Source organism: Epinephelus moara, chromosome 10 (genome assembly GCF_006386435.1).
Source record: "Epinephelus moara isolate mb chromosome 10, YSFRI_EMoa_1.0, whole genome shotgun sequence".
In the NCBI taxonomy this organism is placed as follows: Eukaryota; Metazoa; Chordata; class Actinopteri; order Perciformes; family Serranidae; genus Epinephelus; species Epinephelus moara.
The window spans coordinates 32979726-33043155 of NC_065515.1; the positions used below are offsets into that span (position 1 = coordinate 32979726).

Sequence of the window (63430 nt, forward strand, 5' to 3'; positions counted from 1 at the left end):
AGCCTTGTTAAGAAACACAGCAGGTTTGTTGAAATCACCATTTGTAGAATTTGAAAATTTTGACTTTGGCGCCCTCCAGTGGTAGATTCAAAGAAGGCAATTTGCCAGCATGTAATGCAGCCAACTTACTCAATGTCATTGTCACATGAAAATCTCTCACCCCTAAAAGAAAAGCTGCCTGGATTTTGTCCTCATGCCAGTGTCTTACAAACTTCATTTGGGAGGTTTGATTAGCCTAAGAGAATGTATTCAACCTACAGAGGAACATTCAAGTTTCAATCCAGGTTCAACTATGCCATTAAACATTTAATCTAAGGTCCATGGTATATAGGATTTAGGGGAAGAAATTGGCAGAAATGGAACATAGTAAAATAATAACATTTTTCTTTAGTGTATAATCACCTGAAAATAAGAATCATCGTGTTTTTGTCACCTTAGAACGAGCTGTTTGTATCTAAATAGGCAGCAGGTCCTTGTCCACAGACCCATCGCCATGTTTCACCGCCATGTTTCTGCAGTAGCCCAGAACAGACAAACCAGACACTGGCTGTAGATAGGGCCATTTGCGTTCTTGCATCGGCCACCATAGTTAACAGTCCCTTAGCGATGAGAGATTCGTAAAAACACTGATTTATTTATATGTGAGTGTTTAGTGTTTTTATGGGTTTAAATCACTGGGCCCATTTGAGACCTCTGCAGATGATTTGGTTTCAAAGCATCCTGAACTTCTGAATCATAAGTTATCAGAGAAAAAAAGTGAGCACAGATTAGCAGGTGCTAGTAGGCGGCCCGTGTCTGACATGCCAAACAGCACTGGAAAAACACTGCTTTGTAACATGAAACTGCTTCATTCAGTGCTTTTACCGGTTTCAACTGGTCCATTTGTTTTGGAAACAGAGAGACCTCTGTGGATAAAGGAAAAACCTCCTTAACATCTGCATCAGAAAATAGGTGTGCACACATTTGCAGGTGCTGGGCAAGCAGGCCATCTGCAATGTGGGGAGGAGAAACACTGATTTGTAGTATGAAATTGCTGCTTTATTCCATCCATCTATCCATCCATTTTCATCCGCTTATCTGGGGCCAGCAGGCCGAGGAAAGCACCCCAGACGTCCCTCTCCCCAGCAATGCTTTCCAGCTCCTCCTTGAGGACCCCAAGGCATTCCCATGCCAGATGAGATATGTAATCTATCCAGCATATCCTGGGTCTACCTCGGGGCATCCTACGAGTGGGACGTGCCTGGAACACCTTTAATGGGAGGCGCCAGGAGGCATCCATATCAGATGCCCAACCACCTCAACTGACCCCTTTTGACGCGAAGGAGCAGCGGCTCTACTCTGAGCTCCCTCCGGATGTCCGAGCTCCTTACCGTATCTCTAAGGCTGAGCCCAGCCACCGTTCCGAGGAAACTGATTTTGGCTGCTTGTATCCACGATCTCATTCTTACGGTCACTACCCAGAGTTCATGACCATAGGTGAAGGTTGGGACGTAGATGGACCAGTAAATCGGAAGCTTTGCCTTCCAGCTCAGCTACCTCTTCACTGGCACTGCAGACGCCACACCAAACTGCACCAAACCAGTGTTTTTACCAATTTTCATCACCTGGTCCGATTGTTTTGGAGAGGAAGAGACCTGTGCGGATAATTCAGCTCCTGGTAAAACCTCCAGGAGACGTTTCAGCGGTTGTAATTGGCAATCATTGCTAGATACCACTGAATCCCCACAGAGCTTACACCCTGGACCTTGAAATGAAAATGCCAAAATTATCAAATTATAGGCTTTCACACTTTGTGTCATAAATAAGGATATATATTTAACGCTTTAATCTTCCTCTCTATCTCTAAAATATATAATCTAAACCCCATGTCATTCTTATTGTGATCCCTGCTGCAGTCAGATGTTACTGACAGATTCTCTTTTGTCTCCACAGCCCGACCAAAGCCAGTCTGTACGGAGCCATCCTCTTCACCCTGCAGGAGGCTCACTGGCTGCCAGTGGCCAAGAGCACCCTCATCCTCTTCTTCACCCTCTTCATGGCCACAAGCAAAGTAAGATCATGGCTGCTGTGTGAAGTGCAGTCGACACTGTTGCTTTGATGATTTATTCTAAGCCTGATTAATAGAGGATGGCATTCCCCCAGTGTGACGAGAGCAGACCAATCAGAGCTTTGTAGGTGGGAATAAGAATGTCAGTGCTATCTTTCTGCGTAGTAGATTATACCTCAGGCCCCCAGGAAGTGTGCTGGGCTTTGAAGCCAAGTCCATCATGCAATGCCACTGGGCCCAAAAAGACCTTTTCCCTTAGACTTACATTGTGAAAGGGACGTCTGTAAATCAGTGGATAATCTTTTCAAAGTAAGAGAATAACATGCTGAATCCCACAGTTCCCATAATGCAATAGTATCTATCATTAGACCCTCCCTGCCTGGTAAATGTCTACAAACTTCATGTTCCAAGTTTGTAACACAGACTTAACAAAGTTCCTGAAATATTTTTCCCAAGGATGAATGAAACTGATGACATGTAAAATCAGTGAAGTGTCCCTTTATTCATCACAACATTATGCTGCTCTCTTCTAACTGACATCGTCTTCCCTCAGGTTGTGATGACCGCCCGACACTCTCACGGCTCCCCCTTCGCCCTCATTGAGTCCTGGGTTTGCCATCTGCTGTTTGGCTCCCCTCTGGGAGGATCCGAGGAAGACCACCATCACGCTGCCGCCGCCGCCCCATCTTCACCTCTCAAAACCAAGGAGGAGCTGAGCGAAGGCGCCCGCAAGAGGAAGGCAAAGAAAGCCGAGTAGGACGTCGAGCTGAAAACTGCAGCACGGCCTCCACACGAAGGGACCTCCCATTCCTTTCTAGGGAAAGGGGCAGTTTGATGTTCAACCAAATGAGACCCTTTCTATTAGAGCAAAATGGTGCTTTCTGCATTTTACACAGAACGAGGACTCTGTAAATACCACGGCAGACGTTTCACACTTCAGCCCAACCTGGACATTTGAAACCTATTTATTTATGTGCTCGTGAACATCTGTGCTCAACACAGTGGGTTGATCCACGTTTAGGCCTCCGTTACATATCAGTAGCTGTGTTACCGAGTGTCAGTGATTTTCTCTGAGTCCAACAAACCTTATCTCAGTTCAGAAAGAAATAGAAAATGCAAATTAATCTGACTCTCAATCAGAAATTCAAATGTGAATAAAGCATTATGTGAAAGAACATTGCTGCTTTTTACATTTCGATGAAGACAACTTCATGTCTTTAAATAAAATGAAGTCAAACACTGTGTCTCAGAGGTTTTAATTTCCTTTTCTTATTATGTATGTCTATGTTGACTATTCAGAAGTAATAAATGGGTTTCACGTCATCGTCACTTTAGTTTAGGTCCAGTTTTAGGTAAAGCAGTAAGTATTGGGATATTAAATATAATAACAACATATGAATCGCCTTCTGTCTGTACTCTGTGTTCATTTTGTTCGGATATGTGCACATTTTCTTAATGCTTATGGATAGAGAGCAGTACCACAGCAGATTGTGCGGGCACTGTAGTGTTGTTCAAGTTAGATACGACCGTACCCTAGAAATTTTAAAGATAGTGGAACAGATCAAATTGGTAATATTGTGAAAAGAATTCTCTGTCCACATGTTGTGATGTATTCAATGGCACAGAGCGCCGCCGTCTACAACATTACCTCTGTTACAAGGTACATTTAGACCACCTCCACCGTCGCCATGTTTATTGTGGTCAGAAAATTTTGACTCTGCCCTCTAGTGCCATCGACTGAATGTATTGATGTCAACATAAAAGGCCCATGGAAGTATGTGGGCACTTACACCTCATTTCCACGTAGGTATGTGAGTGGTGTCTGTAGATCTGTAAATATACGGATGATGCCTCTTGTGTCCAACGCAAGGAAGTGCATTTCTTTATAGATAGATGGAAACCTGATAGAAACTACATGTAGCCGTAGGGGAGAGGTTAATTTTGTCTGTTTTTCGCCATCTAGTAGTTTGGAATATGCGCTTGCAATGTTACTGGGACAAAAACAGGATCTGCCAGGTACGTGGCATGTTTTGTGAAATATTTAATTAAAGAGACGTATGAATGGCTGAACGAGTCATAATGACAATCTGACTGTATAAAATGTATCACCATATTTTAGAAGAACAACATCAGATTCGCAATATGTTAAAACTAGAAAAACAAGTTCTTTTTAATCAGACAAACTCACCTGACGATCATCACAGGCAACTGAACTGAAGAAAATAGCCCATTAGCTAGTTAGCAGCCTGTTAGCTAAGCTAGCACACTGTCATATAGTCTCTCCGAAATCCACCGCAAAAGTTCAGTTATTTTAAATTCCACACCAAAATTCTACTGAGGGGAGGAGATTCGAAGGCACATTGGATATCACAGAGATTCCCATAGGAATGAATGGACCTCCGGATGCCTCGTCTTCGTACACATACCTATGTGGAAATGAGGCATGAAGGTCACGTTTGAAATGAGCTGATCTGTTTTTGTGTGTAAAGGGAGTATAAATGAGGGGGTTTTCAGTGACTTCTACAAAGGATGCTCCAACACATTCTGACCTTCAACTAACTTCAGTGAAATGTTTAAGGGCTGGAATGTTAAAAATGTCTAATAAAATATTTGCACGTTTCTCTTTTTCCCAAACGTAAGGCACAGGAGTGGACCTAAAACTGAAACATTAACTCTAAAAGTTAATATGAGGGGTGTGAATATAACTACTTTATACAAAGTTGGGGCTGTTTAATCTGCGAAAACCCCAATCTCATGAAAACATTTCTGTCTATAATTGAGTCCTATAAACCTTATTTTGCAGTGAAGACAAAATATTTTGACCAAATTTGTAATTTAAATCAACTTGCTTATTTTTTAATCTAGAAACGAGTGTCTATGTATTGAAACGGAAAAGAGTAAGTCTTGTCGCTGCACTTAAATTGTATTTACATTGAAAAAGGTTGAAATACTCTTACACTGGCAGATATTTCTTCAGGTTTTCATGAGAAAATGACTTGGTGACAAGAGGAGTGTATCTTGTTTTAGAAGTTTATCATATCTTTTGTGAAAATAATCTGCAAAATAACCAGTAACTACAGCTGTCAGATAAATGTAGAGAAGTAAAAGTATAAAGTACTCACATTAAGTAACCCAAAACTTAATTACAGTACATGGGCAAATTTATGTATACTACGTCTTTCAAATTCACCAAATGTCTGACTACGACACATCTTTACACTGAACCCGTGAAGTATACTTTTTCTGGTGTGTGCCACCGGGGCAGACCTTGGTTTATTAACCTGTTATCAGGCATTTACAAACTATCTCATTGTTACGTAGTGTGAAGCTCTGTCTCTGTGCTGTGCTGCAGCCATCTGATGGTGACTCCTCTTAACTGGGTCATATAACTCTCACGCTGGAGCTCTCTCAAATTATTCTGAAGCTGAAACCAGTTTCTAACACTTAGGAGTATTTATTGCAATGTACTTTTTCTGTTAAAATAACTCCACCATTTAAGATACGTTTAAGACCAACGCTGGTCCAGGAGTCATTTGGCAGTTTGTCTACATAAACTCTCTGTTATATAACTCTGAGGCTGCTGGGAGGTGACAGGAAAGGGCTGAGGTCAACCCGAGGTCACGTCCTGAGAAACCTGGGCGCCCCCTGCCTCGCTGACAAACCTCTTGTCGCACAAGCAATAAAGCATCACTAATGAACTTAGCAGGAGGTTGTTACACTCGACCTTTGACCTTAACATTCCTCACAGCAGCAGAGAAGATCAGAGGTACAGGATCTGTACGCTGCATTTTTAGGTCATGTTTGTTGCACTGTTGGAGCTCACAGATACTTTGTCCTCTTTGGTTGACTGTGTTTGTGATTTTAAGTATTGATATGAAACTTTATTGATATTCACAAGAAAACAGGATTATTTCTGTTGAAAAATGTAGAAGACAATAAATAATAAGTTTGCATCTCACGTTAAAAGATGCAGAAAAAAGGATGCAGTTACAAAAACTAGTTTGCATTATTCACTTTTGGTGCAATACACGCGGCAGCAACACAGCAAGGTGTTGTTTTAAACTGTTGCTCAACACGTAAAAGAGTACTCACTGGTTTAGCATTGCGCTCCTGTAACATTGTCAGATTCATGATGGATAATTAAAGTGTAGATGCAGCAGAACCAAAGATATCATGTTTTTTGTTCCACACATTTGTCGTCCTTGTCAAAACATGGTGCCTGCATCACCCACAATGCAACTTGGTTGGAGATCCAGGTATGTTATGCTAGTAGAGGCTAATGTAGCCTTGAGCCACCAGCCTCAAGCAGCAGTGTTGGAGCAGGGGGCGGCATCTAGGGCTCCAGCCCCAAATGTTTTCTTAAAAGCCACAAATCTTCTCGGTTTTTAAATCACCTTCAACTGTGTATCATTTCTCCTCCGTCTGTGTGACTAATCGGAAAATAAATTGAGCAAAAGGTTAACCAGACTGGTATGGAGAGATGTGGATTCAAGTACACAACTCAGAAACAGTTAAGTTGAAAAATCAAAAGTCTTTAGTTTCACAAAAGGTTCAGTACACAGGCAGGCAAACAATGCAGAAAGGACTAGAGAAAACGCAAGGACAAAAACCATGAGCGAGGATCCAAATTACCAGGAATGCTAACACTAGGAAAATTGCTGGAGCACTTGACACAAAGTTACAAAGCCAAACTGGCACAGGGAGCAGGGCACTCAGACTAAATACACAAGGGAGGCAGAGGTAATTGGACATTGGCTGAGTACCAAAATAAAATAGGACATTGATCTAAATTATGAGAAGCATGACCTAGGAGCTTAACAAGACATGACAGAAGTTCTGCTGCTTCTCTGTAAGTAATTCTGTTTCTGACAAAATAGTAACATCAGACAGTTTTTGCCTCTTTTTAAATGACAGGAGTGAAAATTAATCACCCTCAACATTTGTTGTGTTATGGTTTCAGAATGATAAAGACAGCTGGAGAACATTCATTCATTTTCTCTAACTGTTTATCATGTCAGGGGTCGCGGGGGGGCTGGAGCCTATCCCAGCTGACGTTGGGCGAGAGGCAGGGTACATCCTGGACAGGTCACCAGACTATCACAGGGCTGACACATAGAGACAGACAACCATTCACGCTCACATTCACACCTACGGACAGTTTAGAGTCACCAGTTAACCTGCATGTCTTTGGACTGTGGGAGGAAGCCGGAGTACCTGGAAAAAACCCACACCTACACGAGGATAACATGCAAACTCCACACAGACTTTTTATTATTTAATTTTCAAACTTGCAGACTTCGACACCAGTGCTGACTCAAGTGACATCATTTCAGTCAAAGCATCAGATTTTGCCTCCCTTTGGAGCCACAAAAGGCTTTATACAACTTTTCTCTCACATTATGCACCATTACTGCCTGAGACCTGACCAGACTTGGGTTAGCCAGTTCAAACTCAGTGCAGCCAAACATTGTTCAAATTAAAAGAATTTGATTGTAAATTCTAGCGGAGATCTCTAAGTGTCCAAAGATCCAAGATATGTGGATTAAAATGATCCAAGAAAGAGAGAATATTTAATTTTGATTATGTATGATACTGTTTTACAGTTTGAAATAAGATTTTAACAACATCTAAACTATTTTGAAGGATTTCAATTCATTAATGTCTCATTCCATCTTTTGATAAAACACATTAAGATGAAACTAATTTACTGACTCTTCCTACAGACGTTCATTTCCTGCTGATAACAGTTTAAAGACCTGAGGAAAGATTTCAGAGGCGTCAGTTTTCTTCCACTTCACAGTAAAGCGTCCAGGTCTCCAGTATGATGACAGAAACGAGCTGCCGTGTTTGTTTTTCCAGCGGAGGTCCCCAGACTGAGACTTACCTGCTCCTTTGGGCAAGGCAGTGAGCGATGCAGGCGGGGACGCAGGGAGAGAGGAGGTGGTGAGAGCTTATCAAAGAGATCTGGACCCAAAAACTCAAAAAGCTTTACTGCGAGGAATGTTACCGGCATCTGCTGATCCCATCACTGACACACACACACACACACACACACAGAAAAATTCTAATGCATTTGTAATCATGAGCCTGTAAACACAGGTTTGTTGTAAAATGTGGACTGGATCTGAAGCCTGTTTACTGATTTTATGTAAAAATTGTTTCAGTGTCACTGCTGTGTGTAATGCAACATGTCAGACACAAAGCTTATCACATGGTTACACAGTTCATGGATAAATCATATAATTGGTAACATATTAAAGCAAATAATGAGTGGTTAATTAAAAAAATACAGCTTGAACTGGTCTAGAAAGCATTATCGTTTCCAGTGTGGCACATAAATTCTCCTGCAGGTGAGATATGAAGATGAAGACGAAAAAAATTTGTTTACTTTTACAGACAGAAAATCCATTAAAATCAGACATCAAGTGTCAAAATGCTACCATAAGTTGTAGTTTCATGTTTTAAATGATCAAATAACCAACAATCCAGGAGGCCAAAAAACAACTAATGGACTAAAAGAATGGAAACTCTATTTTGTCAGATATGAAGGTTTGTAATTTGAACACCAACCAACGACCCAGCCAACAATTAAAGTAATAATTATAAACTTTATTCATATAGCAGCTTTCAAAACACAGTTCTAAAGTGCTTTACAAGAAAATGAAACACATTTAAAACAAAATGTCACCAAGAAAACGGCTAAAACTAAAACCAAGATAATAACCAAGAATTAAAATCCATAAAATCAGCATATACTAGCCAATAAAGTACATTTTTAGGAGAGACCTAAACAAACACTCTAACTCAGACAGCCTTATTTCCTCTACAAACCATAGTGTCTTTATGGTGTTTAGGACCCATGCACAGTTTCCCCACTCTGATGCATGATCAGTATTACTATATGTGGGGGTGTAATGTGTTGTGCAATCAAAGCCCTGTTCCCACTACTTCTCCCCCAAATCGGAAGAGTTTCAGGGGAAAGGTTGGGGATGTGAGCCGGGGAGGGGAGGCAGAGGGGGGTTATAAAAAACGACTGCTGGGACCCAGGTTTGCAGGAGAAGCACTGAGTCCGAAGGCAGAGGAGACAGAAGAAGCTGTACCTGAGCAGAAGCATCTGCGAACACAGATTAAACCATGCTGTGGTTTCTGGTGCTGAGCTATGCGCTCTGCATGGGAGGACACGCTGCAGCAGGACAGAGAGGTGAGAAACACTGCTTGTATTTTGTGGTCATTAGTTTTACTTTGGGCTATGAAGGTCAGCAACAATAATCTAATTGATCCCTTGGGGAGCAAGCATTGATAAATTAGTGAGAGTTGCACACTGGCACTATTTACATGAATTTATATGAGCTATGAGAAATTGTAATTGCAGCTGTATGCATGCAAACTGACTACAATTATCCAAACCAGTGCAGAGAACTCATAAAAACAGAGAAACATCAAGCGCAAATTGTAAAGACTGGATGGTAAAATAATGTTACAGAGGTTTGAAACTTAAATTAGGATTTATTATTTTAATGTCCCTGCTTTTTTCATCAGTATCTCACAATGTAAATAAGTATTAGACTTGTGGAGGATTCAGAAAAGCTCAGAGGAGTTTTCAATTTCCGTGCAAAGCTGTTCTGAGTACACAATGAGGAAAAACAATCACTGAGAGCTTTCAGCTGTAAAAAACACTCTCATTTACCTTTCTATTAGCAGCGAGAAGTGATTTATCTCCAGTATCTTTTCTGTCTGCTGTGGAATCCATTCAGTAAACAGAGTTGCTGCTAATGGAAATACCACGTTTTCCTCTGCTTGATGCTCTGGAGGTCTCTGCCCTCGTACGACTCCTTTGGGGGAAGGAGTGGTGGGGGGTGTGGGGGGGTCTTTAGGTAAACACAAGCAACATGTTGCTTTAGGATCTCACCACACCTGAGCATCCCATCCTGCTATGAGAGGAACTGAATGAATCTGTCCAACAGAGAATCTGTGACTTTTTCTTATCCTTGCAAATGAAGTGAAAAAGTGGGGCGTCGGTGGCTTAGTGGTAGAGCAGGCGCCCCATGTACAAGGCTGTTGCCGCAGCAGCCCGGGCTCGAGTCCAGCCTGTGGCCCTCTGCTGCATGTCTCTCCCTCTCTCTCTCCCCCCTTCACGCTTCACTGTCCTGTCGATTAAAGGCAAAAAATACCCTAAAAAATATCTTAAAAAAAAAAAAAAAAAAAAAGAAGTGAAAAAGTTAGAGCACTTAATCAATGTATTAAAAGAAAATGTGAAAACAGTGTGATGGTGAAAGGGGTCCCATGTACCTGCATAGATTTATCATCTGAATCTGCAGCTTGGACTGCATGGAGCTTTACAGTGAGTTTGAGCTCATTGTTCTGCTGTTTAACTTCACTCTCGCCAATCGCGTCGTTTTTAGAGATAAAGGTTTTTTTGTTTAAAAAAAAAACCCTGCTGTACACCACCTGCCAGCCCCAACCAGCCCCAACCAGCAGACAGACACAGTTAACAAATGGTGAACATATTGAGAAATTTAGGAGCTAAAGAGACAGATAGTTCCCTCAGGAGTTGTTTAAACAAAGGTCGGGACACTGTCTTTGACCCCAGGAGCTAAGGGGTATGACCAAGCATCCAAACCAGGGCTATAAAAAAATTAAGCCAACACACAAGTGCCATAAACTGCAGTTCTTGAGGCTGACTCTAGGAGGCAGTCAATCCCCATAGACCCCATATGATAAAATACCCAACTTAGCAGACAAAAAACATTTTTCCAGCCTGGCAGGCACACAAAATGGTTTTGGTCTTGGTGAATTTTTTTCAAACTCGCCCGTTCACATTTTATTAAACAGCGGGCCACTGTGAGTGACAGGCAGTCTGCCAATAGTGTACTCGGCTTTGCAGTCAGCTCCACCCCTCGCTCCTCCACAGCTCCAGCATCTCGCCCAAATATGGTCACTTCTGGCTCCAAAAACCAAAGATGGCAACTGCCGAAAAGCCAAACTTGAGGCTTCAAAACAGTTGTCCACAAACGTCGGTCAAGGTAGCTACACAATCATTATTTTCACAGTCTATGGGTATGACACGTGCAATGTAAGTGGAGTTACGATGTTGGAGGGTCAGACAGACAGCGCTAGAAATAAAGAGATGGTGTCCGCTCAGGTGCTCTTAGGTACGCTCTTTCAAGCCTTCTTTGGTGCACTCTGCTTGACAGAACGTTTTGGTTATGCTCAACCCGGCCGATATAAAATAGAACTTTTTAATACAGAAAACATTTGCTCATGGTCTGCACAATTGTAATTCTTACCCATATCTTAATTTTTGTGTGTTGTTAGTGTGACAACTATCGAACCTTACTAGATTTTGTTGCGCACATATTGCACTTCAATGACATGACAGTGTCCCCTTTTTTTTAATCTCCTTGGGAGTTGGTACAGACCATGTGGTAATATGCCAATGATGTGTTTACAGCTTGTTTGTGCTGCCCCCTGGTGGCCAAAAAAAATATCTTAAATATTTTCAGTGTTGCTATTTGATGCCACTAGAGTTCAAATGGAATAATTTTCTACTGGATAAAAGACCCAAATGAAAATCAGAGTCAGGTGAACTACTCTTGATGCAAATGTGCCTTTAGTTCAGGGATGTCAAACTCATTTTAGTTCAGGGGCCACATACAGCCCAGTTTCATCTCAAGTGGGCCAGACCAGTTAAACCATTAGATAATAACCTATAAATTTACCATTTACCAAACAAATGATGAACAGCCTGCAATATCCTCAAAAAATAGTGTGTAAACTCATCAGTATGTCTCATCTTTTTCCACATTCAGTCAGTCTACTACTCACAGTCATTACATGTGTATTTTTAAAAATCATTTTCCACTAAAGTGAAGCTGTTGAAGAAGATGGTGAAGTCATCCCGTCTTACAAACAATCTGTTTACAATCTGAAGTTTTGTCAGTGCCTCAGCAGCAGGGTCCCACTTATATTGTTTTAAGATAAAAGTCTGACACAGATTCATCATTCATTAGATTCACATCAGGTGTGCAAAGTCATCCAGTGGGCCTGATTGGACCCTTTGGTGGGCCGAATCTGGCCCCTGGGCCATATGTTTGACACCCATGCTTTAGGTCATTTAAAAAAAAAAAAAAAGTTAGATAGTGTAATTGTCACAAGCTGGAGTTACAAGATAGTGTCTGATAAACCACTTCCTTGTTCAGTTGCTACTCTGTATACACACACACTCAGTTTCCTCTTTAGTGAGCAATAACTGGACATTTCAGACACTTGAATCATGAATCATCATCATCATCATCATCATCATCATCATGTGTTATCTTACAGTTGTAGAGTTGCACAATGCTCATTTTCACATCTGTTAAATATGAGACATTGGTAGCAGAAAGTAGTGTCCTTGCACTACCTTTTTTATTCCACTGTGGGAATCTTTGAGGCCGCTCTCAAGTGGATAAAGTTACACACTCAGATTTCGCACACTGAAATAAATGGAGGACGTGTGGAGGATAGTGCACTGGGGATTGTCTTTGAACACAGCGACGCTGAATTCCTCCTCATTTTCCAAGATTCTCTTTCATCAGTGGCTTGTTATACATTTAGAATAAAACTTTGAATTAGAGAAGACTAACTGACTCAACTTGGTAATATCAGCTACACAACAATTTAGTTAGCAAACATGAGCCTCCATAACCCAGAGGTCATACCTGACCAGGTGAGGCTGTAGTAGCAAAACCTCTGAGTGTATTTTATCATTCAGGAGGAATGTTTTATTTCTTCTTTCAAACATTACATAGTCTTGTTTCATAGACAGTCTTTATAGCATTTTTGTGTCGTTGGACATTTGATAGATGTTTGAAAGAAGACAATCTGCGTCAAAAATCCAGATCAAAACTTACTCTGTTCCACTGTAGAAACACAGAGTCACCCGCAGAGTTTAGTTCCTGGTAGCACACAAAAATGTCTCTTCCAGAAAATCTTGTATCATTCCATATCTGGAAAATCAATTCTGCAGCTGCCATCAAAACATCTCTGACTCCAGTGAATGCGTGGGAGGTGGATACAAACCGGGCCTGCGGTGGCTGAGGAACGTCAGGTATTACAGTAGACTCTGGTATTCGACAGGCAGTGGATCATGTCTTACAGGAGGACATGTGTAGTTCCCCCCCACACACACATGTCCATATTTGCTGAGTGAGCCTCTGGTCTCAAATGTTCAGCCAACAGGGAGACTGATGAGGTGATGTGTGAACACTATTTTAGTCTGTTTTGCCGTTTGATCGTTTGATGTGTTATCTTTGCAGGCATGCATCTGCACACACATCAGAGTCTGCACAATTTTGATATGATATTATCCTATGATATGCCTCTGTCTCTTACACATGTAATATTGACCATATTAATTCACAATTTAGGACCAATAGCCTGCATTTTTTTGCTTCAACCTATCATTATGAGGTAATGCTGAATGTACAGTGTAATGGCTATGGAATAATGACACCATCAGCGTTTAGATTGGTTCCCAGTAAGCCTCACTTTCACTATACAATCTGTCTGCCACCGGGGTTCGATCACCTGGGAAAATTAAGACTTGATTTACAGAACAGGACATGAGTCAATCATTGCTAGCACTGTTTCCTGGTAGCTATTGGTAGCCATCCCCAGTTACCAAAGAATATCACTGTAAGTTTGTTGCAGTTGCTATCCCCAGTAATGGAAATGACAGACAGTGGAAAACCAAAGTATGGAAATAAATACTGTATGTCCTCTATTGTTGGTAGTTGATGGACTCTGAAAACCACACTTGAGTAAAAGTGCAAATGTCTTACCAGAGAATGACTTTGGCAGAAGTTTAAGTCACCTATTAGAATGATAGTAAATAAGCAGATGCACCACACACAAGGGGTCTGAATTGCTTCTTTTAATTTAATCTTCATTTGAAATACTTATCACCTATTAGAATATTACTTAAGTTAAAGTCTTAAAGTATTTGCTATTTACTGTAGTTAAGTATCAAAAGTAGTTTCATGATATTAAATGTACTCATTATGATGGGCCATACTGTGCCCTAGTTACTAGTCATGAAGCACACAGACACAGAGTTTTAGGTGTATATATATATATATATATATATATATATATATACATATACATATATATACATACACACACACATATATTTCACCAACAGTGTGTCTTACTGCCCTCTTTATATTCACCTTATATCCACTTGCAGATGTGCCCAGCTTGTCAGTCCTGAGAGATTTTACTCCTAAACTAGCTGCTGTAAATCATATCGTCTCTTTACATGATTAAACAGAGACCTGATATCGGACAACATCAATATACATATTAACCAGCGTTCATCATTACATATCTGTATATGACAAAAACTACAAAAGAAAACAGGAAATTATTGATTTAACTAAAAAGTTTTGTGTATGTAGAATAACCATAGAATTTTGAATGGCAAAGAAAAATAAAAGTACGACTGACGTAATGTAATGGGTTTTAAAATTTTAAACTGTCTCAGAGTCTGTGGTTAAAACACTGTGTGGACTGATTCATTAGCTGGGTAAGTCAGCTGGTTATAATAGCTGCAGTTGCGTTATGCATCTCTTGAAATGGGAGTAATGATTTTATTTTTATTTTCAGATGGAGAAATTATCAGTCAGATTAAAATGACAAACCTCGCACTGGCTGAGATTAAAGAGCTTTTGAAACAGCAGGTAAACACACAGCAAGAATTAAGTCAATATGTATCTGTTCATAATGCTGATGATCCACATCTAGTGTAAGTGTCTGTGTTCACACAGTAAGGGCTGCTAGTAAGCTGCAAGCAGCCGCCCATTAAGTAAAACTGGACGGTTGATTAGATTCAGCTTGATGGGCTCCATGCTTCACACAAACATTTGATTGTATCTTCCAGATTAAAGAGATAGTATTCCTGAAGAACACAGTGATGGAGTGTGAAGCCTGTGGTGAGTTGACCAACTAGACAAAAACTCTTATGAGTACTTTACTTAACGATTGTGTACACAATACAAACATTCCTATTTTAAGATTCAGTGTTTTCCTAACAGCTACATTTTACAACTGAATTTTAAGTTTTGGTTGTTAAACAGGTGATTTTATATTAATAATGACAGCTATTGTTCTTACCTTTTCAACAGTGTTTTGAATTGTTGCTGAAAATTTGAAGAACTTTCAGACTTTCAGACCTGCATAGGAAATCCGTATAAAAGAATAATACAGAGACACAATTAAACAATATTTCTATATGTTAATGAGATATTTATATCATCATACAAAGCTGTTATACTACAGAATCCATCAGAACAAAGTGGATTAGATGATACAAACCTTCTCTCTTTTCAGGGATGGGAGGAATGCAGCCTCGTCCCTCCTGTGTGCCCAACCCCTGCCACCCAGGGGTGAAGTGTAAGGATACGCCTCAGGGAATAAAGTGCGGACCCTGTCCAGAGGGCATGGAGGGTAACGGTACCCACTGTACTGATGTGGATGAGGTACGCAGAGATATACGATACAGTAGATCACAACATAATATGATATGTTGATATGATGGTAAAATTATTTGTTTTCAGGTTGAGGGATTTTTAAAAAGTGTTTGCTTCTCTCTCTTCAGCTCTTCTCTGGCATCTGCTTTTAATGTTTTAAATTAAAATATAGCTATAATGGTCCACCTACACAGGGGTTATCACTTCAAGCCTGATTAGACTCCTAGGTTTGTTGCACCTGCTTAGTGACCTCACATAATTACCAGCATAGCTTGAACCTGCGGTCTAATCAGCCTGAATAAGTGAAAACACCTGTGTGAATCTTTAATATCATTAGATTCTCATGAACGGCCCTGTCATATTGACCTAAACCTCAAAACACATTTGAATGTAAACATCTGACAAAACTCAGATTTGGATTCTTGATGAGCGTCTTGTTTGTGTTTCTGTCTTTTTTGTCCGCAGTGTACTGTGATGCCGTGTCATATGGGAGTGCGCTGCATTAACACCTCCCCTGGTTTCCGCTGCGGTGCCTGTCCTGCTGGATACACCGGCCCCCAGGTCCAAGGCGTCGGCCTCGCCTATGCTGCTGCCAACAAACAGGTCAGCATCATCTGTAAATATACACACATAGAAACGTGCGCTGATTAGCTCCTCTAAAGTAGTACCTCCGTTAGTATCAATACTACAACAAAAGAAGAAAACAAAAGGCTTCTGATGTACTTTGGAACACATATACTGGCCAGCCATAACTCTGAGGTAGAGCGGGTAATCCACTAATCAGAAGACTGGCGGTTTAATCCCCAGCTCCTCCAGTCCGCATGTAGAAGTATCCTTGGGCAAGATACCAAACCCCAAATTGCTCCAGATGGCTGTTCCATCAGTGTGTGAGTGTGTGAGGCAAAAATCGTTGTCATTGCAAAATGTGTCAATATAAGAGGCTTTCACTGGCCCCTTTTCTCACATATTTTTGGTTTGCCCCTCCTGATGGTGCGTCCATGGCTATTACTAATATTGTATAACACATTTTAATAACAGTAACAACATTATTATATTGATATTTTAGCGCCATCCAAGATCAATTGATTTACCCTGAAGATTAATATAGATTACTTAATGTTCAGTTACCTACAGTGCTTGCTATGCAATGTGTAATTAAATGTTAAAAAACTAATCAAAGTATAAAGTATCAAGATGCTGAATTAATTTTTTTTTTTTTAAATTTTATATACTTTAATAATCCCCAAGGGGAAATTCAATTTTACACTCTGTTGTCAATTACACACAGGTCCGAACACACACATGCACAAACTGGACCTATACATGCACTAAATGGAGAGATGTCAGAGTGGGCTGCCCATGACAGGCGCTCCGAGCAGTTGGGGGGTTCGGTGCCTTGCTCAGGGGCACCTCGGCAGTGCCCAGGAGGTGAACTGGCACCTCTCCAGCTACCAATCCACGCTCCACATTTTTGGTCCGGACGGGGACTTGAACAGGCGACCCTCCGGTTCCCAACCCAAGTCCCTATGGACTGAGCTACTGCCGCCCCATTTACATAATTTACATATTACATAATTTACATACTATTATTACTGCCGCCCCATTTACATAATTTACATATTACATAATTTACATACTATTATTTTATATATTGTTATATTTTTTGTTAAAACTTTCGGAAGGAGAAACTCTTCCCTCTGCACCTCCACATGTTTGTCTTTGCTTCTCAGCAGCGCCTTTCTAACTTCATCATCAACACCTCCTCACTCTCTCCTGTACATACAGTGTGTCACACAGGGTGCACTGGTCTGTTTCAGCACCACCTTCGTCCTCGACACAGAGCTGTTTTCACTCTGCTGCACCTCATTTCTTATCCCTGCCTCTTATTCCAGCCTTGATGTGGAAGCTTACTGCAGTTACTGGAATTTTTTTCTGTCTGTTTTTTCCTGTCCAGGTGTGCAGAGATATCAATGAGTGTGAAGGCCTCAACAACGGAGGCTGTGTGGAGAACTCCATCTGTATGAACACCCCTGTGAGTATTCACACTATGAAATGACAATAAATCAACAAAGACACAATGAGAGACTGTGTAACTTTTAAAAGAAGAAATAACACAATAGTCCTCTTGTTGCGTTCATAAGCAGATAAATGCACCATTACCACTTGTTACTGCAGCTTTCCTTTGTCTGGTATGACCAGAATCTTATGGTGGCTAATACTAGCAAAATTTATATTTATATAACTGTATTTCTGAATAACTGACAGTACTGATCCTATGACTCTTCTGTACTTTGCTACTGTTATACCACATTTTAGCATTTACCATTGTCACTTCTGACCACAGTGTTTTTATGGCTCCTTTAAGCTTTACAGGTAACTTGCAGGTTAATTGCATGTCACACTGTGCAATGGGTAAAATAAAGTCTTGCACAATCAGTGTCAAATTCATCAATCAATTTTAAGGCAAAATATTGCAAGTAGGGTTGCAACGGTTTGAGGTGTTCATGGTACGATGATCATCTCAGAAAATATTGCGGTTTCGTGGTATTACGGTATTACAGAATTTATATTAATATCAGTTTCATGAAAATAGAATGTTATTGTTGGTTGAATAAATGTTTTATAAACCTTAAAACCATTTTGTTAATGGAAGTATGTGTGTTGAAAATAACTAAAATAAAGGGGAGATTCAGTGTTGAGTTGCATTTTTTTCAATATCGTAGATAAGCAAATGGACATGGTATGATAACTGTCAGCTTATATATTATGCTACCGGTATATCGCTGCAACCCCTCGCTTGAACCACAAATGCCTTTTTTTGTTACGCCTCCATCTTTTTGTTATAAGCTTTTTATACTGAACATTAAAGTTGAAGCTTAAATGTAAAATGAGTCACTGTATTCTGTGACACTTCAGAGTCAGTAAGTGACTCGAGTAAAGTCCAATATGGTGCAAAGTTTCTGCAGTCTTTGGAAGTTCTATCACAACAATGCCAAATTGGTAACGTAGACTGATGCTCGCTGTTACCACTGATATAATAGGTCTGTTTCCTCTGTCCGTCATCAGGGCTCATTCAGGTGTGGTCCCTGTAAGACGGGCTACATTGGGGATCAGCGGCAAGGCTGTAAGCCAGAGAGAGCCTGTGGGAATGGCCAACCCAACCCCTGCCACCCTAGCGCTGGGTGCACTGTCCATCGAGACGGTGTCATCGAGTGTCAGGTGAATAAATCAAAGTTTCTCCTTCTTGTTCTGAGTTCATATCTGTCAGAGGAAAAATGGCAGATTCACATGGTGGCAGCCTCAAGTAAGAGTGAGTGACTTAACCGTTTGACAATCGTCATTATCCACTTATGTAAGTTTTGATTCTTTAGTATCTCTGTGCTGAGTAAATCTCTCTTTAATGGGAAGTTGTGATGGTTTGTTTTTACGCATTATGGCCCCACTTTGTGATGTGCGTACTGTCACATAAAAACTTCAGCAAATTGGCTTTTAAACTTTATTCTCTATCATAATACATAATGTGAAAAAAATAGGAATATTTATCACGGCACTTTGGTCCCACTCCCTCTTAACTATCCACTACTTGTGTAAAATCTAGTAAAGTCTACCTCTTTTACTGCCCACATATTTCTAAGTTCCTCAAAAGGAGACAGTCAGGAAGAGCTTTAAATATAGCATAAGCACAATTTGTACAAAGCTGCTAAACAGATTTGACCCAGCTCTTTGAAACATATAACTTTCAGTACTTGTGCCAGATTTTGTGCATCCAAAGGTCTGTTTGATCACTTAGGGTCATCTGGTGCTATATGCAGTACACAACATGCTGTACAGTACATAAAACATTATCCATTCTCACAGTGCGGAGTCGGGTGGGCTGGCAATGGCTACCTCTGCGGGCCGGACATTGACATTGATGGTTTCCCTGATGAGAAACTGGCCTGTCCTGAGAGGAACTGTAACAAGGTGAGCCTCCAAGAGTCTCTGTGAGAAGTCTTTAAAGATCAGTGACACAAAAACAACATAAATGATCACAATTCAGTCATCTGCAAAGAACAGAATATTTGCAGGTCATTTGTAGATGTGGTAATATATATAGATTGTTGTGAGACCTGGTGAGAACTTGTACCTTTGTCTAGTATGTGAGGTTATGGCATGTTCTCCATGGTGGGAGACACTGATCCATGACACTGGAAACACTATTATTAACTTTAAAGCATCTAATTTCAGTCCACTTTGATACTATGTGTTTATTCTTTTCAGGATAATTGTCTCACTGTTCCCAACTCTGGTCAAGAAGATGCTGACGGCGACGGAATGGGAGACGCCTGTGATGACGATGCAGATGGGGATGGGATTCCCAACATGCAGGTTCATGCATAACACACACACTGAGAGGATGAAAATGATTTAAAACACATGAGAATAAATGACAAGCCTGCGTACATCTGTGTTACAGGATAACTGCGTGTTGGTGCCTAACGTGGACCAGAGGAACATTGATGAGGACGACTTTGGCGACGCCTGTGACAACTGCCGCGCCGTCAAAAACAACGACCAAAAAGACACAGATGTGGACAAATTCGGTGATGAGTGTGATGAAGACATTGATGGGGATGGTTGGTGTTCTACATATTTGTTACACACTGTCACATCAGTACAGATTGCTTTATATGTTAAGCATTTATGTTTAGAATGATTAAACTATGGAAGCCCATTTCTACCGATGAGATGAAAAAAGATCCTGTAAGTCATTATAATGAGAAACTTTATCAAAATAATGAGTTAGTAATATTTTAGATTATTTAAAGATTTCAAGTGAGTCATTTTGAGAAAGTATCTCATTATTTTGAGATATTAACTCATTATTTTAATTAGATTTCTAATTATTTTTAAGATACTAAGTCACTGTTTTAGAATACTTAGTCACTATTTTGAGATAGTAAGCCATTATTTAAAGATACTATGTCATTATTTTAGACACTAAGTCATTATTTGGAGACACTTAAGTCGCCATAAGTCATTATTTTGAAATACTGTCACTTTTTGAGATACATGAGACGGTAAGTCATTTTTTGAGAAACTAAGTCACTCTACAGATACTACGTAACTAATTTGAGGTATTTAAGTCATTTTAAAATACTAAGTCATTTTTTTCTGAGAAAGTATATCACTGTTTTGAGATTTTAAGTAACTTCTTTGAGACACCAAGTCACTATTTTGAGATACTAAGTTATTTTTTGAGTTACTAGAGTCAAAATTTTGAGACACTGAGACATTATTTTAAGATACTTAGTCCTTCATTTCAAAAATGATGTCACTGTTTTGAGATACTTCAGTAATTTCTTGAGATAAAAAAGTCATTAGACACCAAGCCACTATTTTGAAATACTAAGCCATTGTTCTGAGATACTTAAGTAACTAATTTGAGTTAATAAGTCACCATTTTGAAATGAGACAATTTGGAAATACTTTAGTAACTTTTAGATACTGAGTCATTTTTTGAGATACTAAGTGATGATTTTGAGAAACTGTTTTGAAGTACTTAAGTAATTTATTGGGATACAAACGTTATTTTAATATACCAAGTCATCATTTTGAGATACTAAGTCATTTTGTGAGACACAAAGTCATTATTTTGAGAAACTATGTCACTGTTTTGAGATATTAAGTCACTTTATTGAGATACTTAAGTCATTATTTTAAGACACCAGTCATTTTTTGAGATACTAACTCATTAATTTGAAGAACTAAAGGACTGTTTTGATATACCAGGTCACTATTTTGAGAAAGTTTCTCATTTTAGCAGCTTACAGGATCTTTTTTATTCTTCATCCCACTGGCAGAAATGGGCTTCCATAATGAACAGTAGATTCAAAGCTGCAAATTTTCATTCGTCGTACCATATGCCAACACAAACATAGGACAAGCCTGTAATGCAAGTTATGATTGTAAAGTTCTTTGACACATGAAATACATACAGCTAAATTAAGGTTATACACCCCCCAAAAACTGAGCTTTACCAGAGTTACTAGGGGCATAATATAAGTTACTTCAACATTCACTGGTTTCCACTTTAATTCCAGGAATCCTAAATCACCTGGATAACTGCAAAAGGGTTCCCAACCCTGACCAGAAAGATCGTGATGGAGACAACGTGGGAGACGCCTGTGACAGCTGCCCTTATGTTCCAAACCCTGAGCAGGTTTAACAATGCCACTTACAATGACATCTGCACAAAAAGCTTGACATTTTGTTTTGACTTTTATCAGTTTAATGCCACAATAACTCATTTAATCTTTCTCAGACTGATGTAGATAACGACTTGATTGGAGACCCTTGTGACACCAACAAGGACAGGTACTGTGTGACATCATCAATCACATCACATATATCTATTTTGAATTATCTCTGTGAGGAGTGTCCTACAGACCAAAATCTGAATGTGCCAGTAAAAATCTCTCTTGTCCAGTGATGGAGACGGTCACCAAGACTCACGGGACAACTGTCCAGCCGTCATCAACAGCTCTCAACTAGACACCGACAAGGATGGCTTGGGAGACGAGTGTGATGATGACGACGACAATGACGGCATCCCAGACCTGCTGCCACCTGGTCCAGATAACTGCCGTCTGATCCCCAACCCTCTGCAAGAGGACTCTAATGGTGTGTAATGCCTCCAGCTATGTCAAGTAAATAACAAATAAAGAGAAGGTTTTCTCTTAAGATGGTCATTAGAATTATCTTCTCAGGTGACGGTGTTGGTAACATCTGCGAAAAGGATTTCGACAATGACACCATTATCGACACCATCGACGTTTGCCCAGAAAATGCAGAGGTCACCCTCACCGACTTCAGGGAGTACCAGACTGTTGTTTTAGATCCAGAGGGAGACGCACAGATCGACCCCAACTGGGTGGTGCTGAACCAGGTCAGGTTTTTGGTCCTGTTTTTTTTTTTGTGTGTGTGTCCCAAAATGCTGAACATCTTTGGATTTCACTTACATCTACTCGTCTGTTTGTGCAGGGAAGAGAGATTGTCCAGACTATGAACAGTGATCCTGGACTGGCTGTTGGTAAGATCATTATATTTGTTCTTTGAAGGAATAGGTCGAGATTTAGGAGGAATCGGCACCTTTTGCCAAGAGTTATACGAGATGATCGATACCACTTAGTTGGAGTAGTCATGTGCACACCCATAAACCCTCAGTGGGACATGTACGGGATACAGAGAAACTTAAGTTGCAATCCAAAGAGTACTTGGATCACAGCTCCCTTTCATTGTATAAGCAATGTTTTAACCAACTGCAGGTCGTCAGCAGGTGACACAATCTGCCAAAAAGCACCTCCAGTTCTGAAAATGAACATGTTCGCTAGCTGTTTCCAGGCTTTATGCTAAGCTAAGCTAACCAGCTGCTGTAAACATCAAACGATACGATGCTGGTATTGATCTTTTCATCTAACGTTCATTAACAAAGCAAATGTGTATTCCTGAAAATGTCTATTTACAATGTCTCCACCAGGCTACACAGCTTTCAGCGGCGTGGATTTTGAAGGGACGTTTCATGTAAACACGGTCACAGACGACGACTACGCGGGATTTATATTCGGATACCAGGACAGCTCCAGTTTCTACGTGGTGATGTGGAAGCAGGTGGAACAGATCTATTGGCAGGCGAACCCGTTCAGAGCTGTGGCAGAACCAGGCATCCAGCTGAAGGTAGCCTACTGTTCGGACACAGAGAAAGAAATACCTGAGCTACTTCCTGATAAATCGTCATTTTTAAATAAGCTGTTAGGGCTTAATTATGACTAATAAATTAGTAATTAATGATCTGATTATAGATAAGTTGTAAGCCATTACTAAGAACAACTTTTGGGGTTGCCAGGTTGTGGAAAATCCTCCCCTCTAAAAGACGGCTACCTTCTGGAGAAGTGCTGCAAAAGTTAGTCACCTGCAGCTATAACTGTTAATCAATCAGTAACAAAGGATTCTCACAATAACCTGTCAAGTCTGCAGCTGTAAATGTTAATAAGCTGTTTCTAAATTGATTTTGTCCAGAAGTTAAGTGGTTAAAAGTCCAGAGGGGAGTCTTACATGAATTAAAGAGCTAAATAGAGAAGTTTTCTCACAACCTATAAACTCCAACTGATAGCATTATAACATTATTTATCAAACATTAATAAATCTTTTAATTACAGGTTATAAATGCTGAGTACCATTATTTGCTGTACAGGAAGACATAATTCCTCTGTTTGGGTTAAACATCAGTGGCGCCTGTTAGCTAACAACTCACTTATAATCTACCTCAGTGCAACTGTGTTTAACGGTGACAATATTCAGTTCTTCATACAGCATTACAGTAGTTTTATAGCACAAAGAGTTGCCACTGAGGACATGAGAGATTAGTTCAGAGGCTCAGACTGCTTGTCATTTGTGATTTTTAAAAAGGCCGTCAAGTCGGACACGGGTCCAGGTGAAAACCTGAGGAACGCCCTGTGGCACACCGGCGACACAAGCGACCAGGTCAAACTCCTGTGGAAAGATGCTCGCAACGTTGGCTGGAAGGACAAAACTTCTTACCGCTGGTTCCTCCAACACCGACCCGCCGACGGCTACATCAGGTACTGACTGAGTTTAAGGAATGCTATGCAGGAATTTCTGAAAACACAATATGTAGACTCATACAAAAGTAATCCCTCTCAATCATCACTTATGATCAACAAAAGGTGTGTGGAAAAATATTTATCTGCAGAGACTCTGGCTGGACTTTATTTTCTTTTTAATATGCTCTTATTTTGCCGGGATGTTCCTGAGCACAGCACGAAGGTGAGGTTGGAACTTTCTAAAAAGGTAGCGACCAGGTGCCAGGTTGTAGGCAGAATGCATTCAGGACGAAGCTAAGAAAACCACTCATCAATCATGAACACAGCGGATATAGCATGCATATATTGCAAGCAAGAATGAATCTGGGGTTGGCTTTCACCTTCACTTTCGCTGGCAGTTACCGACAGTTCCTGCATAGTAAACCTTTAAAGGAATACTTTTAGAGATGAGTTTCATGTCTTTGCATTCAGTTTGGTTCCTCACATTTTCAGCCCAAGACTGAGAGGTGCGAGAAACTGTGAAAAAATAAACCTTCCTGCTGCTTCTAAATTGTCTTTACAAACACATCTTGGAATTATGAATCCATCTGTTGCTGTGTGACGTCACCTGCTCTCTGTCGGTGTGCAGAGTTCGTTTCTACGAGGGTACTCAGATGGTGGCGGACACAGGCGTCATCATAGATGCCACCATGAGAGGAGGTCGACTGGGAGTCTTCTGCTTCTCCCAGGAGAACATCATCTGGGCCAACCTGCGTTACCGCTGCAACGGTGAGGGATCTTAACGAAGCATTAACTTTTTTTTTTTTTCCAATTCAATGAACTACACCATAAATTATTCCATGGCCACTCTGTTGTAAATAGCTTACAGTGATGTTAAGTTAGGAGAAGAAAACAAACCTGTAGATTTTACTCACCTGTGTTTCACAAAAACAAAAGAGCGTTTTGATCTATTTGATTACTTTGGGTGTGAAATCTTGTGTGAGCTTGCTGTAAACAGCCAAAATAGAGATCTGACTGCAGCCACGAAATTAGTTCTCCTGCATCATGTTGAGTATTTTTCCTCTGGCTGCTCAAACTGTAAACCAAACAGTGATTTCACCTCATGCTGTTCCTCTCCGCAGACACTCTTCCTGAGGACTTTGACACCTACAGAGCCCAGCAGGTCCAGCTGGTGGCCTGATGATGACAGACGGGCCCAGGGAATTCTGGGAAACACTTTGCAAAGCACAACTGGGATCAGAAATAAAATCATTACGTTGCAAACATTAAAAAAAAGTCCACCAAACGTGTTTTAAAGTAAAAACTGATCGACTGTTTTAAACTCCTGACAGAAGAGAAAACTCCACAGGCGTAGAGACTCTTCAGAGGGGAGCAGAAATATAACATGACCTGTACAAATTGTTTGAATTGTTTAGCTGTTGTCAAACCATAAATAATTGTGTGACAAAATATTGTCTACTGTGATTTTGGTAAATCATGTGCAGTATCTGGATGAATTTCAACTGTAACCGTTTACTGTGGCTGCACAGCAGATTGTGGAGATTTATCAGCAATGGGAAATGTTTATTTTAAGAGGTTATTCAAATTGCAAACATGTCAAATGCATTAAGTGCAAAATAGTAATCTTCTAAACTTAATCGTTGATGAAGCAAATTAGGTTGAAAACGATCTATTTTTATAATGTAAAGCATCTTATAACATCTAGAAAAGCATAAATCGTATTAATGGTGAAGCTCTGTCATATTATACCCTAGAACTTCAATAAAACCCTAGTCCCAGTTAAACGCCCAGTCCCTTTTAGTAGCCTGGTACACACTGATCAGTCAAAACATCAAAACTACTGACAGATGAAGTACATAATATTAATCATGTTGTTACGATGCAATGTTCTGCTGGGAAACCAGCCACCTGACACACTCCACCCGACCAAATCCTATAGTAGACCAAGTACACACCTTCATGGCACACAGCTCACCTCCCTGATGGCAGTGGCCCCCCCAGCAGAACAGCGTGCCATTATACACCGCAAAATCTGCTCAGGAATGGCCCGAGGGAATGTGACAAACAGCTTAAGGTGTGACCCCGCTTCCAGATTCCCCAGATCCTAATCTGATCGAGCATCTGTGGGACGTGCAGTACCACACTTCACAGGACCAAAAGGAGCCGCCATCAGTGCCCGGTGCCAGACTACACAGGAAAACCCCAGAGGTCCTGTGTCCATGCCTCTACAGGTCAGAGTAAAGTCCAATCCAAGAAGGCCCCACTGTGGATCAGGGGTATCTATGAGGTTCCAGCATGTCCCACGAATGCTCGATCAGAGAACAGGTGGTACCTCTGAGGTAGGTACCCCTGATGCAACCTGCAACGGTGTTGGAATGGGTGGAGCATGTCAACTGACATCCACATGAATGCCAGGACCAAAGGTTTCCACCGCAGAACAATGCATTGTATCAAGATGATCAATGTTATTCACTTCACCTGGCAGTGGTTTTAATGTTTTGGCTGATAGGTGTAGCTACACATTTTGACAAATAAAGGCCTGTCACAATTAGAGGCCTGGTCTGGTTGTCAAACAGTTCATTTTTTTTCTTTGGATGTATAAAACCAGGTTGTTGACATCCCACTTGAGCTAATGTTAGTTAGCTGTTTAGATCGCACATACATACACAAATATAAATGTTTAAAATTTTGTCAGTATGGAGATACTACATATTGTTAGCTCCGTTAGATTCTAGATAATTTAATCATTCAGTTCATTTTGCTGAAACCATGAGCGCCAGATTTACTGCCACGGTAAACAAGAGAGTTGAAAAAAAAGATGGTGAATCCCAACTTCTGAAGCTGTCACATGATATGTCCATTATACTAAAATAAATAATTCATAACAGACAGCCTAATTTGTATACAAGTAATATTCATACTGGTTTAAATACACAGTTTGATTGTATTTCCTGATCTTTACTGAGCAACAGTTTTGTGTGAAAGGAATTAAAGGCCTGTCCCAAATAATAGCCCAGGCTATTAATTGAAGTTTTACGGTAATAGCTATACTGCAAAAAAAATAAATAAACAAAATAAAATAAAACATTAGATTTTAAGTAACAGACGTGACTTTTTTTTCAAACTCAACAGCTTTTAGTGGAAATCAACATTCTGAACATTTCACAAGCATGCACATATCCAAAATAATCTTTTAAATTTTGCATTTGGAAATACAGATTACAAAATAGAAACGATAGCAAAGACAATATACAACAGGATTGAAACACCATGCATGTCCACAGCAAACACGCTGCGATGTTGTAAAATGACATCGGACAGGTTTTTTTTTTTTTTAATCGGCATATTCTGCAAATCAAGACTATGTGCAGAGAAAAATCTGTCTTCCACATTCAATTTAATTGACATTTTTCTTTCATCTTATAAACAAATGGTCACATAAGGAGAATCACATGGCAACAAATAAATAACTACAGATCTTTTTTACTACGACTTACAGGACAACAGTGATATTATGCTATTCTCACTATAAGCTTTAAGTGGAACTTAAACCGTGTTTTTCCAGAGAGAGTTGTAGAGTCATTTAGAAAACCCCATGTTATTAAAGGGACATTTTTATTCAGACCTAAAACACTCTGGGAACAAGCAGTAAAGACCGAGCAGCAACTCTTTCCTTTTATCCTGGGATACACCTTTAAATACAGGACTCCTGTTTGAGTTTCACTCATCTGCTTCCTCAGTTTGGGACCAGATGTTACTGGTCACTGCTAGCATTACTCATCAGCTGTGCGAACAAGTGATGCTAGTCAGCAGTGTTGCAGACTAAAACAAGCAGATGAGTCAAACTAAATAGTTATATTCTGAGGTTTTTTGTTTAATTTGGAAAATGGACTTTCGTTTATTAGCCTGAAAAGTTTGCATTCTGTGTTTCAGTGTTTAGCCTCAAACGCAGCACATTTTTTGTGAAATTAGCGCAAAGTCTCAAAATGCAAATTCATGTTCAACAAGTGAGAAGGAAATGTTATCCCAACAAGAAAGGATCATGCAACTCTGCCAGACAAAGTTTAACTTTTTACCCTCATAACTGCCTTTTTAAATTTCCTTTAACCAGACGTGCGTTAGCTGCCGAACTTGAAATCAAATTCTTAAGTGTAAGGGTACAGCCACACATGAGCGAATGCTGGCAAGTGACCATCGCCTGCAGAAGCAATATTCGTGCTGAACATATTCTCACTCCGACCTCGTCACATACTGACATTTGGTCACGGACTTTCAACGTCCACATACGACATGCAAGGTACCCTGGTGTTTCGCCGCCTTAACTTTCATCCTTGTCCTGCCTCCGGGCATTTAACTATATCAGCAACCAGTTGCACATCATGCTGACGTTAAAGAATGCCTTCTTTTGTTGGTTTATGACGCCGCAAGTCACTGCCCAAATACCAGATTTGGACTATTTCGGAGTGAAACCGGGCTTGCTGAATGTGGGCAGTGCCTGACATGGAAAGATAGTTTGCGACCGAATCTTAGCTACCTTGCTAATACCGTGAAATATTATGTTAGGGTACATTTCCCATGTTCTTACATTCCATGCCTGTCTCCTTACCCACGACCAGCCAGGCAGCATCTCTCATGTAGGCCCGTTTGTATGTTGTTTGCATGGCCAATATCAGACAATATCAGCTGGTTAAACAGGGGAACAATTATTGTTTCCTCTACACATGCCTCTTTGCTATTGGTTGAGGCTGCCCAACCCAGGTCAAAGTTCACCAAAGTTGAACTCCACGCAAAGTGTAGATGCGAATTTGCTTTGTCCCCAGAAGAGATTTCTTTATTTGCCCCTCTGCTTGCTTTGAATTTCGCTCCTGTGTGGCTGTACCCTTACAGCTGCTTTAAGCTAACCTTGTTAGCAGACCTGTGACAACTGAAAAAGGCTTCTAATACGTTCGTCAGACGATTTGTTAATTTTTGTGTGTGAATAGTGTGAGCCTGAATGAAAGTCCATCAAAATTAAAACATGTCTCATAACTCTTCTCCAGTACAACACAACTAAACCATAGATGTATTAAGAGACCTGGATACAGTGTTGAAGGTGGGATCCTGTTTATTCCTATGAAAGTTGCTCAGTGGTGCATGAAGCAAAGAAAAATCTGTTTCTGCAGTATGAAACTACTTCTGCATCATTGGGCCCAAAGAGCAAGTGTACTAGAGACTTCTGCTGGCTGGGCAGGCTACTTCTGGTTTAGTGCTCTACTAACTTAAATGGGAATAAAAATATTTAATCTTGTGTCTCTGTAAGACTTTCCAAATGTTATCAACCAAATGGATTATATTAGATATCAGATTATAAATCTGATATTGGAACAAATCATTTTGCGGGGGCTGTGATTCGACAAAAAATGTATCCACTGATTTACAGATGTCTCTTTCCCATTGTAAGTCAATGGGTCCAACTGCGTCATGTGAAAAACTCTGGAATTGTAGTTCCACTGTTTGGCCACTATGACAACTGGCTTTAAATCCCATCACAACGACTAAATGTTTTTTTACAATCTCACCTGCGAGAACAGTTGTCTGACATATTTAAATTTTGATGGAATCACATTCTTGTCCAAAACATGGAACCTGCATTTTTTAGAGTTGCAGCTAATTTCATGAAGTCAGACTGTACAGTACTCTTGGTAGTAGCAGTTAGTGTAGTCAAGATGCAGACTGCTTCACTTGAGCAGGCCTACTATTGAGGTTGCAACTAAGTAGGCCTACTATCTAGTACTATCTCGCTCAAACTCGATGCGATATTTCATATGGGGGGAAAAATGACCGACAAAGAAATACATTCGGAGTGCCGTTCCTTTCCAACACGAGAGCGCAAGCTGCACTGGAGTAAGCCCTTTCTAGTTTTGCATCCCCTAAAATCTTCACAGATAAAAAACAAGACAAGCCAAAATATAGTTTACAAAGGAAAATAGAGAATTCATCTTTTCTTTGACATGAAAATATCTCCGGACTATACATCTGGAGTGAAACAGTCAGCATTCACATCGGGCAGAACAGTCCCTGCTCAAAAGCCAGGAAGTCACAAATAAAGTGCGAAGCAACTAGTGGACTAAACATTGCACAAAAAACAAAGAAAGAAACAAAAAAACAAAACAAGAATTACACTTTACACAGTCCAAAACCTGACATGATAGGCAAAGACAACATAAAACAATCATATCTGATGTCTTTAAACACACTCAGCACAGCTAGATCAAACTCCTGTACATAACATGGGATAAGAATCAGCTCAATGTGTCTATCATGTCATGCAGTTGACTGCGTAATGCAGAAGCTTCAGAAGATTCAAGTCCACGTATGCATACGATCAGTGCACGTGCCAATCTGCAAACTCTGCGAGACAGAACCTGCGTCTGTTTTCTCAAGAAAGCCAAAAGGGTTGTGCTGATGGAGAGGAGGGGGCCGGGTCGACTGCGGGTTCTTTTTTTTTTAAGTACGAGAATCGACTGTTTACACTTGTACACTGTGTAAATGTGTATGCTGTGAGATGCTACGGTAGGAAGAGAGAGACTGAGTGATTCCTCTGAGGAGAAGAAGGGGCGACTGAAGAGCAGAGAGTAGAAGAAGAGGTCCGACTGTGACGGGACCAATAACTCCAAACGTCATTTGGCAAACAGGCTAAAACTAGGACAGTGCCACAGAAAATACATTCTCTTATCATTCGTGAAGTAGCATTATACAGAGATGGAGGTAACAGAGTCACTTAACAGGAGTTAACTGTCGCACAGTTGGAGAAACCCATACATGCATCCCTTTAGACTTTGTGATAGCGTTATGTTACACAAATCAAACCTGCGCAGCTATAGAAGGCCTTCATTTAGAGGTTTTGACTGTCAGTTTTAGTCATGCATTTTGTTTCAGCTATAGCGTATGTACAAGGTCAGTGTGAAGGACTAGTATTCAGCAGGATGACAGGAAGGAAGTGACGGGGGGAGAAAAGCTCAAATCACTGGCATTACTTGAAATGCAACAGGGAAGTTTGGGCTCAAACACTTACTTTGTTTTGGAATAAAACCTTTGGAAACATGTTTTCTGTAGAGAAGGAGTTCTTTACATTTTGTTTCAGTGACTTAAAGGAAAAATCCAACAAATAGAAACAGCTTCTTGGAAAGTGTCGTGCATTTCTGGGCCTTTTTTTAGCAGTTTATTTTTCTTCTCCTGTACATGACTGGCCTATTATACATTTAGATATTTTCAGAAACTGTGGTGAGATGTTTCACTGACATTAACAGTAAATCAGGTTTGGCGTCAGGGTTACAGAGAATTGCAGCAGTTTTGAATTGATGTTTAACAGTCACACTAGAAGAGATGTGTTAAGGTGGAGAGGAAGTCCGGAAAGACGGAGGAAATTATCGACCGAGGTATGGCAGGGTGAGAAGTTTACAGTGAAAGGAAGAAATGTCACTTCATGTCAAAGTAAAGCTGGATTTATGCTTATTACTCTGGCGTGAACAAAAAAAATTCAGCGTACGATTTCACTCGTTGATTGTCATAGCACCACTGCAACACTCAAACTCATCCAGGTTTCTTTTTAGTCCCTTTTCTAAAACAAAATGACGATGTTGATCTTAATCTTAAATTAAAATTTGTCCACCGACTCAAAAGGAGACGATAACTGAGCTGGGCATTCATTGTTGACAAGGTTGGGTAGTAACGTCATCAGAAGAAACCATAATCAGCCCAGACAGTATTTGTTACACTGTCAGTAACAACTTTACGTCTTTAAATTATGGCAATTTTAAAATTGTTAAACCATTTCATGATGACCAATGATCTATGTAGTTTTGAATAGCGCGTCTGACATGCTGGGTTTCTTAGTCAAGTGCTCTACTTTGTGGCGGTGATCAATAAGGGGATTTGATTTGAGAAATTGTAAATGCTAAATATGAAAAATACATTTTATTTGTATTGAAAATGTTTTTTCATGTTCAAAGAGAAAAAAAGAATATTTGTGGAAATCCAATTTTGTGGCTGCAACCATTTTTTTTTAAAGTATAAGTTGAAATATTTATATTGTTTATTATATTTATTATTTAATTTAATTTAATTTAATTATTATTTTATTATTTCATTTTTATATTATAATTTAAATAAATATGAAAAATACATTTTATTTGTATTGAAAATGTTTTGAGATGTTCAAAGAGAAAAAAAGAATATTTGTGGAACTCAAATTGGAATTTTGTGGCTGCAACCATCTTTTTTTTTAAAGAATAAATTGAAATATTTTTTATTGTTTATTCTAGTTATTATTTAATTAAATTTATTATTTAATTTAATTATTATTTTATTATTTAATTTTCTGTATTTTAATTTAAAATTAAAGTAATCCAAAAGTATACAGATTACTTTGTTTTGTAATCTAATTTATTGCCATTAATCACAAAAATTGCCATGCAAGTTGTATTCAGTATCTCTGACTAGATCTTTAAGTAATTTGCCTCAACCCTGATTATTTATATAAAGCTTTGTCATTTATTTTGCAAAAGAGTAATGCACCTGCAAAGCCCTGAAAGACTATTAGATTAGAATATTAAAGAATATTAGATTAGATAAAATAAAATAAAAAATATTATGATAATAACAATTAATTCCAATCTTTTAGTAATTCGGAGACTACTACTTTGTTTTCCACTACTGTAAAGGGCCTTGCCGGATCACAATATAATTTTTTTTAGTGTTATTGAAAAGGAGACGATCCTCTCTTTAAATTACTTAAAGCTGTCTTCATTAATCATCTCTACCAACATGAATAACATGTTGAAAACAACCGCCCAAAACTGACCATTCGCACTTCTTTATCTCTGTAGCTCTGCTGTGTATATTTTCTTTTCTTTTTTTTTAGCCACACCATTTTAGAAGCAGAACTCCAGCTCAACTCCTTGAACGTGTTGAAACAATAAAAAAAAAATCAGAGGTGGATTTTTCCTTTAAGGGTTGTTTTTTTTCTTGACTTATTTGCATAGGAATCACAGATCTGTTAAAGGCAAACAAAACCTTTGATGGAGGATTACAGCAGACGATAAACACTTCAACTGAAACAAATTGTACAACTGTGGAGGTGTGTAGTAACCAAACGTGATTCCTTTTCGGGGAGGGGGGAGGTTGGAAAATCTTCCCAACAGCGCTTTAGGTGAGTAAATGATTAGCACGTCTGTACATGAACATTACAATATACCAAACATGATCCCACAGACCTACACAGACCTCTCAGGGAAACTCTGACAAAAGGCCAAAGGCAGATTGAAATTTTTGACACAATGTGTTTGACACATTTTTTTGGCAGAGGAGATTGCGTCGTAGATGTAGTCAGAGATGATATCAATATGTACATTTTTCAGATGAAACTTGTGTAAACATTTTTCGGTAAACAATTCTTTTTTAGAGTCTACTACATCCCTGATTGTTTGTGTGACTGTTTCGGTAGTTTTGTAACACTGAATGGAATGGGGCCGACCTCAGTGCTGTCGGAACAGTTGCATACGATACTAAATACATGTATAAATACACTCTTTCTTAAACAGACCCTTTATGTACTTCATCCAGTTTACTCCTCGGAGTAAACAGACGTTCTGCAATAAAAAATATCCTCATATTCATAATCTCTGAAATTGCAACTTTGCATCTTATGAAAACAACCATTCCATACTGTTAAATATCCAACAATTGACCATTAACATCTTTCAACCCTCTTCTTTGCATGGTACTTTTGTTATTGATGACCTCTGTGGCAGAGGCCATTAGCGTTTTTGTTAGAGCTTCCCTGCCAAGGAGCAAAAAGCCTCCCCATAATTGCACTCCTTCTCAAACACTTCGAACCCGTCCTTTGACTCTTTTTTTTTTGTTGTTTTTTTTTTTGCCCCACTTTAAAAAACATCAACAATTTGGCTATAAACTGTACCGATACAAAATACAGTACATTGATTTGTCAAACCTTACACAACATAACCACAAATATCACTGACCAAAAGTTAAGTTCCTCTCAAATACAAGAAAATGTTACAATAAGTTACGAAAATACGTTGTCACATCAGACACTTAAGTAGAACAGTAGAATACTCATGTAAGGCAAAATCAGGTGATTTCACAGTGACGACTTAAAAAGATTTAAGATTTTAGTGTTTAAAAACAGACGGCTTCCTTCACCGAAAAGAAGTTCAGTCTGGATATATATCATATATATATGTGTATATATATATATATATATTGGCTTTTCACTGGCAGAAAATTAATTTGGACGTGTTTTTCTTGCTTTCTAGTTAAATAGAAATACCTGATGATTTTCTCAGAAAAAGTTAATTCAAGTGGCGTAAAACCAACCCATTTCTGGAGCACGCAGCATTTTCTGGAGCTGTGCTAAAAAATACGATATTTAGATTTGACCGTTGGGCTGCAGCATGGCAACGTCTACCACATCCTACATCAGAGAATGGCACATCGAACACCAAAGAGCAACTATGGGGAGGTTTTGCACTCCTTCATTAACCAAGTAGCTTAACAAACACATATATAAATATGTTAGTAATTAATAAATAGACACAAATTACATCAGTGCAATTGTACACTATGCCTACAGAGAGCATTTTGGCATCAAATTTAAATTATGAAATGGAATATAAAATCTTTAACTAAATAAATAAATAGAACATGTAAATACACAAAGCATCAAAACATACAGTACATGATGAAAATAACATTTGGTTCTCAAAAATAAAGCTTTGAGTGTGAAATAGAAAGCCGTTACGGCATGATGGGAAAACCGATTCATTTGATTGCAGGGTACAAGCAAACCGGCTGTGGTGTTTTTCTGTTTGTTTTTTATACAGCCGTGAGAACGGGTACGGTTTAGCCCAATGTCCTAGCAGCTTCCTGCTACGAGCAAATATCAACAAAACAAATATTAAAGTGGATATGAAAAGAAAAAAAACCAAACATAGTCAAATGTGCGTTTTTGGAATATATGTGGCATGTAATGGTACACTGTAAACACAGCAGGCTAGCGAAAGCGCTGAGCGACGAATCTCATTCAAAACGACAGCGAGGCCATTCCCTGGCAAGCCACTGGATGTCTTTTTCCCTGTTGTCTTTTGGTGGCGCATCGTTTCAAAGGGCTTCACGGAGTCGAGGGCGAGGTCGGACAGCTGGACGGCCATGCAACGAGGGAGAGGGTTCATCCGGCCCTTTGTTTCTCTCCATCCACGAGTTAGTGTGTTTTTTTTCTTCTTGTTCTCGGCCAGCTTCTCCCATTACAGCCTGTCCATCCTGAACGTGTCCTCGGTGGCGGGGTCGGCGAGCACCATGTCGGGGTCGTTGAGCATGTGCAGTCCGTCCAGGGTGAGTGGGTCGATCTTCAGCTCGTCCAGAGGGAACTGAGAGTCTGCGTCGAAGCTGACGTCACCAACGCCCGCCAGAGAGTTGGTGAGCTCTTTGGAGAGGCTCGGCGGAGACTCCCCTGTGACTGAGATACGTGACATCAGAGAAAGAAGTGGGTGCTGACGTTTGAGAAAGACAAGGTGGGTTTGGCAAATATGGGGACATTTTTACACAGGTTCAAACTACATTTAAGAAGGTATTTTGGATTTCTTTAACTTGCAACTGTAACTTGAAACTACGTCCGTGCATTATATACTGGTTATATTTGTATAACCCATAAATATTTTCATTATTTTAAATCATGTACACTTTAGTGTTTATACTTCAGTTTTATATTTGTTAATCATCTTGTGGTTAAATAATTTTTTTAATCTCTTACGTGTATTACACATTCTCATTTCTGTTTTTAAGGAAGTCTTTGGACACAGATGATGATTTGGGTTAAATTAAAAAAGATTTCTTCCAGAAGGGTCTCTCTGACAGAAAGCCCTGAGGGTTAACTTACTCCGTGTACTCTTTTTTGTGTGTGTTAGTGGAGTCAGCTTAAGTAAACTTTACTACACTTATTATCTATGTGTTGTTTATATCTTTTATGGCCAAAAGCAAAAAGAAAGGGTTGGCAGCTTCTTCTGTAACAGGAAGTGTTAGATGGGCACATAATATCGATCACAGGCGCCTGAATCACATCGAATTGAGACGGTATCCAGGTAGACGGTGCATTATAGGCAAATATCATATCGTTGTCGATATAATATTGTATTCTGATCAAACTGGTGATTTACACCCCCTATCTGTAAGCTGTGATTAATGTTTAAAATGAAAAGTTTGAGCTGCATTTTTACTGTTTGCCTCCTTTTTTCCTCCAAATTAATCTGACCAACCCAGGTATATGTTTTCAACCTCTAAGACTGTTTCATAAACTACAGACACAGAAGGTAAGCAATGTACTGCTGTGAAGGGGGGGCAGCAAAACGTATTTTAGCCTCCTAAAAAAAATCTAAATCAGTTTAATACTATATTTAGAATATTTTAGTAAGTCGTAGTAGTTTGTGTTATTGAGTAGATTTGATGTTTTAGGGAAAGTTCGGATCCACACACACAATAACACAAACTAACTATCCATCCATTTTTGTGACCGCTTATCCTCTTGAGGGTCGCAGGGGCTGGAGCTTATCCCAGCTGGCGGGGTACACCCTGGACAGGTCACCGACTATCACAGGGCTGACACATAGAGACAGACAACCATTCACACTCACATTCACACCTACGGGCAATTTAGAGTCACCAATTAACCTGCATGTCTTTGGACTGTGGGAGGAAGCTGGAGTACCTGGAGAAAACCCACGCTGACACAGGGAGAACATGCAAACTCCGCACAGAAGGGCTCCCTCCTGGGATTGAACCAGGAACCCTCTTGCTGTAAGGCGACAGTGCTAACCACTACACCACGTCCACAAACTAACTAAAATATTATAAATATAACAAACGCTTAACCTGAAGATGATTTTTTAGGTAGCTAAAATGTGTTTTGCTGCAGCCCCGGTCCACAGCAGTACATTGCTTAGCTTCCATGTCGGTACTCCCGTGTCGGCTGCTTCTCCAAACTGGAGGTGTGCCGACTGCCATCTACAAACAACCCCACATCAAAAAATACTAACTATTCCTTCAAGTTTTTGAACATAAAACTAGCAACAGAAAATGACAGGCAGCTTGTGCTTGAATAAGAGGGTAGAGGCTAATTTCATCCTGGGTTGAAATTACTCAGATGTATAAACCCCAACAACGTGTTTGATCCAGCAAAAGCAAAGACATGTAATCTGGTAAAAGCATCTTAACTGCTTCAAACAAATCAGTGGAAACCACAGACAGCTGTGTGTGAATGAGCCCGTGTGATCGTGGTTTATCTGATGGACTCGTGGTGATGCTACCTGTTAGGATGATGTTGGGGATGTTGCCGTGGCTACTGTAGCCAAGCTGCTGCGAGTCCTGTAGGCTGCTCCCGGTGAGGCCCATCATGGCCGCCTGTGTGTAGTTGAGGGTGGAGCACTGGTTGTAAAGGCTGGTGGAGCTGATGGGGTTCTCGATCATGTTGAACTGCTCCAGCTAAAAAGCACAGAATTAAAATAGTCAGAGACGATCTGAAGGAAACGTTTCTGTCATTTCTGCTTGTTGTTTGTGCGCTCCGTGTCACCTGATGAGAGAGCGCATTGGTCTGCCTCAAAGCCAACTGCTGATCATAGAAGGAGTCGCCAAATATACTGCCCACCACGGGAATGTGCTGGAGGAAGAGAGGTAAGCCACAAAATTCAGAACAAATGTCGAGGAAGCAGCTGTAACTAAAACACAGAGACAGAATTAGCCAGAGAGGCGAGTTATCTGGGCCCACAGACATTTCAGCGATGGGGTAACAGAAAATACAAGCAAAACACAAAGTCACACAACTGTCGTACTGAGCAGCGACCAAAGCAAATGGTTTTCATGACCAGGGCTGTCGCGGTTCAGAGACAAAAAGAGGAGCCTAATGAAACACTAGAAAAATTAAAAAGTGATGGTTTGTATATTATTCGAATTAAACACACACCTAATTGTTTTAAAATGAGAAAAACAAAAGCCAAAATCATGAAATGGAAATATGAACATGTGGTTGTGTGTCCCGTCCCTGTGGACGAGGCACACAACAGTGATGTGTTGACCGCGGCAGCTCTGTTCACTGTGACACAAACACAAATCAACTTGTTAAAGGGAAATTCTGGTATTTGTCCACCCGAGTGTTATTCTGATATTTTTGTCCTTTATCGGTCACAGTAACACTTAACACACCACCTCTGCTGTGGAGCAGGCTTACTGCGGTAGTCTGAGGTACATGGTGTTGGAGCATACACCAAGTAGACACTGATTACTTGTCCACTGCCCACGCCATCGATTTGCCTTTTTTAAATAGAAATAAAACTCATGTATGTCATTTTTGCTTCTAAGTGCACACGTTTATCAAATGAAAAAACTTGAATTTGTTAAATACTAAGCCTGTTTTTAATACTTAGCAGGATGACAGGCGCTACAATTATAAACTCAAAGTGTCTGCAGCCCCAAAAGAAAAGCAGGCGCTGCCGCAGCTACACCTGTTACTGTTCTGTTTTGTTCATAGTAACAGGAAGCTCAAAAAATCTAACGTTACAGATTAAAGAAGGCACCCTACAGATATTCAGCGTCATCGACATGCATCTTTTCTTCTAAAATGTCTAGTGTAATCTGCTGTTGTCCTTGAGTTTATTCATCAATTGGAAAATTTCTTCCCCGTGGTATTCCTACAGTGGAGATTTGATAAATATGGACTTCAGTCTTACAGAAATCCTCTCAAATACATGTTTCTGAGTAACTGCTGTACCAAACTGCACAGAGTATCCACAGTAGGTGGGTCAACCTGCAGCCCAACCCACATCCCTGCTGGTTTGGATCCACTCTGCTCTGCATTTCACGATTTATGAACCTGCCTCCTGTGTTAACTTTGAGTTCAAATACAAGGTGTTTGAGATTATTTCTTATGATGACTTTTTTTGGAAAATCAAAGAAGCTCAAACAGTCGGTGAGTCAGTGTTTCCTGTGTCTCAACAGCAGGAGTGGAGAGTAAAATGTCACTTTCCAGGTCGTTACGATTGACAAAAAGTATGAGAACACTGTAAAGGCTGACACATACTAGAATTTCCCTTAAAAAGATTGCAATGAAAAAACCACCAACACTGTGTGATTGGCTTTTTTTGTAGTGGAGTCCCAGTCTAACCATTCATAATATTAGCCTTTTAGTGACTGATTCACCAGAGGTGACTTGATCAGTGCACGAAAGCCCAGAATTTAGATGGGTTTATATTCGACCTGTACCTTTAAAAATGTACTTTCTCCCCTCTTTGTTTTCCTTCTTACATACCATAAACTTGGAGCGACCTGGTTCTCACTTTAAAGGTTCCCTGTGCTGAGCCGTTGACCTCTACAGACCTGTTTCTCTATTAGTTTGGTCCTTGTTTTATTTACCTCCTGCATCAGGGCAAACATGCAGGGATCTGATGCGATGCACTTTGCTGCCAAAGGCTTCACAGTATTTTATTTATCTGCAGTTGGCAGTAACATGCCAAGATTATGCAGCAAGGCACCAACAGAAGACAGTGAAGGAGAACACTGCTGGCTACACATGGAGGTCAGCAATGTTGGGATTAAAATACTTAGAAATCTACGTTGTAAATCTTTTATGAGGAGGGAAATGTATCCAACATGTTTGTCGGAGCGCACAGAAATACACATGTTTTTCTGAGTAGCACTGAGTGTAAAGACAACTTTTGTTAGTTTATAAGAAAACTCTGTAGAGCACATGTAACTAAATATCCTCTTTAATAACCTAAAATATATTCTGATGTCAATTTTTATTTCAACATTGCCACTGGTAACTTTCCACTTTTCTGCTTTTGACAAAGTAATTGCTTTTCTTGATGTGGCCTTTTGCCATGAAGCAGCCTTGCACCTTAAAAAACCCACTAAACACATAAAATGTATTAATAAAACACATGCACGCTGTCTTTGCCGTTCTGCCACATGTTTTACAGAAGTCGGGATAAAGCTCTGAGGACTTTCCCCCAGTGGAGAGAGTGATATGTTTTGTTTGTGTGTATCGAGCTGCAGATGTAAACTGAGTTTGGCTCTGTGCTCCAACTAGCAGCCAGGGAGTTTTAGACTCACAAAAGACAAACGGCTAATGTCACCATTAAGTCTGACTGATGATAATGAAGTCTCACAGTAACAAAGTAATATGGCAGTTAATGGGCAGGAGCTTATTACCAATCTGTCAAGAAAATGTGCTGCAGCACAGTTGAAAATGTAAACAATATACAGCTAGTACACTTCATAGTTTTGAGTGCTGTTGAAGGCCATTTAGAAATATTATTTTCTCTCTCAGCGTAGCACAGACTTTATTATTGGTCTATTTGTCTATTCGTAAGAAGAAACAAAACAGGCAAACAATCTCAGACCCCATATCATGACACTACTGCTCATCCATGTGAGAGAAGTATCTCAATCATGTGTGGTGGATACTAAAAAGACTTGATAACAACAGGTCAGGGCTTCCATCTATCAACTCTCGCCATGTTGTCATGCACACAGTGAACAGTGACAGTGGTGATGAAGGAATGAGTTATGCAGCTGTTGACACCATGAGTGGTTAACTGCTGATACAGAGGATGAAAAGCAGCCTAAACTCATCTACAATTAGCTTTCCCCCAGGCGCAAAGCCCTTCCCAAAACAGCAGCTAGCTCGGTGGGTGGGCCCTTACTTGAGGCGAGCCGCCGGGGGAGAAGCCTTGATTGGAGACTGGGGAGGTTGGAGACTGAGTGGCTGGTGAGCCAGTCTGATTGCGGTACTGTTGGAGGGAAGAGGGTTAGCTAGCACTAAGCGTCAACGCCTGTCACACACAAATCTCAAAGGACGGGATGTGAGAGGGCATCAGCTCATCATGTACAGTGTGTGTACAGGTGGGACATGTTACCAATCGCCACCAGATAAACCATGAGACAACTCTGTGGCTGGCCAGTTTGTCTTCACTTCTGGAAAATGTGACTGTGGAATAGTAAGATCTGCTGGTCCTACTCTAGTTTAATGGTAAAGTGTATTTTTGTATTTTATCAGCTGATTTCTTGCAAATTCAATTAACAACATCCAAAAAAGCCTAACTCACAGAAAAGCTGAGAAAACGCCTTCCTTAGCAAAAACATGAATATAGCATGTGGTAGTCAGAGTAAAGATGTTTCTCCTAAGAAGGTGAGTTATTTTGTAAAAAGCCCAGTAGCATAAAAAGGATGTGAAGATCACTAACCAACTGGGATGTACTCTGTGTAGGTGAAGAACTTCCAGAACAATAGGGTGGCAAAATGAATAGAAGCTTAAGAATAAGCAGAATGATCCCAGTCATGTCATCAAATTAATCGTTATCTCTGCTTCCACTTTGTGACTGGACTTTCTGGTTTCTTACCGAGCCAATGCTGATGCTGGCGGTGGTCTGGCTCTGGCTGTCTGGGGAGGGGCTGCTGGCAGTGGCGGTGGTACCAGGGGAAGCCAGTGTTGGTAAGGTGATGAGCTGGATGCCCTGTGGCAGAGCCTGCTGCTGCTTCTGGAGGTCGCTGAGCAGCTGAGCCTGGGCCTGGGCCGTCAGCTGGTTGAACAGGGGGTACTGGGAGAGCTGCTGCTCCAGGGTCAGTGACTCTGTTGGCAAGGCCTGAGGAAAGACGCGCAAAATGTGATATGTGCTGAATTAACTGGTTGTTGTGAGTGTAATTTCAGCTCCTCACTTTCCTGGTGTCAGGCTGCTTTAGCATGTAGTTTGTTCATGTTACAGTGGAGTGCAGCGAACACAAACAGTGCAAACCTTAAGACCACGACCTTCAGACAGCTGAGCCTTACCTGTGTGATGTTAACAGGTGAGGAGAGGGTGGGTGAAAGCTGCTGTGGGGACTGTTGAAGATGGAGGTCCGAGGTGAGAGTGAGCGGCACAACGGGGGGCTGCCGGCGCTGTGCTGTGACAGTCATGGTGGGCTGAGAGGAGGTGGGGATCCCTGGCAGAAAAAACAGAGTACACATTAGGTATTATTGTCACGTATTTTTTTGAAGCCACCGGCATGAGACTTTGGCATTTGGCACCAAAGGTCATACTCTACTGGTGGATCAGGCAGCTGAGAAAGATGGCGACTGCGAGTGGTGGGGATAACGTTACAGGACTAGTAAAAAAAGAAAAAGCCTCTGCGCCTGTTTTGGAGAGTCTTGATAATAAAGGTTAGCCAGCCAACCCAGACAAGCTGCATGTATTCCCACATCATCTCTGCTCATCCCACTGATGTAGTGGTATACCTGTATCAGTTTGTGTCAGTTCCGTGTCACTAAGTCCTCCATCAAAAATCTACGGAAGATGGTTGCTTATTTCAGATTCATTCATTATTCTACTGGCCATATGTATTTAAACCCAGCAAGACTAAGTAGGTTAACTGCATATTCAACATACACACAGCACTGTGGGCTAGACAATGTCATACATGCATACATTTTTTACATAAATACCATCACATACCGTACACCCCAGTGAAATATCAGGAAGGTAGCCTGGTACCAATGTCACATAAACCACTTCTAGCTTTAATATCTTACACTTGGTGGCTGTTTTGAATAAGGAACATGCATTATGTTAATCATAATAAAACCTATTTTAACTGCAAGTTAATTGGACATTATACAATGTTCTCAAACTGTCGTCATTACCATGGCTGGCAGCGCTGATGCCCAGGTGGGTGAGGTTGGTGGTCAGGCTGCCCGTGCTGTTGGATGCGCTGAGGGAGGGGAAGGCCACGGTGTCCTCGGGGTCCAGTGGAGTGGACAGTGGAGGAGGGAACTGGATGTTGGTCAGATCAGGCAGCGAACCACCGGTGTTGTGTGCAGCTGGGAGCACGGACGGGTTCAACTCCTGGTCTGGTGATGGGAATATACTAAAAAAACACAGGTTCTATCAGACAGAAGAAAACCTTCTCTCTTATCACCCTACTTCTGACTACTACTCCCCAACACGTCTCTACCCGATCAGCACCCTTTGGGTTTTTCACTGGGATGTTTTCTTAATTGTGGTATTACAACATGACGACCCTTTCTATAGAACTCGAGGCAACATATTCAGTAAACTGGGCTGTCTATACGGTAGAAAGACACAAATACTTTAGAAATTAGTGCTACATGGCCAGAGAAAAAGGGCTGTGACATTTGCCTTTGCTCTATAGGTTAAAAATCTACAACTACCAGAATGCACTGCGCTGCACCGGACCAATAAACTCTCCTATTGGTGGGTGACATAATGCGAGCTTATGCGTTGTGAAACAAAAAACAATATGGCAGCCGGCTGGTGACAAAAGGACTTATCAGCTCTGGCTTCAATCAGCAGTGATGGAAATATGAAACCTGTGTGGATGTGCTGATTTTAGCTTCTTTGCTGGCAAGATGCAATGATGGGCTGCCAGAAAAAAAACTTCTGTCTCCAAGGGAGACATTCAAAATTACTTGTGACTAAGAAAGAGACTGAATAAGTTTTAAGAAAGACGTAAGCACCATAACATTTTCACTGGCCTTCATGCTGCTTTCTACCAACCTGTTTTAAGGACCCGTCTATGACGTTAAACATGACAACAAAACATACACAAACCAAGCATTAATTTTGGTGGAAAAGAGGCATGAGTTTCTGAAGACATCTGAGGCGAGAAACAGGCAATACAGTGGCATAATCGAGGTTGATATTTGATCAGCATTGTCTAGTTTTACAGCGTGACGGAAGTTTGGTCTGAGTTTGAGAGACAGAGACAGAGAGGGGGCGGGTCTCTCTCTTGATCTGCTTCTATACTCAAATGAAATGAACATACGAAAGTACAATGTGTAGTTCAAGCAACAGCCCTAAAGGCAGCAAAAAATCTGCTGGATGACGCATTTGAGCTGAGACATGAGCAGGGAGAGCTGGCTGCTGGTAAGATGGGAGGAAGTTTACAACAGCTAATTTACACATATAGCCAACAGTGTTATGATGCAAAGCTGGTTTAAAATCCCTTAGTATCCCTTAAATTCCCAGCATGTTTCCAGCATACCTAGCTGTCTTGTATCAGTGCACTTACAGCATGACTTATTTATGGCTGTGTGACTGACAGGCAGCTCTGCCCCTGTGGTGCCTCACTGTAGAGAATAATAAAACAATAAACCACTCACTTGATTCCCGGGACATCACATGTGTTGGGCTTTGATGAATCATCCTGAGGGGAATACACAACAACGTGCTGTAAATCTGATGTGGTTTACATGTATCATACATGAGAAGTGTGCACCTTGTTAGTCATCCCCTCTCCCATCAGTACCTTCTTGTCATCCCATAACTGTTTCTGCGCATCCTTGTCTGCATTCGACTCCGAGTTCTCCGTCCCAGGCACTGTTAGCAGCAGTACTAATTAGTGAAACAGCAAAACATAGTTGCTTTGCTATGACAAAACGAATAACAATACAAATCAGTGCAAGGAATGAGTCATCAATATCCGAGCCAGTCAAGCAGGAAATATAGTGCTGTGCACTAGATTCCCGAGTGTCTAAAAATAGCAAGGTGACCACCAGACAGATTGAGTGGATGCCAGCCAATCTTGGCTTCATTATACGAGAGCCTCACACATAAAAAGACATAATCCATGGATAATCAGTGAATTATTGATCCTCCTCTCTAGATAATCCTGACTCAGCTGCATTCAGAGGTGTTACTTCTCTACAGAGTCCCAGCATGCTGAGGCAGTTCTTTGCCCGGGATCAGTATCCATTTACTCCATATATACTCCATATATATTTCATTAAGAGTCTAGATCTACTTCTTTGTCACATCAACCCTTTTGTGTCATTTAAGGTTTGCTGCCCGACATTACTGCATCTGTGTTTCCTTGGTATTCATTTAGCAGTGGTGCGCCACCACAGCAAGGGATTTGCCACCACTGAAAGGGAAATGTGAAATCAAAATGAAGACTTATTGTCTAAAAGCAAAACAAAAAAAACCCAAGTCCATTGTGTTTTAAAGTAACTGTTATATTACGACTAAAATCATTTAAGCACTAGAACCTTGAAGAACTTGAGTCATAACATAGACGGACAAAAGGCAAATGTAGAATGGTCACTCAAAATCACCGCAGCTGCACACAAAAAAATTACAGAGGAAACACTGTAGAGTACATTGCACATTAATAAATAAAAGCGGCTCCATGTCTTTGTAAGTGGATCTTCCATTACCTCGTTTAGGCTGCAGCTCCTGTGATCCCCCTGCAAACACCTCCTGGGGCTTCGGATTCATGGCGCTCTGGTGTAAGGCAGAGTCCGAATTTGTCCTGGATGTGTTAGAAAGATGAGAGGTCAGCAAAATCACTGCCAAATCCCCAATACTGGCAGAGAGACACATTCCACAGCAACATATTCATCAAGAACCACATTCTGTTACAGATCTTTATATGCCATCATGCGGCCAAAGATGTGGCCTTCTTTGTGTTGGCTGAGTCTGTAAATGTTGCACCAACACAGCAGCAGAGGCATGTAAATGAATTTTTGTAACTGAGCTGTTATGTGTCTTGGCTGTCACTTTGGCAAATGGACAAGGGGGAGGTGGCTTACCTTCTCCAGCTTGTGTCTGGCGGTGGGGAGAGGTAAACTGAGCTGTAAGGACAGCTGTCAATGTGAATTTAGTTAAGGCAAATAAAGCAGAGGGAATGAAAAGTGGATCTCAGCTAATCCATAGTTTCATGTCCATTGGCTCATTCCACCTAATAGACCTGATACATAATGAACGCCCACACACACATAAGTGTTATTGGGATCCCATTACTTTGGAAAAGGCTTCAGTCACTGTCTTGTTGTCTAATATATTTCTAAGAATAATCTTGTCAACAGGAGTGTAACAATTCGCTGTAATGCGTTGTATAATTCAATATCAGGCTCTCAATCCATGTGGTGAAACAAACAAGTCACCTCACCTTTTGTTCAAATTCTGTTGAACAATGAAGAGCTACGGTTTATGATTTCTCCTTTTCCTATCACCACATCTGGCGGCTTTTGTTATGTGTTATCCCTAAATATAACACTGAGAAACCACTGTATGTTAATCAGGCAAATCTGCACTGCATCACCCAGGTCAGGTCTCGATTGCTTGTTTTTTTTTAATTCATTCATTAAAACCTATTTGGGACATGACTTGTTTTAGTTTAAGGATGTATTTAGTGTAATACGTTATAATTACAGACTATGTTTTGATAGGTAAAAGTGTATTTTTGTTACTGACTGCTAGCGTAAGCATGCTAGTCTTATAAGCCCAGCCTGTATATCACTGGCAAACATAGATGAAAAACTAGAGATGAAGGAGCCTCCCATATAAGTAAGATCCCCAAATATGACTTCAAGTTCATATGACAACTGTCGTTCTAAAGAAATGTCATTGTATATCTGGCAGTGACCACTTTGGGTTCCCAGTAAATTAAAGCAAAGCTAGAGAAGGAGCTGTAAATCAGATGAAAACTGCATTGACACTGTTCAAACTTACTCAAAATGTTGTGTCTCTACACGTCAACTTAAATTACAACAGCCTGAAGGTGCAAGTCTTCAGAACGATGTTCAAGCAGCCGCTGAAGCCTCAAAGCAATAATGAACACAGTCAAAACATCCTCAACACCACATGCTTCCAAAACAAATCAACAAAAAGGATATCTGGCGTCCATGTTTGTCAACTGACAGCGGCCGGCGGTGAGGAGATGTGATGCGGTTCCGGTCACGGTAAACACGCTCCACCAGCCCGTGGTGCCTGGTTGTCCGGCTGGTATCCAGCACAGAGTTCTAGAGTGAACACAGTGAGTGAATGAGGCCAGCAAGACAGCCTATCACACAACAACACTACCTCTTAGGATCATGTCTTAGGATTAATGGTGCAAATGTGTTCATTTCAAAATGAGTCAAGCCATGGGCCCCCCATACTGATGCTCGAGTTGGCAAATGTATTTAAAGATGGAAAGCCATGACAAGCAATGGTATACTTTAAAATTTAGAAACCAAATTACACTGCAGGGTAGAACTGGTTTCTGGCTTCCTTTCGCCCCTGAACCGTGATAAAAACCTGGTCGGACTATGCAGCTCTGACCAGCAGCTTTACTGCCATCATAGCCTAGGCTGAGCCTGCAGACTTCTCTGTTTTGAGCCAATCTTTCACCAATACTACAGATAACTGCAACCTTTGTATGTCCAATATTATCGCCAACAGCTAAGAAAGGTACACTGATCGAGAACAAACCATTTACCAGCCGAGAGAGGCTAAGGGCTCACCTGAAAAGGCAGGTCAATGTTGCCATTTCCAATCTGATTGACATTGGGCAGTGAGCCTCCATAGTACTGTCCACGATTCTGCCCTAGTTGCAAATACTGGGTCTTCTGTAACTGCAACTGTGCAAAGTAAAATTGCATGAAAGCATGAGTGAATGATTGATCTGATTCACAAATAAAGTGATGCTAAAAATGAATGATGCCTGCCAGTCCACAGTGGTGAGATGAAATATTAATGAGTCCATTAATTGACAGATGAAACATGATGAGACAGGCAGATTGGCTGTTTTGTGAACAATCAAGAGGCAGACAACATCTTTCATAGCGAAGAAAAAAAGATCACATCAGCTGATGTGAATGACACCTGACTGACAGCTGGTGTGATCACAGTCTTTCCATGTAACACACCTGGTGATTACATTAGCCACGTGTCTTAACACAAAACCAGTCACAAAAGTCATGTATGTAATTACAAAAACACTGTGATGGACGTCCTCTTTTACCAGTAATGAAGTTGATAATGATCTGAACAAATGCAATGGATTGGTGTTGGAATGGAAACACAAAGAAATCTGGCAGAGACCACAAAACTGACTAGTTAATTTCGGGTTTTTTTCCCTGTGGTAAATGACAGTACAGCTCAGGTTTACACTGATGCAGCATGTAGTAAATGGGCATCATTTCCAGCAATCAGGCCAAAATTAGCCCAAATGTTTCCTGGCAATGAGACGTTCCCTCTCTTGTGGTTGAAGCAATTTGTTGGTTATTTGATTGCCAAAAAAAAATAATGGGCAACAATTCAGTTTTATGGATTAGTCATCTCCGTCATTTTGTAAGTCAAAAAAATCCAAATCCAAACACACTGATATTCCAGCTTCTAAAACATTTGCTGCTTTGTTCAGTTTCATATGATTTTATAACTGAATGCCTCATTGTTGGAAGATATTCAATTAGGTCAAGTTTCGTTGACTGTCATGGACATTTTTGACTATTTTCTGATACTTTATAGAGTAAACTGAGGCGGCAATTATATTGTTTTCATCCTCAATCAATCTGCTTATTTTCCTGAGTCTATAAAATGTCAGAAAATTGTGACAATCATCACAGAGCCCACAGTGATGTCTTTAAATTGCTTGTGTTGTCCAACAAACACAAAGGAATTCATTTTATTATTATATAAAACAAAAAAAGCAGCGCATTTGAGAAGCAGCAACCAAAACATTTGGCATTATTGCTTAATAAATTGATGATTTAATAAAAATGAATCATTAGTTGCAACCCTTGTGGTTAAGGGATATATTTACTGTTAATGGGAGAAAGTTGTCACAGTTATCTTGACTTAACATTACAGTTATAAATTAAACTACGACAGCTGCATTTATTTTCCACGAGTCTGATATTTGCTTATTGTAATAATAACAATAGCTAGCTCATATAGTTCAGAGCTAAAGTACTGGGGTAACGTTAATGTGGAGCTAATAATATCAGGGGGTAAATCACAGCTGGCTCTAACACAGAAGGCTGGTTAACATCTGATTGGCTAGCAAATGCTAACTTAGCCCTCTTAGAGACACTGCTTTAATTTATCTTCCAGTAGCTGACTTCCCTAACATCATGTTCTGCAGTTATTTACATGTCAGACGATTTGTTTGCTAACGAAATGACAGCAGTGACTGTCCAAAGCAGCCACACAGCACAGGTGCACATTATTCACAGCTACAGCTAACTAAGCTAAGCTAGTTAACGCTGCACGCGACTGTCCTGTTTTATCTAAATGACGCCGACATGGTTTCAAACACGCAGGGTGAAAGCCTAATTTGGTGGTGTTGAAGTGATGCAGCCGAGGACGTTTGTATTAACTTTAGCTACTTAGCATCCCAGCGCTCAAATTTATCTCCGCAGCGCTCGACAGCTGCCAAACAGCGATGCAACAAACTGTAAACAGCCGGGGTGTGCAGGTCTTACCCGCGCGGCTCTGGTGATGTTCAGGTCTTTCATCACTTCTTCAAACGCAGCGGTTTCCTCCGCCTGTTTCTGATTATGCAAAGCGATTTTTTCGCTAAATTTGCGAGGATTGTTAGAGGACGCCATCTTTCCCTCTTCTTCTCAATGGAATGTTACGTTACACACCACGCCGGGGCCTTCTGGTGTCGTCATCACGCACGGTCAGCGGCACGACTCTGGTGTGTTGATGTTCTGGACTTTTGCATCAGCTGGTGGCAGTGAGCCAGGGAGGGTGAGGAGGATAAGATGAGATTGCTTTTGACCCAAGATGCTTGAAGGATACAGTGGCATATACTCAACACGGTGCAAATATACTGTGCATATACACCAATCAGCCAAAATATTAAACCACTGACAGGTATGAACAATACTGACCATCTCGTTTCAATGTCATGCTCTACTGGGAAAGTCCTGGCATTCATGTGCGTGCCACATGAAGCACTTCATTCATCCAAACACCGCTGCGGACCTCGCTGTTTGAGATTAGTAGGACCTGATAAGTATAAAAAACTAAACATTGTCAACAATAATAAAGTGCCAATGTCTTCAAACTAGTACTTTCTGATTAACAATGTCCTAGCTTGTTACTGTTGCTAAAATTGGTAAAGTTTGTATGGCATATCAAACTACAAATGTTTTTAATCATAAATAAACAAGTTTCAACCATTAAATTTAATCAGGTTTTGTACCTTGTCCACTTTCGTGTTGGGGCCCACTGCAGACTGACTTGGCAGACATGGCTGCCATTTTGTTTTCACATGGATTAGTGTATTGTGGTTTTGCCTCCACTAGATGGCACAAAAAAGTGTCCACAAACGAGGACAACAGGTCTAAAGGAAGCAGAATGAAGTATAAAGTCCAGTAAACATGAAATATAATGTCTTAAAATGAGGACACAGGGTCTCAGGACGATATAAAAAAGCAAATGTTCGAAAAGGATGTATTGAGTAATAAAAATGCAGAGTACAGGTAACAATGTTGCAGTTTACAAGCAATGTATTGACACTGTAAAGGTGTATCTGTGTTGCTATGTTTCAAATGTTACAAACTACAGGGAAATAAAATAAAATAAAATAAAATAAAAACTAGAATTACTGCCTCGCGGTTTTATGCCACATACACATATACAGATTACTGTACATTCATGTCTGTGAAAACATATATGCTTCACACGTCTTCCTACATAAGCACAGAGGATCAATACAATCAGCACAGTTTCTAGATTAGTGTCACCAATTCAGTATCTGATCAAATGTTTCCCCTTCTGTTCCAGAGTTATGGCTTTGCATAGAGGAAAGAAAAGCGTTATTGCAGAACATTATGATGTCACAGTGAAGTTGACCTTTGCATGTAAAATGTCATCACTTATCACTTCCTATTAGACATTTGTGTAAAATTTTTGTCAGAATCAGTCAATGGATCCTTGAGTTATGGCCAAAAAACTTGTTTTGTGAAGTCACAGTGACTTTTGACCCCTGAATCATAATCAATTCACCCTTGACTCTATGTGGACGTTTGTGCCAAATATGAGGAAATTCCCTCGAGGCGTTCTTGACATATTGTCTTCACAAAATGAGACAGAAGCAAGGTAACAGCGACCATCAAAATCCAATTAGTTCAACGTCGAGTCCAAGTGGACGTTTGTGCCGAATTTGACGAAATCCCCTTAACAAATTCTACAAACGGACAACCTGAAAACATAATGCCTCTGGCCAGGGCTATCACTGGCGTGAGGTAAAAGAGAAAACAAAAGACAGAGGAGCTGTACAGACTAATGACCACAGGGGGGAAGATATTCCGGTAGCGTTAAGCGGCGCAAATTGACGGTATTAGACTGTTGCTGAAGGTGCTCCTGTTTTCATCCAGCGAGGCAGGAAAGGGGTGAGAGGTAATGCCCATGATGCTCAGTGGCTTGAGCATCATCTTTTCCACAACAGAATTAAATTCCACCTAAACAGGATACATCTAACTCCAACTATCTTTGAGAGTTTTTGTTACACTCCCCAAAACTCACCTATAATTTAATTTGAAAACATCTAGTGTGTTTTGTAATGGGCTGATTATTTTACACGGTTTCTAAAACAGCAACAGCAGGTGTTTTTCTGTTGCTTTAATAATGCAACACTGGTCAAGAGAAAAGGACATATTTTATTTAACAGAGATAAACTAGTAACACTGCAGAGCCTGGGGTGTCCTGGTGGTTGAGGCGGATACCATATTACCACAAATCCCCAGCTCTGCTCTGGGCAGGGTCTTTTTTTTTGCATGTCATACCGCCCTCTCTCTAAACACTAAACCCCTGAGCTTGTCTTAGAAGGAATGAATGCACAAACCCGCTATTTTTAAATATCCCATGGAGAGAGACTCTCACTGCAGCCCGTTTCATTTTGTTCTGAAAATGTCAGTGTGCAGCCTCGTTCTGTGGACAATAAAGGAGGTGCAGACTGATAAAGGAGGAAATACAGTGAGTGCTGGACGGAGCAGTGAGTGACAACAACCCCGTCCACATTTAAGAGTACTGTTTGTGGTGGAAACGCCAGGGTCCATGTCTGTAGGGTTACTTTAGGTTCCAAAGGTACCATACCAAAAGTGTTTGGTGGAAACGGGGCTTAAGAAGGTGGGAGACAAATGGGACAATAATCAATGTACTGTATCTGAATATTCTTATGTATGCTGGAAGTAAACAAATGCTTATGCTTAGGGTTTGATGCCTTTCTCTGTTTTCTATCACTGCAAATTGATTATCTTCCAGTTTTGGACTGTTGGTAGGACAAGACAAGACATTTTAACTTTGCTTTTGGGAATGTGTGCAGGCAGATTATAGGCCAAACAATTAATGGAGTAATTAAGACAATAATCATTAGTTGCAGCACTAAAGTAAAGAAATACTTCTTATTGGGTCAAGTTGCACAGTAAATTTCCCTTTACGTGTCTATAGGAGTCTGTGGATTCAACCAGTACAACCCTTTATAATGCATGGCAGCGTTTCTGTTGACTTGTTGTGAAAATATACCATCCAATCAAAATAAGAAGAGACAAAGAAACCGTGGTCTGTTTTTAAAACATGATACACCTTTAATAAAGGATGCACATAAAGCTTCACAAACGTCTACATTCCCCTTTGACAACAGCGGTTTCCTCTATATTGCACTTCAAGGATATCATGTGCTTTTACTGGTACAGGTAACACAAGACAAATACACACTAAGGCAACAGGAGAGACAGATTTTAAAATGGACGCTCGTCACCATCATCTAGATGATCGCATTTAAAAGGGGAAACAAGGACTTTAAGCTTGCGTCTTCCTTACACACATAAAGTACATCGATAACTTCAACAGCAGAATCAGACGTCTGATAAATGCTGCTTTCAACAGTCAAAATACAAGTCAGTATCAAATATGGTAAATAGATAGTTTAAAGGGACAGCTCACCCCAAAATAAAAATACAGATTTTCCCTCTTATCTGCAGAGCTATTTATAGAATTACATTGTTCTGGTGTGAGTTGCTGAGTGTTGGAGATATCGGCCGTGGAGATATCTGCCTTTTCTCCAATATAATGGAACTAGATGGCACTCGGCTTGTGGTTTGAAAAGCTCATCAGTGATGTCTCTTTCCAGAAATCAAGACCTGGTTACTCAAGATAATCCACAGACAGAACTACTTCCTGTCTACAGAACTACATGCACCAACTGTATCACTGTGCAGAAAGAAGCACATCTACTCATGGACAAGAGGCTGGTGCTCTTGACGACGCAAGATGCAAACATTAATGGCATCCACCTCGGCTGAGCTGTAACATTACGCAGTGTTTAAATCTTGCAGTCACATGCATGGCCCATAAACAGACACACGATTTTCTCTGCACTGTGATACAGTTGGCGGGTGCAGTTCGGTAGAAAGAAAACAGTTCCTACATGAAACTGCTCACAACAATGTCCGTAGATTATCTTGAGTAACTCATGCTTTCTAGAAAGAGACATTTTTGCTGAGTTTTCCAATGTGTTTTTTGGCGCATCTATCTGCAACACTCAGCAACTCACACCAAAACTATCTAGAATGATTAACAGCACTGCAGGTAAGAGGAAAATATGTATTTGGATTTTGGTATGAACTGTCCCTTTAACTACGTTTTCTGGGGAGATTTTTTGCAAATAGTTTCAACATTAAATCTGCATCACTTAACATCAACTGTGTCTCCCCTACTGTTGGTCAAGGGACAATAGCATGTGTGGCACACAGATGTAGCACTTGTTAAACATTAAAAGCAGCTCACACTGACATTACAACTGACTGACACACACACATGAATGATTTATGTAGCTGCCTTAAGAGGTCTAAACTGGTTTGTTATGTTGACCGAGAGAACAATTAGTGTGTCAGTGGGGGTATCAGCTCAGGACATAAAAAACACAAAACAAACCAACACCCAAATGAAACAATTGATACCTAGTTGAACATAAACACTACTTGTGCTCATTTGTGCAATCTTTACTGTGCCCTGTTGTTTGGTGATTAGTTCGTTTGTGGAGACATACAACAGTCAGTTGTTGTTAGTGTTTGAGTAATAAAACTGTAACAAAGCAAAATATTACAGGGTAAAAAGAAGCAAATAAATAATAAAACATTCAAAACTGTACAATCAAAATGTCTAATATTAGATGCAAAAAATAAATACAACTCGAGACTTTGATTCAAAATTGTGCTGTTTGTAACTTCAGCCCTTGATTGGTAAAACTATAAAACTGAATTACAAGTATTTTTCAGATAAGAGGTGTTATAAATTTAGGTAATGCGCAATTTATTTGGAGATAATATACCAATCAAATAATTACAGATATTTTAATTACGAAATTACTCTGAAAATCAACTTGCTATGGGCCTCCACCGTGGAACGCATCAAAGTTGTCCTTTCAAATTGTCATTCAAAAGCCTAGATGGGTTTCATAAACGTGTCTCAACAATAGAGATTCTTGAGAGTTTTAACATAAAACAAATTTAAAAAAAAAAAAAAAACAGCTCTATAAGTGAAGGTTTGCCTGTTGATTAAACACATTTGGACCAAAAAACAGAGAGACATCGACAGAAAATGACACACAGATCCAAGTAATGCTGCTCAGTAGCTTTTCAGGTCATTACCTCAAATGAGAGAACACACACACACACACACACACACACACACACACACACACACACACACACACACACACACACACCAGTAGCTTACATAATGTTCACACCTTGTGTTGACTCAATGGTCGGCAGAAAGAGCACATGGAATAAAATCTTCACAGTCACAGGTCAGACGGTTAGCGTTGTGTGGTATTTTGTGGAAGAATAATCGGTGTACAAGCAATGCCAGCAAAGGATTCTGGGAAGTGCAAATCTCTCTCCCACTCATCTGTCTCTGTGTTGTACACCTGCACGATGCTTGTGACATTGTTCAGGTGCCAGTTGTAGCCCCCGACGATGTAGATCTTGTTGTCCAGTAAACAGCAGCCTGCCTCAGACTGCCCTGCTCTCATGGGACTGACGGTGGTCCACTGGTCGTTCTCTGGAATGTAATACTCGACCGCGAGCACATCGAAACAGCGGTCCACGTGGTCCATTCGACCGCCCAGAGCATAAACCCGATCCTTGGTGCTGATCATGGCATGCAACACTCTGGGTTCATTCATGGGAGCTCTGAAGTCCCACTGGTCTGACGCTGGGTCGTAGCAGTGAAGAGTCTTCTTGTCGTCCAACGAGACGCCGTAACCCCCTGAGATGTACAGCTTCTCCCCACAGGGAGTCCCTGCATGACCCCAAATCCTGCGTTTTAATGGCTCCACATTAGTCCACTCGTTCTTCTTTGGGCAGTAACACTCTACAGATGACAGACTGCCAGATCGATTGCGCCCTCCGGTGGCGTACAGCTGTCCATGCAGCACATTGAGCTGAAACTGGATGCGAGCCTCCTGCAAAGGCTGAATGCGCAACCACTGGCTCAGATGCGGGTCGTAGCGGTAACAGCTGTCTACTGCCCCCTCGCCGCTGCGGTACTGTAAGTGCTGTCCACCAACGACGTACACAAAGTTATCAAGCACGGCAACACAAGCGTGGCTGCACCCCGTCTCCATCTCTGTCAGCTCTTTGAACTGGCGGGAAGCCGTGTCGGGGAGATGGTACACCTTGGTGCTCACTGTGCGGTCGTTGTCAGTGTAGGGCGTCCCACCAAAAGTGATGACTGAATAGACGTCAGACCGTATGATGGTCCGTGAAGACTGCATCTCGTGCTGTCGGAAAGGAAGAATCTGGTAATTGAAGGCCTCAAGGAGGTACTGGCGGCACAGTACGTCCTCCACCATGATGTCCACTGTCTGAACACTGTCCACCAGCTCAGAGGAGCGCATAAGTGGGAAGCGCACATGGCAGAGGACGCTGCTGGCTTGAGCCCGGCGACACTCGTCATACTGGAGCCACCTGATGGCGGCGTGGAAGAGGTCGATTTCGCTACAGTTCTTCAGTTTGTTGCTCTGCAGGAAGAAGACGAGGCGCTCCATGGGAATGTGCAGGAAGTCCTCCTCCTCTGCGATCTGGAGGAAGTGGCGGAAGGTGAAGGCGTCCACCGACTCTTTGAGGGAAGACAGGCTGAAGGTGGTGGCCATCTGGCCGATGTGCAGGCAGGTCTCCACGCTCATTGCTGACTTGAGGAACTCCTCGCAGAGCTCCACGACCGGGACCATCTGGAGGAACACAGCTGCCCCAAGGACATCCTGAATACAGTCCAAGTCTAAAGTGACTTCTGCACTGTAGGCAAAGTCAATGATATGTTTGAGCCCACGGGCGGACAGACCCTTCAGCTCGATTTTGTCTTGATTTGACTCCTTCATGCCTCCGGTAAACATTGCTCTGTAACACAAGAACAAGTCAGTGAAGTGCATGACATATTTATAAATCTATCTCTTCTATAACTAAGTAAGAACACTTGTATGATGAGAAAAAGGTTTTCTTATTTCTGGATTACTGTTTGGTTTTGGTGTCCATGGCAGATGAACTAAAAACTATCTAATTAGAAAAGTATGCAATACAAGTGAAAGGTATATTTGGCAACATTCATTAATTTGGATTTTTATTTAATTTAGATTTATTAATTTATCATCATAAAATGTCCTTACTTTCCATTTCTGTAATACATCTTCCTACAATTTCTACAATCAGCAGAAACTCTGTAAATATAAATCCAGTGAAGCATAATTACTCAGATTAAAGACAAGTACAAGTAAGTGCATCATTTTGCTGTGAGTTTAATCTTTCTCCCTCTCCTTCCTTTACATTCCTCTCCCAAACTGAACTGCTTTTAATATAGTTGACCTGTGAACTGCAGCTTACTCTAACAGTGCACTCAGTGTATATTGCTCTGGATAAGAGCATCAGCTAAGTGCTTCCAATTTAAAAATGTAAATGGGCGGTGAGAAGTCTTGTGACTCAGACTAACCTGAAGTAATCACTACAGGCGGCCAGCACAGCTTTGTGGACCTGGAAGCGCTCCTCATTGATGGCCAGCACAACGTCAAGTAGTTGGCCTTGAGCCCGCAAGATGGACAAGCCCTGGAGGAGAGTGGCACTGTGGCTTGGGGCGGAGAATGTACAGCGGAGGGTGCTATTCTTGTTAGCCATACTGGAAAGAAAAAAAGGGCCCTTTTACAATCAACAAATCAACAGATGCTGCCTAATAAATCTCCTTTTTATTTTCCAGTGCTTATTCTTAACTGAACTTGGAGACTTTGTTAATTTTTCACAGCTATGAACTGCAATATTCTTGCCAAGCAGACTGTAACTCAAGAATATTAAATTGTGATCTGTATGTAGATATCTAACATCAAGGCGCAGATGCACACAGCAATACTGTGATGGAAATTTAATTTAATCTGCCACAGTCGGCCAGGGGGAAATGCAATCTGTGGTGTACAGCATCTTTGTATTAGTGAGAGCGAGTCTGCACACAGGAGAGAAACAACATTGCTATCAATAGAAATGTCATTGCTCTGTTTAAACACTTCATTGCTGCACATGGAACACTGAAATAAATCCTCCAGTAAGACGCATGATCACAGTAGGTGGAAACATGACTAGCTCGGGTAACAAAATCTCAGTGCGCTGAAACAACATGCAGTGGTAGAAAAACCACATTAAACTGTGTCAAAGTGACATCACAGGGACAGATGATAAAAAACTTCAATAATACTAAAGATAGAAACTTAACCTGAAATAGTATTACGTTTCCTGACATCCCTTCAAGAAGAAATATTTCCTCAACTAAACACAGGTAGAAATGACAGCAGATAGCTTTACTGTGACAGCTGCCACCTCAGTTTTTGTTGGCGCTTCCTCTGCCGCCCTGCTTTGTTAAATGAGACCCAAAAATGGCATCCAATCACAATAGAAGGCAGATTACAGCTGACAAAAAAGCATCTCAACACCACATTTCAATATAAAAGAATGATCCTATTTTTTATTTTTTAGATCACAATGTAATACCGGGCAAAAAATTAGGTCATGAAATATTAAATTAAAATGGACTAAAGCACTGAAGGCTTTAGGCCTGTGAGTACATGCATCAAATAATAAAATATCCAACACACTCACAATTCTGTTTAACTTTTCTGTACTTTCCACACCCACTGTATGTGCTCATCTTGTGTATAAAGTCACCTCGGCCATCTCCATTCCTATTTCTTTCTCTTTATCTAATCCTGCACTCATGTGGTGTCGGATTAATCGGAAAAAAATTTTCTTGTCTGAAAATTCAAATGAACGTCTCCTCAAATCGAAGAACAACTTGGACAGTATGCGAAAATTTCTGCACACAGGTTGTCATCATGCAGAAACATGGCGGACGAAAAGTAGATGTTAGGTTGATGGTAATAAACTTTTTATTAATTCACATATTGCATGCCAAGTTTTTGCTCATATGTAATTTGTAATATGGTATTCAGTCATAATCGTTGGTTGCTGTCCACATAGAGAGACCTAGATTAGTTATAAAAGTTATTTATCAGCATTAGTCAGGTAAATTCTAGTAGTTTTAGGGGATTAAATGGTGCAGCAACAAGTCTGGGACAAAATCACTTTGTAATATAAAGCTTCAAACTGTTGTTTTAATGCACTGAGAAATAAAAAACAACACATCTGTTTTGTAGCGTCCATGTTGTTTCCACATTACAAGTTAAAGTTAATGAACACACCGAATTTAGAAGAACGGCTTTGCAACTCGGGAAATGGGACCATCTGAGGAGCACATGAATGCAGCATTAAGATTTAATTTTGTTGCAACTTTTAGAAGTGTTTCACTGGCTGAATTCAAAAAGGATTCTTTTAAGCTTACTTTAGCTGATCAGAGTACATATTACAGCCAGAATGAAAATACTGCAGGCTGGTGTTTGAAGACGAAGACAATATCTTGACTATACTTTACTGATAGGCAGGACTAGAACCTGAATTGATAAACTGACGGGCCTTGTCTAACCTACAATATCAACTTATCACAGATACATTAGTATCCGTACATACAGTATGTTATTGTGCACGTGACAACTGCAGATGTTCTATTAAAACAAAGCGAGCACTGTTGCATTAAAAGAGTGTTGTATTATGTCCTTTTTGTAGCCTTATTGTTGCTAAGCTTGTGAATTTCTTTATAGCGGGTCTTAAAAAAGGGAAATGAAAAGGTTTAGGGAACAAAAATAACCCGTATGAGTGTTCTGATGACTCTTGTAATGTTTTGTTCAGTCTGCAAAGTGACAAAAACAGCTGTCAGAAAAACGGGGGTCATCTTTTATACAGGTCAAGGCCATAGTTTGCCCATGGAAAAGCCATACAAATGTATTTTTCAACTCTACAGTGTCTGCTCTGTACATATCTTGGTCATTTTGCCATTTTGACTTGCCATTGTAAGGAAAACACAGGTGTTACTAATAACATTAGTGATGGGTCTGTTCTATTAGTTTCTCAGGGTGATCCAGCCATCATTCATTTTATTATTTACACCTGTGACTGTTTACTGGGGGGGGGGGGAATTAAAGGGTCAACTGAAAAATTGCTATTTGAATTTTAAACTCTGAAATATCAATATAACTTTGTTTAGCAAAGTGTTGCCAGTTAACGTTAGGCCTATTAATGTTACATGGTTAAATGCACCTAACTTCAAAATATATTTCGTTGCTTTGCTGTTAACTAATCATGACTGAAATTAACTAGGTTAGCGCTTTTAACATTGCCAAAAAAGTATTTAAGTATTACCTTAGACATTAAACTATAAGAAAACTAGTTACCATAGAGTCAACAGATTTGTTGAAGTTCACCTGCTACAACACAGCAGGCTCTGTTAAGTGTGTTTATTCCTCTAAATGGACAATGGTAACATCCTTATTTTATTTCCACTACTGGTTAGACATAACGAGCAGGCAGTGTAGATGCCTGGAGGCCTGGACAGCTCCTCGGTGTTTCCTAGAGTCAAGCCGCGACGCCGCGACGCTCCGGCGTGGCTCGAGCAGGCTTGCAGTCCCGGAGCCGTGGAGGCTTGGCACAAGTTAACACCGAGGGAGCAGTCCAACACCGTGGACACAGCACATCCCCACCCCGCTTCACTCACCTGCTCTGTGGATGTTTCGAAGCAAAATCCCCGCCATCCGACTCCGCCATCTTCTAGCACAGAGCAACACGCATTGAGCATTTTCATAAATGTTACCAGAAGGTCAGCGGCACGAGTGGCCTGTTCATGGTGCTTTAAAAAGTGTGGAGACAGCCTGGTTGTCAGGCACAGACGGGAACGGCCGTCTGTCTCAGGTCCTTTGCAGAACACGGTGATGATGACCTCTCCTACCGGCTGTCTGCTGCACGTCCTTGCTCTGTACTGACAGGATCTAGCCTCTGGGAGGCGCCACTGTTACATGTGTACAGGTGTTCTGGTCCATAAGTTCCTGGAGAGGTTGACCATGGGCCCCCACCATAGACTGTATGGTCCCCAACCAGTGGTGGAAGAATATTCAGATCCTTTACTTGAGTAAAAAATAGTGCTGGACTAAAATTAATGAGGAGTGTTTTATTATTATATTATTTGATTATTATCAGTCCATTCATCCATCTATTTTCATCTGCTCATCTGGGGCCGGGTCGTGGGGCAGTGAGCCAAGCAAAGCACCCCAGACTCCCTCTCCACAGCAACACTTTCCAGTTCCTCCTGGGGACCCCAAGGAGTTCCCAGGCCAGATGAGATATGTAATCCCTCCAGTGTGTTCTGGGTCTGTCTTAAGGCCTCCTACCAGTGGGACACCCAGGACGCATCCTGATCAGATGCCCGAGCCACCTCAACTGACCCCTTTCGACGCAAAGGAGCAGCAACTGTACTCAAAGTTCCCTATATTAATTTGTGTAGTCTGTGATCGATTGGCGACCTGCCGTTAATAGCCAACATACTGAATAGAAATTAAATTGAAACATCACTGGTTTTATTGTCCTTAAAGGTTATGTCTTTTATCTATTGTATCCCACATAACTTTTTAGAATACTGTTAAGCACGCCGTATACAATGACGTTACCTCATAACAGAGCAATTGTATCAGATAATGTGAAGGTAAACTGCCTCATGTTGTTGTTGTATTGACACAGTGGTGCCACCCAATGCGCTCTCATCCCAGCAAACATGGCAGCTTTGTCAGTGGACCTAAAGGTCAAAATACGGCTGAATCCAACTATGCGTTCTAATACCCATACTACCATATATATAGTATGCTAGAAAAATATGTGGTAAAGCGCTTTGGGTCCTCGGATGACTAGAAAGGCGCTATACAAATGCAGGTCCATTTACCATTAACACAGCAAAATTAAATAAAGGGCAACTCAAATAGCATTTGGCCTGTGTTGTATAAGACAAAAGAAAAACATTTGAACAGGGAAGTTATAAAGAAATTTTTTTTCGTTTCATTTTCAATACCTCTCACCAGTGAGAGGTACCAAATCCGTGCATCCGCTCCTCCTCTCTCTCCTCCTCTTGTACAGGAGTAACCTTTTTGAGATACAACTGCAAGAGACTTGGTGTGAAACTGTAACTCTGCGTAAATGGGAACTGGGGAAAAGAATGAGGATGTAAGATGAGGAGGAGATGCGGGAAAATGATCATCGCCAGGACCACAACACGAACTGGAAAGATAGTTTAAAAATAATTGAACAAGTTTCATATCCTGCAAAAGAATGGAAAAGAATGAGGATGTAAGATGAGGAGGAGATGCGGGAAAATGATCATCGCCAGGACCACAACAGTAAGATGAGGAGGAGATGCGGGAAAATGATCATCGCCAGGACCACAACACGAACTGGAAAGATAGTTTAAAAATAATTGAACAAGTTTCATATCCTGCAAGCACCTCTATCCAAACAGATTAAAAACACTCAGATGTACAGAGAGTTACACATACTTTTAGATTTTAGGAAAGATGGGAAATCTCCTCTATCCACTACACTTCTCTTTCCAGACATACAGTATGTTCATTTCAGCATAGAGACATGAACTAAACTGAACAAAAATATAAACGCAACACTTTTGTTTTTGCTCCCATTTTTCATGAGCTGAACTCAAAGATCTAAAACATTTTCTATATACACAAAAGACGATTTCTCACAAATATTGTTCACAAATCTGTCTAAATCTGTGTTAGTGAGCACTTCTCCTTTGCCGAGATAATCCATCCCACCTCACAGGTGTGGCATATCAAGATGCTGATTAGACAGCATGATTATTGCACAGGTGTGCCTTAGGCTGGCCACAATAAAAGGCCACTCTAAAATGTTCAGTTTTGCTTTATTGGGGTGGCCTGGGGGGGTCAGAAAACCAATCAGTATCTGGTGTGACCACCATTTGCCTCACGCAGTGCAACACATCTCCTTCGCATCGAGTTGATCAGGCTGTTGATTGTGGCCTGTGGAATGTTGGTCCACTCCTCTTCAATGGCTGTGCGACTGTGGAATGTTGGTCCACTCCTCTTCAATGGCTGTGCGAAGTTGCTGGATATTGTCAGGAACTGGAACACGCTGTCGTATACGCCGATCCAGAGCATCCCAAACGTGCTCAGTGGGTGACATGTCCGGTGAGTATGCTGGCCATGCAAGAACTGGGATGTTTTCAGCTTCCAGGAATTGTGTACAGATCCTTGCAACATGGGGCCGTGCATTATCATGCTGCAACATGAGGTAATGGTCGTGGATGAATGGCACAACAATGGGCCTCAGGATCTTGTCACGGTATCTCTGTGCATTCAGAATGCCATCAATAAAATGCACCTGTGTTCGTTGTCCATAACATACGCCTGCCCATACCATAACCCCACCGCCACCATGGGCCACTCGATCCACAACGCTGTCATCAGCAAACCGCTCACCCACACGACGACACACGCTGTCTGCCATCTGCCCTGAACAGTGAAAACCGGGATTCATCCGTGAAGAGAACACCTCTCCAACGTGCCAGACGCCATCGAATGTGAGCATTTGCCCACTCAAGTCGGTTACGATGACGAACTGCAGTCAGGTCGAGACCCCGATGAGGACGACGAGCATGCATATGAGCTTCCCTGAGACGGTTTCTGACAGTTTGTGCAGAAATTCTTTGGTTATGCAAACCAATTGTTGCAGCAGTTGTCCGGGTGGCTGGTCTCAGACGATCTTGGAGGTGAACATGCTGGATGTGGAGGTCCTGGGCTGGTGTGGTTAGCGGCTGGTGTGGTCTGCGGTTGTGAGGCCGGTTGGATGTACTGCCAAATTGTCTGAAACGCCTTTGGAGACGGCTTATGGTAGAGAAATGAACATTCAATTCACGGGCAACAGCTCTGGTGGACATTCCTGCAGTTAGCATGCCAATTGCACGCTCCCTCAAAACTTACGACATCTGTGGCATTGTGCTGTGTGATAA

At 40.8% G+C, this 63430-nt stretch overlaps 4 protein-coding genes across 7 annotated transcripts in view; 2 read left to right on the forward strand and 2 right to left on the reverse strand.

Moving 5' to 3' along the window:
- The window catches only part of tmem38a (transmembrane protein 38A), a 12424-nt gene extending 9133 nt beyond the window's left edge, over positions 1-3291 (forward strand). The window contains exons 5-6 of the mRNA XM_050055518.1: positions 1933-2050; positions 2601-3291. Coding sequence (XP_049911475.1) covers positions 1933-2050; positions 2601-2804 — 322 coding nt within the window. The 3' untranslated portion in view covers positions 2805-3291. The remainder of the gene's footprint in view (positions 1-1932; positions 2051-2600) is intronic.
- A 5787-nt stretch (positions 3292-9078) lies between these two features.
- On the forward strand, positions 9079-27223 carry comp (cartilage oligomeric matrix protein). The gene is made up of 19 exons (XM_050054473.1): positions 9079-9248; positions 14696-14769; positions 14970-15021; positions 15419-15567; positions 16024-16161; positions 17513-17590; positions 18625-18777; positions 19417-19521; positions 19819-19926; positions 20015-20174; positions 21642-21760; positions 21863-21915; positions 22028-22221; positions 22308-22486; positions 22582-22630; positions 23078-23274; positions 24007-24179; positions 24790-24929; positions 25283-27223. The coding sequence occupies exons 1-19, from the start codon at positions 9182-9184 to the stop codon at positions 25339-25341; spliced, it is 2247 nt and encodes a 748-aa protein (XP_049910430.1). The 5' UTR covers positions 9079-9181; the 3' UTR covers positions 25342-27223.
- A 2020-nt stretch (positions 27224-29243) lies between these two features.
- crtc1b (CREB regulated transcription coactivator 1b) lies at positions 29244-49596 on the reverse strand. 3 transcript variants are annotated; one of them, XM_050054475.1, is made up of 14 exons: positions 49447-49596; positions 47485-47601; positions 46874-47001; positions 45790-45849; positions 45415-45509; positions 44508-44578; positions 44362-44405; positions 42883-43106; positions 42034-42185; positions 41606-41848; positions 40910-40996; positions 37783-37869; positions 37520-37694; positions 29244-35676 (listed from the first exon to the last, which is right to left on the reverse strand). In XM_050054475.1, exons 1-14 carry the CDS (start codon positions 49570-49572, stop codon positions 35465-35467), a joined length of 1821 nt encoding a protein of 606 aa, XP_049910432.1. In that variant the 5' UTR covers positions 49573-49596; the 3' UTR covers positions 29244-35464. The 3 variants fall into 3 exon arrangements, with proteins under 3 accessions (XP_049910432.1, XP_049910431.1, XP_049910433.1); XM_050054474.1 differs by having other exon boundaries at positions 44508-44593; XM_050054476.1 differs by lacking the exon at positions 40910-40996 and having other exon boundaries at positions 44508-44593.
- A 2946-nt stretch (positions 49597-52542) lies between these two features.
- klhl26 (kelch-like family member 26) lies at positions 52543-60357 on the reverse strand. Of its 2 annotated transcripts, XM_050054862.1 has the most exons (3): positions 60119-60357; positions 56963-57145; positions 52543-56376 (listed from the first exon to the last, which is right to left on the reverse strand). In XM_050054862.1, the coding sequence occupies exons 1-3, from the start codon at positions 60166-60168 to the stop codon at positions 54795-54797; spliced, it is 1815 nt and encodes a 604-aa protein (XP_049910819.1). In that variant the 5' UTR covers positions 60169-60357; the 3' UTR covers positions 52543-54794. The 2 variants fall into 2 exon arrangements, with proteins under 2 accessions (XP_049910819.1, XP_049910820.1); XM_050054863.1 differs by lacking the exon at positions 56963-57145.
- Between the last annotated feature and the right edge of the window lie 3073 nt (positions 60358-63430).

Excerpts from the sequence above, each read along its gene's own strand:
- comp (XM_050054473.1), top strand. The coding sequence starts at position 9,182 with ATGCTGTGGTTTCTGGTGCTGAGCTATGCGCTCTGCATGGGAGGACAC. Across the intron at positions 19,522-19,818 it reads CTGAGAGGAACTGTAACAAG|GATAATTGTCTCACTGTTCC; the intron begins GTGAGCCTCCAA and ends TATTCTTTTCAG. Across the intron at positions 21,761-21,862 it reads ATGTTCCAAACCCTGAGCAG|ACTGATGTAGATAACGACTT; the intron begins GTTTAACAATGC and ends AATCTTTCTCAG.
- crtc1b (XM_050054474.1), bottom strand. The coding sequence starts at position 49,572 with ATGGCGTCCTCTAACAATCCTCGCAAATTTAGCGAAAAAATCGCTTTG. Across the intron at positions 45,850-46,873 it reads GACAAACATGGACGCCAGAT|TGACAGCTGTCCTTACAGCT; the intron begins ATCCTTTTTGTT and ends CTAAATTCACAT. Across the intron at positions 44,594-45,414 it reads GGAGCTGCAGCCTAAACGAG|TACTGCTGCTAACAGTGCCT; the intron begins GTAATGGAAGAT and ends TTCACTAATTAG.
- klhl26 (XM_050054862.1), bottom strand. The coding sequence starts at position 60,168 with ATGGCGGAGTCGGATGGCGGGGATTTTGCTTCGAAACATCCACAGAGC. Across the intron at positions 57,146-60,118 it reads TCGAAACATCCACAGAGCAG|TATGGCTAACAAGAATAGCA; the intron begins GTGAGTGAAGCG and ends TTTTCTTTCCAG. Across the intron at positions 56,377-56,962 it reads GCCTGTAGTGATTACTTCAG|AGCAATGTTTACCGGAGGCA; the intron begins GTTAGTCTGAGT and ends CTTGTGTTACAG.